Consider the following 60,948-nt stretch of genomic DNA (forward strand, 5'->3'; position numbering starts at 1 on the left):
AATAAGAAAAATTCTTTTTGCTTCTTTCTTTTCTTCTGTTGCTTACTTTTTTTTTCTTTTTGGGCAATTGCTGAAAGAGAAAAAGAAATTTTAAGAGCATGAGAATACCCAGATTGAGTGAACTCTTGCATAACAGTTGCAGTTTCTCTTACAAGTTGTGTTACAGGAATAGTCTCCTGAAATGATGATTTAAAAAACATTAAAAATAAGGCTATCAGCTCCAAAAAATATGAAAGAGAATATAGCACTTCACCTTATCAATTTGTACAAAAGATAAGAACTTCACAAACAAGCACCAATATGAAGCCAAATAAAGGTTGCATGAAACACTGTAGTCTTGCATGCACAGTAGATGATCTAATGTACAGACACATTAATACATGAAGATAGCTTACAAAGCGCATAACTACAAATAAAGTAGCTGGCTGAGATTCACAATATGCAAATACTATCGAAACCTCATCTCTCAGAGAAGTCATATAGTGATGCTCTAAAGCTACTAAAGCAAGTCCAACTAAGACAGATATCTGTAAAATAATAAATTTGGGACGACCTAGGATCAAATCAAAAAAGGAAAGATTTTACAAACTTCAAATAAATTAAAATTTGTGATAATACTGAAAATAACTTGCATTTAGAGTTGTTGCCAGGGGACACAATATGTTCAGATTCTGGAGTGTTGTTCATGAGCCTTTTAACATTTACTCAGAAGTCAAAATGATAAGATATAGAAATCTCCAAAATCATATTCTACAGAGGTGCTTTTATAAAATTAATTTTACTACCCCAAATCGCCAATGTAGTAGCATATCTAGATAACTATGTAAGACACCAATGTAAACTAGTTCTTAATGAAAAAACAGAACTAGAATGGAATCCAGCATATAAATTTTTCCTTTCTTCCCTAATGATTTTCTGTTATTTTATTCTCCTCTATACTGCATCAACCCAAGTGGAGGCTAGTTATTTAGTATGAAACAAGACATAGAATAAGGAATATGTAGAAACATGTAGAATTGTAAAGATCAAAATCCATGCAGTTCTACAATTTTGATTGATGTACTGCTTCAAGTATATAAGAAAAAGACTCCACATAGGATGTGAGCCATTTGCTGCACATGGGATAAAAAATCATAAGATCCTACAATCAGACTAACAATTTAGTAACTGTTACATAAAGTTGTACCTTATACAGACGGTAATACTGTTGTGCTTGTTTTCTGCTTTTCCTTACGAGAACTCGAGAATCTGGACCCATTCCACTACAAAGAAGAACCCAAAGAAAAACCAAAGAAGAACCAAGCTTATTAGTATAAGATGATCATTCTCCGCATGACTGGATAGAGACTGCAATAAGAAGCTAATGCAGCGGGTTTGTGAATATTAGAAGCTAATGTAGAGGGGCTGCGAATAACAAACTGCAGAGAGTGCATGTTCAAACGTTTCTGCAATGTTTATTGAAAGTGAAGGTACTACAAGAGAGTTTATAAGTGACATGTGTTTAAAGTGGGCTTTGCTAAGAGTATGTTCACATTGACATGGAAATGTATACCTGATATACAATCAGAAATGTAAACTGACCAACTTTACCAAATTTCAAGAATAATTTGATTAATAAGCTGTAAGCTGAGGTTGATATGTACACCAAACATGGCATATCATCCGTATTTAATACAGTACAAATTCACATTTTTTGCCTTCACACAGTTGATGAGATTTAGCATGTGTGGAAACCATTTCTCATGTTGCACAAGAAATCCCTTTTATCATTGGACCCTGCAGGTTCTCTTAAGGGATCATTTTCGGTTAATATCTTTTCACATGCATTACGTCCAAGTATTTCTGTGATGAAATCACACAAAATGTACTGACCATGTGAAATAATAGTTAAACTCAAAAAACAACAGAGAGCACTCGAATTAGAAAGCACAATGAAAAGTTATAAAATTTATAACTGAAATTTTAACTTTATGAAATTTTCAAGAATTTTTTTGTTTGTGCCAAGATAAAGAAGAAACAACAATAAAACCTTATCTGATTTAAAATCCAAAAATAAGTGATTGTAACAGTTAGAGAAGCTACATGCTTATTACATTATTAATATATTCACGCAGGCATTATTAAAAGTAGACAGCTATGAAATCTCCAAATACCAAATTTAAATGGCTCTTGAGTATTAAAAGCAAACCTGTAAACAACACCAATGTTCGTTGTCATCAGCTGAATCTTTTGCACCTGAAATTAGATAAAATATTAACATGAAGTTTGCCCATTTTCCCAAGGGCAGCATGCATAAAATCAAATTATAATGCAAATAGATGTTTCAGAATGGCAATGTTCAATCTCAAGAATTAACTTGAAATGGCTAGCCATTGTTTGCTCAAATATAATAAGAGAAACAACTCAGTGAGGACAATGAGCCACTGATCAAGTTCACATAGTGAATGCATGTATTGCAGAGTATGAGAAAGTACATGCTCTAAAAAAAATCTGCTTGATATTCATATTAAGTTAAAGCAACAATAGAAAGGGCATCATTAAAACATAGTAAAAATATCAAACATAGGCTTACGGATGTCTCATCCACTAAGATAGAGGGCAATTTCTTCTCAGTTGCAATAACAACTCCATTTGCAGCTGCAGTCAAGATAAATATGTATAATGGTGCATTAGAAAATGGAATAAAAACAGCTATGACAAGGAAAAGGACGATAAATCTGATAAAAGGCATCAACAAGCAGCACATAACTCACACAGTAACATAAAAAAATTAACATGAACTTACTCAAGCAGTTTAATATGGAATTTTCCCACACAGAAGCAGAGCAACTGTAGGTATTTTCACTAAAAATGGCAAGGCGGGGTCAGCAGAAAGTTTTGTGCCATTATCCTTCATCTTACAAACAGATTTTTTTACTTTTCTCATGCAACACATTCATCAAGAGAACAACTAATGTCTTACTAAATGTCAGTATCATAGAAACAAATGGCTCTTCCTGTGAAAGCAAACCATGATGATTCCATACTAAACTTAATGCATTTTTGGTGAACTAATGCTGAATTTTTTTCAACTCTTCAGCAAATTTCTCAAGTAATTACATAATGATCTATCTCCAAGAATCATCAAAACAAACAAAGTAAACAAAAATGAATATCAACAACTTACTTCAAAATCGCAGGATAAAAAACAAAGGCACACCAATCAATTGCAAAAAAATTCAGAGGGTACAACACCAACACCATATGCAGAGTGATTACCTTTGATTCCGAGTGACGTTTGGCCGGATCCAACAGCCATTAGAGCGTGCTCGATCTGTACAAGCTTCCCCGAAGGGCTGCACAATGGATCAAGACATCAACGACAGAAAGATCGAGGCTTCAAAGCTGAGAAGCGAGAAGGGAGAAGGAGGATCGATGAGAAGAGTACCTGAAAGTGGTGAGGGAGAAGGAGTACTGGCTATCACCCATTGATGCAGCTCTGCGTGAGGAGATCGCTCGGCAGGGATCGAGCTCGAGAGTGGTCGAAGAACGAGAGCGAGGGTTTAGAAACGATCTATGAATCGAAGAAGCGACCCCTTTCGCAAGAAAAGTTTTGGGCGGAGGAACGAAATAGATGCCTGTGCTTACCAAACACGGTGCGTAAAGAAAAACGAATGGAGTGATGACGCGTGTCTTTTTCTTAGCGGGTCGGGTCTGTTTGGGTGTACCCGGATCCGAGCTATGGCTTGTCTCATTTTTATGGTTTTTTATTGTTTATTTTAATTTTTTGGGATTTAAGGTAATCTGATATATATATATATATATATAATTATTTAATTTAAATAGGGTGGGATGAGTCTCCTGCGAAGCCTTTAGGGAGATTCCAGCAATAGTGGTTGAGGTGGCGATGAGGCTTCCTCATCTCAACAGTCTGGTGCTTCAGTGACAGGGGGTTCATGGCAGAGAAAGATGGTTTTATCTTATGCTCAGGTGGCATGTTCTTCTTCTTCAACAACTCTTCAAACCAAGTCAAGCTGTCAGGTGCTAAGCGGCCGCACTCTCCGTAGGAAAACTCGTGTGGACGTTGCTTCAGAACTACACACAAGACGGCGGAGTGTCGGCATCAAATAGTGTGTTTAAGATGTGCTTGTGTTGGCCATATGGCAACTCGATGTTCGGTGGAGCTGAGGCGGAGTCCTCACCGGAAGAGGTTGCATGTCCGTTCAAAACATGTGGACCAGCAATCGAGCTCCCCAGTGCAACCTGAAATTAGAGAGAAGGGATCGAAGCAAGATGTCTCGAGGGTTCACAAGATCTACAAATCTTCTCTATTGATCTCGTTGTCTCCAAAGTCCAGGGAATTGAGAGAAGAGCTAGCAAAGGTGGTTGTGTTATATCTTGAAGAAAGGTTTGCCAACGATCCGATTTACTCATTGACATTCCTTCAATCATCAACAGAGATCTTGTTGGGCCCATCACACCTCTGAATGATTGCACCTATCTATTGCCGATGACGAATAGGGAGGAGGTTAAGGAAATTTACAAGATGGTCTCCTTCAAGACGTTGGCCAAGGATTGTCCTTGTGTGCTAAAAAAACTTTCTCCATGGTTGGCGGAATTGGGGGCGATGGGAACTTACCTTTTGCACGCCTGGTGTTAGTCCATCATCTCGGAGGTTCTCTTTTTGGTGGAAGAGCTGGTCACGTTGTCACAGGCGGAGCTACCCTGTAAGCAGTTCATTTCAGCATTAGTTAGACATTGAGTTAGAGTTTCACTGCCATTGGAGTTAGACTTCAGCTTGGGGGTGCTCAAGTACCAGGTGCTATTTACAAGGGATCAAGGGGTTTTCCCGATTTATCATCGTGAGCTGGGCCGATATGCTCTAGCGGAGAAGAAGGGTGATGATGGAGAGGGGTCTGTGGTGAAGGTGCTATTGGAGAAAGAGAACTTGCAGGCTCCGGAGGTAGCATATAGTTCTAAATCTAAGATGGTGGTGGATCCTTGCTCCCACTTCGGTGCAAGGCGAGGTAGAGGTACCCCGGCGAGGCTCGCCGAGAAGGATAGCTTGGAGGTGGTGCTGAAGAGAGGAGCGACTAACTTGGTTTTCAAGGGGTTGTCACCGGTGGTATAGCCTAGCTCCCACAGTGGCGCCGATGTGTGACTCCCTCACCAAGTGGGAATTAGCACATTGGACTGGTGGTCTATTCAGTGCTCAGGGGTGGACTGAGGGTCGTGAGATGGCTCGGTCACCCGAGTGAAGACTGTCTGATCGTGCAAGGTGGTTGATGTCGCAGGGTACAAAGGAGCGACATGTCGAGTATTGGCGTGCTCATCCACCAAAAGCACTGGACCATGTTAAGGATGGGACACATGGCAAGCGGGTGTTGTCCGAGGCTGGAAAGGCACACATTAAGGAGATAAGGGATCAGGTTAAGGTGTCAACTATGGGGATTAGTGAGAGATCAACTGTCCTACTGGAACAAGATTGTGAAATAACTTTGTTTTCTCCTAGGGTCTTGAAAGAGGAGCTGATAGCACATGTTAAGGTGCCTTGTAAGAGGGGAGTGTGCATTGAAGATCCAATTACCTTGGATGTTGGGCTTAATTTAGATCTAGGCCATAACTTGCAACCTAATAACTGGATGGACTTAATTGATCCTTTGTTAATTTATGAAGTGGGCCAACAGGTGGGCCGGTCTCCATCGCTTGGGCTTGTGATGGACTTAGCCTCTGAACATGGGTCGGATGAGGGTCATGGGCCATTTGTGGATTCAATAATGGAGACTTCGGGCTCTAAATTGTCTTTGGGACATCAGGAGGGGGGTTTGAGGTCTCCATCCTCAAGATTTGAGAGGTTAAATTTCAGAGATATGTCTGCTATACCTGCCTTGGCAACCCCATATGGTTTTAAGTGGCAATTCTTGGTGGGGGTTTAGGCCTTAGTTTCGAGAATTGTCCTTTCTGATGCAGGTGGTAACAATGGTGTTGATGTGACGAATGAGGGGGAAGGAACCAATGCCCGATCGACAGATGTTTTGTCGCCTAACATTGACATTGAATTAGATGAGTTGATGTTATAATTGGAGAAGAATCTCAGAGAGCTTATGACAGATCTTCATGGAGGAAATGAGTCTTTGGCATCTGGGCAAGCACTAGGAACCAAAAAAAAGTAAACGGCAAAAAAAAAAACATCATCTCGGTTCAATTAGGAGGCGGGGTACCTGGCAAAGCCACCCAAGTCGACCTAAAAGAAAATGGCTGGGGGTAACGGTGCTAAAGGTACGAGTTCTAAAGCTGACGCTTATTTCGATTGGTCTAATGTGCAAATTGCCAATGCCTTTATGCATGATTTGGGTTTACAGGAGCCACCTTCGGTGGGTAAAAGATTTACATGGACTAATGGGCAAGAAAATCCGATTTGGGTCAAACTAGACCGTTTCCTGGTTAATAATGATTGGTTGGACCACTTTCATAGAGTGATTCAGATGAGTCTTCCTAGACTCGGGTCTGATCATGTGCCGATTCGTCTTGAAGTTGGTAACCATTCTTCTGGACCAAGACCTTTCTGCTATGAACTGGCGTGGTCCACTGTAGAGGGGTTTTAGGAGCTTGTGCACCAGTGGTGGACAAGCTAACACTTATTGGGTGTAGCACCTTTATCTTCTCCAAAAAGATTGCTGGGGTTTGGGTACACCTGCGTCAGTGGGCTAAGTTTAACTTCGGGTCTTTTAAACTTAAAAACTAGCCTTGCTGCAGGATGATGAGGCTCTAGACATTGCTAAGGAGTTTAGATGTCCAACCTTTGTGGAGGCTCGGGAGGAGCAGGATTTACTATAAAAGTTAAAGGAAATTCATAAGCAAGAAGAGGTCTACTGGAAGCAAAGGTCTAGGATACATTGGTTAAAAGATGGGGATGAAAACACAAAATTCTTTCATGCTGCTGCCAATGGTTGTAAGAATTGCAATTTCATTCAATCTCTTAATCAGGAGAATGCCACGATTGTGGATTCTCGTGAAATTGGCAGAGTTTTCACCGCCCATTTTAATCGACAGTTTGGTTATAAGCTCCCCACCAGACTCCGGGTTGACTTTTAGAAGCTCTATCAAAACAAGACTCCAATTGATCTGACTATTCTGGAATGTCCTTTCTTGTTAGAGAAAGTTAAAAGAGAAGTTTTTGACTTGGGGTGAAAAAGCCCCGAGACCAGATGGATTTCCAATACAATTCTTTACACAGTTCTGGGATACGATTAATTCTGACCTACTTTGGCTTTGTGAGAATTTTTTCTGGCAAAGAGCCAACTTAGAGAAGAATAACTTGGATAGCATTGCCCTTATTCCTAAAATGGAAACGCCTGAGTCCCCGGGGGATTATAGACCCATCAGTTTGATAAATTCCTCCTTAAAAATTATTTCTAAACTGTTGGCATGGTGTCTGAGCAAGGTGATGAACTCTCTTATGGACAATAAATAATCTGCTTTCCTAAAAAGATGCTGCGTACTGGATATTATAACAACTGCTGAGGAACTGATTCTCATTATCCACAAGTGCCGGTTACCACGGCACATTTTGAAAGTTGATTTCTCCAAGGCTTTTGATCGTGTAGATTGGGACTTTCTCTTTGACATGCTGAAAGCCAGGGGCTTTGGGGATCGTTTGATTGGGTGGATCAAGTGTATATTGTTTTCTTCTACGGCTTCCATTCCGATAAATGGCTCGCCAAATGGTTATGTGCGATATCAAAGTGGGCTATGTTAAGGGGATCTGTTATCATTATATTGTTTGTGTTGGTAACGGATGTTTTATGAATAATATTCTCCCATGCGCTGCGGTCTAAGGTCTTAGTTGGTGTGTCTTTAGAGGGGGCTTGGAAGTAAATGTAATCTTTACTATGCTGATAATCTACTGGTTATAACCACGGGAAGACTCGAAGATTTGAGGATCGTAAAGCTTATTTTGTATATGTGTTGAAGGGATAACTAGCTTAGCAACTAACTTCTCAAAAATGTGCTTATACTCTTCTACATTGGGTGTGCTCCTCAATCTGGATGCTACAAAAACGTTAAGTTGTGAGAGGGGCATGCTCCCAGTCACATATCTAGGTATTCTGATCTCTGGGAGAAGGCCAAGTAAACAAGACTGGGAGGGGCTCACATTAAAAATTAGAAGGAGGTTGTCCTCATGGAAAGTGGGAGGGGCCAAGTAAACAACACTTATCATTAGGTGGTCTGCTCACGCTGGTGAACTCTGTCCTCTTTGCGCTTCCAACACATTGGATGTCCTTGTTTAGGTTACCTTATTGGGTCATCAAGGAGACCAACTGGATTAGAAGAGACTTCTCGTGGTCAGGGCCGGACATTAACCATCCGAGTAATAGATTGGTCGGTTGGACAAACCTCTGTCATTCTCGGGACCAAGGGGCTTGTGAATTTTAGAATTGTATAACTTCAACCAAGCATTATTGGGAAAGTGGTGGTGGAAATTTATGACGGAACCCTCTTGGTGTGGCACGGATGCTATACAATTTAATTATGGGGTGTCTCGTTGGAACATATTTCCTAGGCACGCGGGTAGGATTTCTTTCTTCTGGAGAGGGGTACTAAGTTGTCTTCTGGCTCTAAGAGGTTGTGTCTTAATAAGGGATTAACTCGGGGATGGAGACACTCTTTTGAGAAAACCGCTGGCTAAACGGACGAGCACCTATGCTCCTTTGCCCTGAGGAATTCAAAAGGACTCAGTCACCCAATGGCACAGCTCGCGATCTGAGTTTTCTGTTAGCTCAGGCCCCATTCTCAGAAGATGTGGATGTCTCGACTTACAGAGTGTGACTACGGGCGCTTGTTGGGGAATTAGAGGATAAGAAATGGTGGAGGATTACAGGGAACAATACTTTCTCTATTAAATCATTTTATAATTTCCTAAATGATGGTGGGTTGCGTTGCCCAATTGCGAGGTTCTTCTAGCGGAACTTGTGCCCAAAGAAAATAAATATTTTCAACTGGCTCGCTTGGAAAAAATAAGATCCTTACTCTTGAAAACCTAGAAAGTAGAAGATGTAATCGGCTTCCAACTGCTACCTATGTCTTGTGTTATTCTGCGATTGAATCAGTAGATCATCTTTTCTTACAATGTTCTTTTATGAGACAGGTGTGTGATTACTTTGTGAGACTTCTCCACTTACCAAATCTGCTTATGTTTTTGCATTCGGTTTGGGGTGACTGGAGATCGTCAGTGAGACCGACTTGTAGGGATATAGGGGACTTAGTGGTGAAATCGATTATATGGAATATTTGGCTTGCTAGGAATGATTGCATCTTTAACACTAATATCTTATCTACACATGCTCTTATGTTGAAAATTGATCTCATGCTATTATCCTAGTTCTCTACAGTTGCCGAGGAGTCTAGAATGAAGCTGGAGAACTCAATTTCCGCCATCTGGCGTAGTCTGGAGTTTTTAGACCCTCGTATGGAGGACTCTAGTGGCGCTCCATCTTCGGAGGTGGTTCAGGAGCTGAACACAATCTAGTTGGCAATGGTGGGTCTGGAGGGTTGAGGATAGGGATGGCAATGGGTAGGGTATACCAAAACTCATACCCGTATCCGTAAACCCTACCCCATACCCGTACTCTTACCCATTGTTCAAATTATCAAATTAAATTTAAATATAAATATAAATAATAATAATAATAAATTAATTATACATTACAATACAATCTTTAAACACATGTCCATAAATTCAAAATTACAAGTTGATATATATTTGTTTATCTTAAATTATATAATCACATAAAAATGACGTCTATTTAAGACTCAATGGTAACTCTACATTTTTTTGTTTATGTTTAACTATTTTAGCTTTTGTTTTAAATTTTTTCATATATCTACTATTTATGTTTTATATAGCTTCTAATTTTATAAATGTTTAGTGAGATTTTAAATATAAAAAATATTATAAGTAATTCTCATAAATTATCAAATATAAATATAAAAATTAAATAAATTTAAAATAATATATTAAGAGAAAATTTGAAGTATTATTTTCAAATTAATCACCATAAAATGAAAATATATCTTAGGTAAATTGTGGGTAAATGTTTAGTTTAATAAAAAATTATATATATATATATATATATATATATATATGAGGGTATGTGTATGAACCCGTACCCTCTTCAATCGGTAAGGGTAAGGGTATGAGTATGAGTATGGGTATGGATAGGGCAGGGGCATACCCTTACCCGATCCGTACCCGCTCAAAAAATAACATGTAATTTTACCCTCGTACTATACCCGGTCAAAGAGGGTATTATCCTCTTTGACCGGGTACGGGTACGGGTATACTCGTCGGGTAAGGTACAAATTACCATCCCTAGTTGAGGAGGCCTATGTTTTTCTCACCTTTTTGTTTCTCTGTGTTGTCCCTTGTGTTGTTGCTGGTTAAGTGTTGTTGTTCCACTGCTTGTGGTTTCTTTTTGTAGTTTTCTATTGTTTCTTTTGTTTTTCTCTCTGATGGGGAGTGGGAGTTTTTAGTAAGCTCTTGTTATTTAATTGAAGTGGTTTATCCACATTTTCAAATATATATATATATATATATATACACGAATAAATAAATATTTGCTTTAATAATCTCAAACTTCATGATAAATAACTGATTAAGGGCCCGTTTGGGTGCAAAATAAAAAAAAATGGCATAATTTTATTATGGAGGAATGACAAGTGATTATTACAAAAATTTTAGCATATTTTATTCCTACAGGATGGGTGTTTGGGTAACAAAATAAAAAAATATTACATAAATTATTACATATTTTTTTCTTACTGAAAGTGTTTGTTTTGCATAATAAATAATTATTACATAAAAAAATAGTCGTTAGATTATAATCGTTGGTAATTAAAATTTGAAAAATAGCTGTTAGAATATAGTCCTTGTAAATATAGCCGTTATCATTCTCTCTATTTATACACAACATGATTCATTTGCATTATAAACATACTCTTTTTTTTTTAAGTTAAAAAACTTCATAGTTCTAACCATTGTTTCACCATGGATTCCTTAAATCTTTGGAGAAAAAAAAAATGAAAAAGATGATATATTAATGTTCAGCTATTGGTCGAGAGAATGCCCAGCAACTTCTAGAAGTGTAGAACATCACACATCCATTCTTGCAGGTGCTGCATATGTACAAGAAATTCTTGAAGGTCATGAGGAACGTTGCAAAAGAGAATTTTGTATGGAGCCTTATATATTTCAAGCACTGGTTGATTATTTAAGAAAAAAATCTCTTCTATGCAACTCAAAACGGACAACAGTCGAGGAACAACTAGTAATGTTTATGTACACTCTTGCTCATAATGCTAGTAACCGTGATGTGAAAGAGTGTTTTCAACATTCTGCAGAAACGGTTAGTCGTTATTTTAGTAAAGTACTTAAAGCTGTTAATCGACTTGCTCGTAAATACATAGAACCTCCATCGACAATGACATCACTGGTTATTCAAAATAACAGAAAATTTTTCCCATATTTCAAGGTAGGCAAAGCTATATATTATGAATTTTATTGTGAATTTTTTTTTGTCGTTGTAAATGTTTATATGTTTGTTTATTTTTTAGAATTGTGTTAGTTCTATTGATGGAACACATATTCCTATCACGATTTCTTTGGATAAACAAGATCCTTACAAAAACAGGAAGCAAATGCTATAGCATAATGTTATGGTCGCATGTGATTTTGATCTTCGTTTTGTATATGTATAAGCTGGTTGGGAAGGTTTTGCTTCCGATGCTAGGATTCTCCAACGTTTGATTGAACAAGGTTTTGAAGTCCGAAGGGGTAAATATTATCTTGTAGATGCAGGATATGATAATACCCCAAATTTTATTGCTTCATATAGAGGTGTCCGTTACCATTTGCAGGAGCAAGGTCGAGCTCAATTTAGACCGAGCAATTATAAAGAACTGTTTAATTTACGACATGCTTCATTAAGGAATTATGTTGAACTCATTATTGACATTTTAAAGATGAGATTTCCGATACTTAAAGTAGCAACTTTCATCCAATCGACTCTCAAACTGATATAGTAGTTGCTGCTTGTATGTTGCATAACTTCATCCGTATACATAACGGTACAGATGTTGTTGAGGATTTTGATAGTGAAGCCGAAGAAACTATTGTTCCTAATGGAGATGAGTCATACGGAGAGGATGTTGACACCATGAACTTTGAGCAAAATGCAGGTGCTTGTAAAAGAGATGAAATATCAATGCAAATGTGGAATGATTATTGTAGCTATAGCCGAGTTAGACCATAAGTTTTGTGGCAATCATGAAATTGTTTGTTTAGGTCTTTTGGATGAAAAAATATTGGGTCTTGTTAAAAAACCATTGCCTATGTTGATTTAATGTTAGAAAAGAATATGAAAGTTTGGAAAATTTGCAAGTTCCTCAATAGCATTATAGAGTATATTACAAGCCAAAAGGATACTTATTAACAAATTCATGCAAAAAAAAAGACCTAAAATCAAAACATTCTCATAACAACTAGAAGGAAAAAAAAAAGATATTTAACAAGTTCATGATAAAAAATTACACCTATAAATTAAAAAAAAAAAAGAGGATATTTAAAAAGTCCATGATAAAAAAACCTACAAATCAAAACAAGTTCATGAAAAAAAAATTACACATAATGAAAACATTCAAGTTTAAGATAACAAGTTCATAATCATCTTTTACTCAATTTTGGTGAACATCATTTTGAGCCATGGCACTCTATGATCTTCTTGAAGACATAAGAAGAGGTCACAATAACTCTTATCTTTAATGAAAACTTGGGTAACTTTGAACATCTCTTCTTCTATGAAAATGCCACTCATTTGGTTGAACACCTTCATGCAATCTTCTATTGTATGCTTTTCCACTACTTGAGTGCCCTTGAGAACATCGAGATATTCTTTATTCTCGCACTCTCGAAATACAATGTATTTATCCATATTGAATGATGAATCTTGTGGCTTTTTTCCCTTTCGCTCCCTTTTTCTTCTCTATCCATCTTGATCTCTTATTTCCCGAAGAATTTCATTGCTTGAACTTTGAGTTTGAGGATTTAGTGGTTGAGAACAAGGAGGTTCCACTTGCATGATATCATCATCCTCCGTCTCGTGTACAGGTGATGGTTGTCTTGAATCATTTGGAGTGAAAACACTTGGACTTAGGGTGTGCACTGGTGATTCAGAAATATCTTTATAATCTTCTATACCACGAGATCGTTTACCTTCAGCATATCTCCCTACATAACAAATATATAATATGTTAGTAAAATAAAACTTTATAAAAGTCATATATTAGAAACTATATGCTTACTCTCATAAACCTTCTGCAATGCCATAAAATATGGAAACGGTCTACTATGCCACTTCCTTGCATCTCTACTCCTCTGTTTAATTTGATCCACATTAGATGGTTGTTATTAATGAAAATATCATTCATTATTTATGTACATACCTCTAGTAGTGGTGCCCAAACATCATTAGGAGCCGATACAATGTGTCTTTCATAGTCCTATCCAAAGCTACTTAATTCTGAAAAACCTTTAAGAAGCTTGTAGATTTTTTTCAACTCTTGTTCTAATGCTTTAATTTGGTTAACAGTGATGCTTGGATTGGAAAACTTTCTTATCATATCGCGTACCATTTTGTTCCATGCTTCTTTGGTCCATCCATTTTGTGAACGGTACGTAAGAGTATTATAGTCACCTAATAACCTTACTAGGTGAGCCTTATGAATTTCATTCCACTTTGCCCTACTTTCTTGTTTACCTTCACTTGCCATACCAAATGTTGATATTTTGATATACCAAAACTCTATATTGACATACCAAACATCAACAAAAGCAACAAACATTCAAGCCATAAGTATTAGCAGCAAAAACAATATACAGTTTAATTGACTCCTTGTGAGAACTATTATTTATCTCAAAGTATTATAATATATTTACTAATCATAATGAAAAATGAATTGATTGTAATAAGAGCTTTCATGCAACATAGTCCCATCCAAACATCATCCCAGTATTTTTTTTGGTAATAATCTGATGAATTTCAGAATACGAATTGCGTAAGATGCCATAACCCTTGCAGCAAAATTTAATGTACGAACATATAGATCAACGAGAACTTCACATTGTTCACAATATGAAAACTAGCATATAACCACAGTTTTGTAGAAACAGAAACCAGTCATCCTACCTTGTTTAATTATAGTAAAAGCATGTAAGGGAACCAAATTCTGATTCAAACAGAAATTTATATCCATTTCATACAACCTGTCGATGAGTAAAGAGCAAATTAGGATAAATAGTTTGATCGGAAAGGAAATATATAGATCTTACTCGCATGATATTATTATGTTCACTAATTTGATATACATGATATATATATATATATATATATATATATATATATATATATATATTGAGATCCATCAGAGAGTTGAAAAAGAAGACACACTTTGAGAAGGACTACAAACTTCTCAATCAAATTTATAATGCATCAAAACTGGCAGAGGTTCTCACCAGTTCCTTGTAAAAATATCAAAAAGCATGAAGTTATAACATATACTGATATCAGTACAATTCAGGTGAGGAACAACAGTGGCTAAATTGCATGGTGATCTATGATATTAAAAATGCAGCATGTAAGGAAAATAAATCCCATAGTCATTCTTGGTTTATTTAAGACACTGACAAAATTAATCAAGTCATCAGCTTCTTTAAATTACTACTCCATCACAGTAATGCATGATCCTAAATCTCTACTCCATTTTAACAGAATAATAGCGCAGAATTAATATTTTGCTGGAAATTAAATGAGGGGTGACAAAAAAAAAAGGAACTCAAGAGTTACATAGAAGACATCATTCTATTAAACCTTGAGTAAAAAAAAAACAAGCAAACATCCAATATTTCCCCGGTATACCTCAAATGTTTAGACAGACAAAAGATTCTTACCACCAAGTGATTCAGCATAAAAAAAAAACAAACAAACTTTGAGCTACATGAAAGATCTATACCAAATTACTAAAATTTCTCACATAATTAAACTAGACAAAAAAAGGTGGCATACAAATCCCATCCTAAAAAATAAAAAATTAACAAAAATACTCAAGTTGGATCAGCTGATTGGTGAAAACCATCATCTAAACTAAAACAATTACAGGAAACACTAATCCAAAACAGAGACGCAGAACAAAACCATGAATCGAAGATCCAGAAGACAAAACAACAAGGAAAGGGAATCACAATCGAATTACAAACATCAACAAGGCAAACATCATGATCGAGCATCTGGAAACTAGGGTCCAGATCTATGAGAAATAAGAGTGAGACTAGATCAAGAAGGAGAGGAGGAGGAGGAGAAGGAGGAAGTGAGCAGTACCTGACTGCCGTTGGGCTTCATCTCCGGCGGAGGAGGAAGCGGGATCAGGGCCGAGACTGCCGAAGATGGCCAGGGAGAGGACGACGCAGGTGGAAAGACAGACGATGGAGAGAGTGACGGTGCCGAGAGAGGCGACTCATACGAGATCATTGAAGAAGAAAAGACCGAGAGAGAGAGAGAGAAAGAATGAGAGAAACACAAGACAGTGGCTTCCACAACTTTTGGCATAGAAAAATATTCCAGTCTATTGGAATATTTTTTATGCCAGATTTTCCACTTTATGGTATAATTTTGTAGTGTAAAACAAATACCCAAACAACCATTATGCCATAATTTTGTGAAAATATTATATTATGCCATAATGTACGGATTATGGCATATTTTAGGTTTATCCAAACAGGGCCTAAAATTTAAAAGTTATGGTATAATTTATATACACTTTATGAGCATGTCACTTATTGATCTTTCTAGTATTTTGCCAACAATCACAAGAGTAAAATACTTAACTCTAGTTAGTGCACTAATGAGCACGGTCTTTTTAGTATTCTGCCAATAATCACTAGAGTAAAATACTTAAATTTAGTTGGTAAAAATACAAGGGGTATGCTATATTGGACTTAAGGTGCATACAATGTCGGAATTAAAAGGGCCGTGCATTGTTACTGTTTGTGTCCGAAAGTATCTTCAAAATAATATGAAAAAGTTTATTATATAATTATATATAATTTTCTGAATTATAAATTTTTTAAAAAATGTGTGGTGATGGATAAGAGTGCGGGTACGAAGTTCTAAGGTATTAAAGCATTTAGACAATCAAATTGTACACATACAACAATATAGTTAAGATGTAATTCATATTATAAGTGAAAACTTAACCCGACACAAAACTAACCTAATAAAAAATTATAACTAACATGTACTATAGCAAGGACAAAAGCTAAGCCTAGTTAATTCTTTTTGCGCAATCAGTGCCACAACAGTTCTCACAGGTTGACTTGCCTAGATGAGAACAATCCAAGTTTGTGTTGAAGTTTAGGAGGATTAGATTTTGAGACTGAGCTTGTGCCTCTCTCCAGCTCAAACTAAATCTAAGTCAACTAAATTTATTTAAACTAAACATTGTCTTCGGTTTCGCATCCGAGTTTTTAAAATTTTGTGAGTAGTTTTGAGACAATATCATATATACAATAATATAATTAAAAAACTCCTACCATAGAAACTATTTTATACCTTGGATTTGAAAGGTCTTATGGATATTTATTGCATAAATAATTATGTGAAATTAATGTTTTTCAATTATTAATAGTGTAAATTGCAAAAAAAAACCCCTAACTTTACAATATTGCCAAAAACACCCCCTTAATTTGGCAATCCCTAAAAACACCCTCCTTTTAAAGTCAATGATTTTTAAACCCCCAAAAGTTGTAACCGGCTATAACAGAGTTACTTTTGAACTTTATGGATGAAATTGCTCCTCTCATAGGAAGTTATGGCAGTGCAATCATGTGTCCAGTTTGAGAGGGAGTGGGGGGTTATTGTTTTGGGTAATCCCTAGAGACAACCATTACTGGCGCCGGTTATACTTTTTTTCTCTCTCTCTTCGCCTCTTCAGCTTTTCCATTTCCAAAATTGTCTCTGCCTGGGTATCCTTGTCTCGAAGAAGAACTTCGCGTTCCGCCATTGTTCGGAGAAAAATTCCAACTCAAGTATTCGGCATTTCATCAGCTCGTAGTCTAAGGTATTGAGCCGAGGTGGACGTCATTGAAGAAATTGTGTTTATGGATTTTTTTAAAACAATTCTATTAGAAAAAAAGATTTTTCGGTGTTGTTTTGTGATTATGATTTTATTGGATGATATTGAAGTCTGCCGAGAGATTCATCGGCTAGGGTTTTGTTTCGGTTTTCATTTTCATTTGTGTACACGATCGAAAGAGATTTTTCGATTGTTATGTTCTGTAATGTTTACATTGTAGGTTTTCCCTTTACGTTGATATGGTTACAATTTTAAAATGAGGTTTTCGTTTAAGTAATGAGATTGTATTTAAACATTTGATGTATCTGTTTAACAATTGTTGTTTCTGTTTAAAATGTGAGTTTTCTGTTTAAATATTTGTCTCCATTTAAGAATTTAGTTTACCGTTTAAAAAAGTTTGCTTTCCGCTTAAATTTGTCCGAATACTGTTTAATTTATGGTTATTGTCGCAGGCTTGTGATTATGGCAGTCAACCTAGTTAATGGGCGATGCTACAGAGACACCGGAGAGATGGTAAGTTCTTTAATAACTAGAGTTTTATAAATAGTGTTCATTTAGTCAGAATTCTAACATCAAATTTTAAATCTCGACAGCAGAGACTATTCAACTATTGTGTCGATATGGACCTCTGCGAATCGGCGACTCTAGCCTACCCTTGTTCATGACACTACACCCCAAGACAGAAACGAGGAAGTGTCGACTGCGCCGTCTACGTCATGCGGTTTATCAAATAGCTGCTCGATGGTGAAAAGCTACGGCTACAGCAAGTGGATGTCCCTTACTTGCGCTTAAAGTATGTTACCCGCATACTTAAGGAAGGGAGCGCAGCCGGCATCACTGAAAAAGGGGATTCGTCGACGGGGGCGAAAGAAGATTGATATATAATATTGTACAATAGAGTTACCTTGTAAATAACATTGTATATCATTTACATATCATAGTTTTTGTTTAAATATCTGTCTCTGTTTAAATTCTTAGTTTTATGTTTATTTTTTGAAGTTAACGTTTAAATAAAAGTGTCTCCATGTTTAAAAACTCATTGTCTTTGTTTAAATATCTTTGTTATTGTTTAAATATCATTGTCACTGTGTAAATTATTACAGTTTCTGTATAACTTTTTATTTATTTACAATACCGTTTTTTATTTTCAAAATGTTTAAGTAAAACGTTTAAACGGCAATATCTCTGTTTAAATATCAAAAGTTGACACTCAAATAAGTTAATTTCTTTTTAAATAATTGTTTATTTACAATGCTTAGTCGGCGATAGTTTCATTACAAGATCTACGGTTGAAAACGCCTTGAAAACGTTGTCCGATATTGAACGACAACACTTCAGATTGATCTCACGAGTAAGAAAAGGTATGCCACACCGTCAGGGTCGCTATGAGGTAGAACGGGAGTGCTCGCAGAATCCGAATTCCTGCCAACACTTCAGTTTAAACTAAAAAAGTCAATGTTTTAAAAAGAAACATAAAATGTTTAAACGGTAACTAACATGTTTTAAACGGTAAGTAAATAATTTAAATGGTAAAGCAAATATTTAAACAGAAACAAAATAATTTAAGCGGAGAAAGCAACATGTAAATGGTAACATAATATATTTAAAAGGTAAATGGAATAATTAAACAATAATTAACTTCTACGACTACATAAACATAAAACAGAATAACTTTACAACGAGAAGAAATCGTTTTCAGTAGGATACTACAATGGCACATTAGCACTCGTCCCTCCCCGTTGTATCTAGCAATAGAAAAAAAACTCTCCATAACAGCCCTGTATTTTTATAAGTTGTTACTCCTTTCCTGCGGAATGATCAAACTGAGAGCAACGAAAAAATTCTCACCTTATCAGAAAGCCGGCAGAACTCAAATCAAACAAACCAAATGAGGTGAAAAAGAAGAAGATGTAATGAGTCTTCTAAACTTTGTTTGACAAAAGCAAGCAGGAAGGCAAAAAAAAAAAAAAATGCATAATTGTATGCATAAAGATCGGACATAATGTGATTGGGTAGTATTTTTCCCACCATTTGCAAGGGCAAAAATAAAATTTCATAACATGGACCCACTTCAAGTGACAGATAGGGGATAAAAAAAAAATTTAAACTATATCAGAAGGGTTATCCGGGTCGTGCAAAAGTTGGAGGGGGTTTTTAGGGATTTTTGAATATCATGATGGGCAAACAGTAATTTTTCCTTATTAATATTATAAGTAATATAAATAAAAACTTAAATATTATATAAATAAAATAAAATAAAATAGTTCTTTGAAACGCTATTGGAATAGATTATGCATCTATTTTAATAATATGTATAGATGTATTGTAGAATTTTATTATAATAAAAAATGGCTTTAACTTTTAAATGGTAACTGTAACATAGTAAAATCACATAAAACTGGGTTGAAACTTGATTTCTTTTATACAATATAAACTAGTATCCATTAAGATTTAGAAATATAATAACTTGTATTTATTAAATATTATATACTTAATGATGACACAATTCAAACAAAAATCTCAAAATAATCTGATCTTACAACCAAAACAATTAACTTTTTTGTATTGTTATACTGATTAATTTAATCATTCTTGTGAGCATATGAGGCGCATGAATGTTCATAAATTAACCAGATATGACATGCTTGTGACATGGTTAGAATTAGAATCACAAGAATAGCATTCAAATATGAGCCAGAAAAATACAGCGTATTATCACCAAAATATGTAATTTTTAATTTCAAATTATACAAAATTAACAACAATTTATTTTGAAAATTTTTTGCATAATTGATAATAATTAATTTGGATTTTTATTTTTTTTAGCAACACACCACTCATTCAATCGTTATATACATGAAAATAGAGATCTAGTCAAATAAAATCCAAAAGTTTTTTTTTCAGTATAAATGATCATAATAAAGTACTAAAACTGTAAAACACATGAAATTTTGTTTTAAAAAATATGTAAAATATATTTGTAAAATTTCACATATATTGTACATGTCCCATAATTGTGTACTTTCTGTCTTTTTAGTTCTTATAATATTTTTAGGTATAATTAAGTTTTTATATTTAGTTGTGTCATTCTAGTCCGTGGTGTAGACGGACAAGTGTAAATTGCAGGGACTTAATTGTACCTAAAAATATTGTTGTAGACTAGAATAACCCAACTTGATTAAATATGAGGACTTAATTGTACCTAAAAGTATTAAAAAGACTAAAAAGATATAAAGTACACAATTACAGGGACATGTACAACAATTAAACCCTTTTTATATAAATTAATTTAAAAACATAATAAAATAATAAAAAAAAAGTTAGCATTTTTTTTTTTAATTTCAACTCAAAACACGCCAAAGAATCTCATTAAAAGAACCTATTTTTTTCCTCATACATTTGATATCTTTTTTATTCTTAGAAATATTTTGAATAATTTCTTTTATCAACGATATAATAACCTTCCTAATATTTCCTACGTGATATATTTAACACAAATCTTAGATAACAGCAATAAATGCGCAGAGTAATATAATTTTTTTTTTTTTGAAAATCCAACACAAATATATATTTTAGACCCTAAACAAGATAAACATTATGTTAAATTTTAAATTATATAAAAAAAAGTATATACTTTAAGGGAAAATTGGTTATAAACCCCTCAAAAATACTATAATTGCATATTTACCCTCAGAAAAAATATAATTGCATATATACCCCTAAAAAATATGGATAATTGCGGATATGCCCCTGCTGTTAGATTCCGTTAACGGAAGTTAATTAATTTTATTAATCATAATTAACTTTTGCATTAAGATGCACAAAATGTCTAAAATAACCTTATACAACTTTACCAATAATATCCCATTTCTCATCTCTCTCTCTCTCTCTCTCTCTCCCCCATTCAGACCGTCTCTTTCTCTTGGAAATCGCAGGACGTCTCTCTCCCATTCAGCCCTCCTCTTTGTCTTGGAAATTCACAGGAAGTTGAGGGCTCTTTTGATATGTTTTGTGTGCAAGGTATGGAAAGTATAAGCCTTTAGATCACTAGATCTAGTATTTCTAAATTTTTGGTGATTTGATGTGTTTTTTCTTTTCCTTTTTTCTTTTGTGTGTCTGTGTGTTGTGTGTGTTTTAAATTTTTGGTGATTTGATTTCTAATGTGCAGGATGCTCTAAGACTCTTACTTTGAATTTAAGTGCCTAACAAATCATTTGACTTTCGTAACTGATGAAGGTGTGTGATCTCATGAAGCAAAGAGCTAGTGAGGTAGGTAAATTTTATTTTTTAAAATTGCATGGTCTCTTAGAGTTGTATGTAGTCCAATCATCATGACATTCAATTCTATCTACTATGGCATTTCATCCGTATCTTTCTTTATGGATTTCCATGATGTCAGTATTCTTGCAAGACTATACTATCTAAAATGATAATATTCATTTTTTAATATTTTAAATGTGTTAAATTCAAGCCCATACTTCTGCTAAACTCATTGTGTTAATATTTTAAATGTTGTAGAAGTGTCCATTTCATCTTTGTTTGACAGTTCATGTGGCCATCTTTTGTGAGAAATTGATTTGAAGCTAATCTATGACATGCAAGCTGGTATCTAATATGATGTCTGTAAATTTTACTCCAAGTTTGAACTCTTGTTTTGTTGTTTTCTTGGGTCATTTCTCATTGAAAACAACAGAATTGTCTACCTGAGCTCTCATGCTCATCCATGTCTTAAAACTATATATGTAGTTTATAAATCCATTTTCTTACATATTGAATTCAGATTATGCATAAAATTTGATTCTTTATACCAATCAATTCACAGCTAAATTCATAAAATTACTGCACATATTCATAGAATTTTTCTGGTAATTTCCATGTTTTCTTTGTTCTTGGTATTTTCTGGTAAATTACTACACATCTTTGTTTCTTGAATTATTGGTCCATATTGGATGCAGTACCTTGGATGAGGTTTCTTTTACATGCTAAGATGATACCTTTGAAGAATTAAAGGGCTAGTTCCTAGTTCCTCCTCAGTTTACAACAATGTGGTATCAAAATAAAATTTTTGCTTTTTTTTTGGTGAATGTTTTCCCACTTTGTTTTAGGTTTTATGTTCTTTAACCAATTCCAACAATTTCCATTTCATGCAGTGATAATGTCAACAGTGTGTACAAGTTGACATTCAAGTATGGTGGATACTTCAAGGAAATTAAAGGCACTACAAGATTGAAGTATCATTTGGGAAAACAAAAATCAATTACTATAGATGCCAATTTATACAACAAAATGAATATGGAAGAAGATCTATCTCAATTCTATAGTTGGGGGTTGAATCAAATACCAATATTTTGGAGTGTGACAAGACAAAACAGTCATAAGTCATTTGTTGAAATCAAAAGAGAAGAAGATCTTACCAACATGTTTAATGAGTATAAGGACTTAAAGAAGTGTGAGATTTATGTAACATTGGTTGATGCAACACCATGTTCTGTACAGGAGGGTGGGCAAAGGGCCACTAATTTAGAAGTAATGGATAGGAGAGAAACTCAAAGTTATGCTTCTAATGACAGACCTATTCCAGCTCAAGCAAGCAGTGATGCAAATCATGAAAACATCAATATAGTGCATGAAGAAGATTGTGGTCAAGATGATGACTTGGTTGAGCAGATTGACAGTGAAACTAGCTACCATTCATTGTATAGCAGTGAATCAGGTGATGAATCAGGTGATGAATCAGGTGCTAAGGAAGACCAAAATCAGGTGATGGTGAAAACCTAAGTATAAAGATCGGCTCCTTGTTTGTTGATTGTTATCAATTCAAGAGCACTTGAGCAATGACTCCATCCTTAGAGTTTTTCCATTAAGTACATCAAAAAGTGATCGATCAAGAGTGATGACAAGATGTGCGATTATAAATGCTCTTGGAGGGTCCATGCATCGATTGTTCGAGAGCAAGGTGTATTCAAGTAAGAATAATTATTATTTACTTATTGTTACTTAATTTTGCAATACACATTAACTAGCAATTAATATGCATTAATACCTTGTAGGTAAAGACAATGCAAGATGAACACTCTTATTGCTCAATAAACAAATGTGGGAATCAAATGGCTACCCAACATTGGATTGCAAGTAAGGTTTGTGATTGGCTTCGACAGGAAGGTGATTTATCTGCCAAGGAGTTAAGAAGAAGGCTTAATGAAAAGTATAATGTGGATCTACCATATCATCGGGTTTGGAGAGGGAAAGAAGAAGCAGTGTCTACCATATCATCCAGTTTGGCTACAAATATTAGAGCTTTATGATTGTAATAGACTCCATTTTGATATTTGGTTGCAAACATGTTCATGTGAACATGTAAACTTGTAATGGTTAGCAAACATTTTATGAACATATTGATGTGTTTGTATGATTAACTTTTATGATTGTAATAGACTCCATTTTGATAATTTTTTAATTATTTTAAATTTCAGATTTTTAAAGGGGTTATTCATAAATGATCATTTTACAATAATTTTTTTTTTCAAGGGTATATACATGTAGATCAATATATTTAATAGTGTATTTCTCATTTAGGTTTTTATCAAAATTAAAATTTTGGGGTATATTTGGAAGTATAAATAGGATGATATAATTGCACATAAAAAATAAATTTTTTAACTATTTTAAATTTCAGATTTTTAAAGGGGGTATTCATAAATGGTCATTTTACAATAAATTTTTTTTCAAGGGCATATATGCAAAGGGTATAATGGTCATTTTATATATTGGCTGTTTGTTAACTGATGGTTTTTCAACTAATTTGAACCCCAAGGGTATATACGCAATTCAATTGGTTATTCAGGGGTATGTATGCAATTATCTTTTATTCAAGGGCAAATATGCAATTTTAAAATTACCTGCAAAAACCCCATACTTTAACAATTTATTTATCACAACAAATATATTTATGGAGTTTGGAGGGATCAAATTGAATATATTTACATTATTTAAAAACAAACATGATAATATTTGCATAAAAAACCAAAACAAATATTTAATTACTTTATCGAAATGAAGATTTGCTTGTTAAAAAAAATTCAAAAATAAATATTTAAAACAGTCGAAAAAGGAGCCCGTATCCTCACCGTAGGTGACTGTATATGAAAATAAGGAGGGGAAACGCGTTCCCGTTACCGCTTTATTTCCATGAAGGCATCTCGCTAACTTTCCATTTATAGCTCTTTCGGGAAAAAATTTCGTGAGCGAAGAGAACGCACTCTCTCGTCGAGGTCTCGAGGAGGGTTTGAAGGATTGGGACGGAGATCGGAAAACCTAGGCCGGAGCGAGTGGGATGGAGGGTGGGCATGATGGGGATGGCACGCTGGAGCGAGTGGAAACCCCGCCGGATGAGTCTCGGTGTTGTCGGACCGATGGGAAGTCGTGGCGGTGCAAGAGATCGCGGAGCGCGGAGGGTAGGTTCTGTGAGGTCCACCAGCGGAAGCGGGCTATGATGATTGAGAGAGGGAAAGGTTCTTTGAGGAAGGGTGGTAGGCGGAGCGTGGATGATGGGGAGGATACGTCTTTTCGGTCTTCGGCGGTGGTTAGATATGGGAGAGAAATCTTGTTGAGGAAGCGAAGGGCTGGGCGATCACTGGAAGATGATGGGGTTGGGAGTGAGGAGGATGAGGAGGATGATGAGGAGCCTTCGGTTAAGGTTTGTTTGAGAACTGAATTCTTTGTTGATTTTGAGAAATTTGATATTTCATTTGTGTTGTGTGTGTGTGTATTGTTATTGTTTATTTTGGTTTTGGGATTGGCGTTTTAGCGGAATGAGAGGAAGGGTAAAGATCGGAGCTTGAAGGCAACACAGAAGAGAAAGAAAGGAGGGAGGATGGTTAGCGAAGTTGTGAAGGAGTATTCTAGTAGTGATGGGGACGAAGATTGGGAGTCTAGTTCTTCTTCGGAAGGGAGGAAGAGTTCGAAGGAATCCAAGAGGAGTATGAAGGAGCAGGAGGTGGATGGGTCTAGCAGCGAGGAGGACGAGGTTTATTTATCTGCACTGTTGGTTGGTTTTGAGTAATTTTTTTTTTTCTTTTGGAAAAATTTGTTGTTAATTTCTTATGTTTTGGCGGTGGAATTGGGTTTTAGGACAAGGAGAAGGGCAAAGATGGGAACCTGAAGACAGGGCAGAAGAGAAAGAGGGGAGGGAAGGACAAAGCGAAGAAAAGCAAAGGTTCCAAAGGCAATGGAGATGTTGGTTCTTTGAATGTGAAAGGGTTGGAGAAATCAAAGAAGAATAATAAGCAGGAGGTGGGTGATACCGATAACGAGGAGGAGGATGCCCCTTCAGTTAAGGTGTGTGTTTTGAGAACTGAATTCTTGTTTGTTCTGGATAACTTTGCATTTCTGTTTGAAAAGCCGTTACCTTCATGCCTTTTGATGGTTGGATTGAGGTTTTTAGGATGGTGGGAAGAATGGTAAAGATGGGAATTTGAAGGCGAGGCAGAAGAGATCTAGGGGAAATAAAGAGAAATTGAAGAAAAGCAAAGCTTCAGGGGAGGGTTCCAGTAGTGATGGGGATGAGGACTATAAGGAGCATGAGAAGAGTACTAAGAAGCGAGAGGTAATCAAAGTTATGCTGCTTGGTTGGATTGCTAGATTTTCTTTATATTTTGATTTTTATGAATAGTTCATTGTGTGCTGGTGTTTAATTATTTGTCTGGAGTTTAGGGTTCTAAGAAGAAGCTGCTTAGGGGTGAGGATGCCTTAATGTGCCATCAATGCCAGCGAAATGATAAAGGGCCTGTGATATCATGTTCTAAGTGCAGGAAGAAGCGATACTGTTTACCCTGTGTGCACAGATGGTGAGTTCCTGGCTTCATTAGTAACCACTTGTGTCTGATTTATGATTATACTGCTCAAATTTATTGATTTCTCTTTTTCTTTTTTGTTTTATTTCTTGTAAAATTCGTTTGTTTATTGTTTCGTAATGTTATTTATATGCCTAATGTAAGATGTTCTTTATAGTTTATTCTAGTTAGCAATAGATGAGGGTTGTTGTATCTGTGTCTGACCTCATTTATTTAAGTGATACAGCCAATGTGGCTTGGTAATTAATAGTTGATTTTGTCTGATTTATGACCATATTTATCTGATTTATCATGCATTGGTTTCTTTTGTAGCTCTGGTTCTCTACATTTTGTTACTTGCTGGTTGCAAGGTTATGAACATGATAGATGTAAAAATATGCTCTATTGTTCACACTGCTTGTCAGTTGTGGGCTATTTTATATGTCTGCAATCTTACTTATTGATTTCACTAGAATTGCATGGTTCCTAGCTTCTCTGAGGACTAGTTTGTGGATCAAAAAATGATTCTAGAGTCTATAACCTCTGAAAGGGGACGTTTCTGTGTTGATGCGATAATGACTTCAAATAGTGTGAATGGATCTCGGTGGTCTGCAGGTATCCCTTGTTGTTAGAGAAAGATTTTGCTGAAGAATGTCCTGTCTGTCGTAATAATTGTAATTGCAAGGCATGCTTGCGAATGATAAGAGTTGCTCAGGTCTGTTGCAATAAGTTTTTTCCTTTTGTATGTAACAGTGGTAATTTCTGCTTGCTTTTGTTTTAAATGTTTTCAATTTGTGTGTAGCCTGCTGAAAGAAAAATCGATGAAGGAGAAAAGGTTCAGTCCTCTTACTATATACTGCACAAATTACTTCCATGGTTGAAAGAGTTTCTTCAGGAGCAAAGAGGGGAGAAGGAAATTGAGGCAAAAATTAAGGGTATAATTCTGTTTATAAATTTTTTATTTCATTTTTATCGAATTTTATTTTCTTTCCTCATTCCTCATTCTCTGTAGGTCTGTCGTCATGTGAACTAAAGTTGCAACAAGCTTCTTGTGCTAGCGATGAGCGTGTATATTGGTAATTTTTCATCTAATCAAACGTGGACTTGAGCTTTTGCTGCAAAATCTTTATATATCCTCTTAACTTTGCTTTTGTTTTATTTTATTATTATATATATATATATATATATATTTTGTTTCTTGAGCAGCAACAATTGCAGAACTTCTATTGTCGATTTTCACAGAAGCTGTCCAAACTGTTTGTATGATCTATGTCTTAGTTGTTGCCGTGAGCTTCGTGACGGCCACATACCTGGTGGTGAGCCTGCAATTACCATGCAATATGAAGACAGAGGTACGGATTATATGCATGGGGGAGCTGCCTTGAAAAGCAACACACGGGCGCGCTCTTCTGCTACTGAAGTTGCTAAGCCTTCAGAAGATGTTGTGGCCTTGAGAAAATGGAAGGCAGACAGTGATGGCAGCATCCCTTGTCCTCCTAAGGAACTTGATGGTTGTGGGAATTCCCTTTTGGAGCTCAGGTGTATGTTTCCGGAAAATTTGCTTCAAGACTTGGAGGAGGCTGCTGCTTCTTTTACTGAAAGAAGGGAGTGGAAAAAATATGCTGATATCTCCACTCAATGCTCCTGCTTTACTGCATCTGGTGAAACAGGTTCTTGCAGTGAAGTGTCACGAAAAGCAGCTTCTCGAGAGAATTCAGATGACAACTATTTATACTGCCCAAGTGCTATAGATATTCAAACAGGAGAGCTGCAGCATTTCCAAAATCATTGGATTAAGGGTCAGCCTGTAATAGTTCGTGATGTTCTTGCATCCACATATGGATTAAGCTGGGAGCCGATGGTTATGTGGCGTGCATTACGAGAGAAGAAATCCAGTGATGAATCTGATAAACTCACAGTAAATGCAATTGATTGCTTGGACTGGTGTGAGGTTGGTCATCAGAGCTTATTCTAGTGGTTCTGAGTTGGAAGTCAAATTAGTCAATGCTATATTTTGCTCTGGACTGATACTGTACCATTTGTCATTATAAGCTGGATAATTCAGCAATATGTTTTAAATATTACCCAGGACTGCTTCTAAAACTTTTCAATTATGTATCCTCGACACCTACCATGTGTTAGTAGAAATAAATCTTTTTAATGTTCCATATAAGGCCTTAATCTGATTAGGAACTTGGTATTTTTGAATTGATGTTTTCCTGTTAAAGGCCTGTTTAGGAAATGGTAGCAAAACTTGCTTTATAGCCCTTTAGTTGTCGATGGATTTAGATTTTGAGCCCATTTAGTAATATGAAATAATGGACCTGTGTTGATTGATGCATGAGATTCCTTATAAATGTCAGTGCTACGTTTAGTTTTTGATTGTGGATAGTTATGTGACTATGCAACTGGAATGTAAAAAAGAATTTTCCTATTATGCTGCACCCTCATTTTGCGCATTAGTTAAGCATGCTACTTGTTACATTAACGAACATATCACGTGTCTGTTTATTTTTGTCGTATTTTATGAATATCCAGATGGATATGACGTGTCAAAACATCCTCGGTTTTGTAGGTTGAGATAAACATTCATCAATTTTTCATAGGATACACTAAGGGACGAACGCATCGGTGTGATTGGCCTGAGATGCTCAAACTTAAGGACTGGCCCCCTGCTAGTTCCTTTGAGGAGCGATTACCGCGCCATGGTGCTGAGTTTTTCAAAGCTCTACCATTTCCAGAATATACTGATCCTAGGTGTGGCCTTTTCAATCTTGCTGGGAAGCTTCCTAATGAGGTTATGAAACCAGATTTGGGGCCGAAAACATACATTGCATATGGACTTGGTCAAGAGCTAGGGCGGGGAGATTCTGTGACGAAGCTTCACTGTGATATGTCAGATGCGGTATGCCTTTTGTTTTCTTGTTTTTTTGGTGCTAGAGTTGGTAATATTTTTTTCTGTCGTTATTTGTAATTAATTTCTCTGACAATGTAATTCGGCTCTACAAAGACTGGAATATTTTAATCTAATTTTACGGAAAACTTTATGTCAGCATGCCCTGTCAGAACAACAATTTGGACTTGTACTAGTGTTAGCTAAATACAAGCATATCTTCTTTTCTTATGTTTTTGAGAAATGTGGACAAGTTTTTGAGAGGGAGTAGCCTCGATCTCTCGACCTCTAATTATGGAGGCACGTGAAATACCAACTTTCCATTGTGGAGATGCTGATATCTTATCGTCTATAAATGCATATATGACGGTATAAATAGTTTCCTTGTAATTTTCTTTGTTTTATTTGATTTTGTTCGATCGCTTGTTTTGTTCTTGGCAGCATAAGGTATGAGCTTGATCTTCTTAGAACAGAAGAGGAAGCTGGAAAGGTTTTTACCATGTGCTTAACATTGTTATAGCTCTATTAGAAGTTTGTTCTAACTGAAGATAATAGTGCATATACTGATATGTCTATTTCTTTATGATAAACTTTGTCGTGTACCTGAGTCCGTTTTTCCTTCCTATTATGCGTTGACACGTTTCATTTTTCTAATAGATGAACATTTTTGCTCTAGTATTGTATTGTTTCTAGTTCCTAGTCTAAAATTTATTGTCTCACATGTGTTAATTTCAAATGGAGGAATTTTATTTAATGTCTTAACCTCGCTATTCATTCAGGTGAATGTATTGACGCACACTGCTGAGGTGACTTTTTCTTCCGATCAACTTTCTAAAATAAATGAACTGAAAAAGAGACACCGGGATCAGGATATGAGAGAAAAACTCATTGCCTCAGAAAAAGATATGGCTACTGGGGAAATTAAATCAACACAAGCTTCACATGATTGTGCCAGAGAACAACCTGGTATTATTTCTAATATAAGCCGGACAAATGTCAAGAGTGAACATTTTAACCCTGGAGTGCCTGCAGTGGATGATAAGGAATCAGGTAATGTTGGTGACCATAGAGGTGCTATTGAGTTGAATACTTGTGTTAAGCAAGTATTCATGCCTTCAGATGTTAAGCAACCTAACAGTGATGTAGTGACCTGTTGTAAAATTGTTGAAGAAAATGAGAAGAAGATTATTGAGAGGGCTATTGTTCAGCAGGAGAAGCTGGATAAGACTGTAAGTGATAATGCTGTTAAGGAGTTACCAAGCAAAGGAGTATGTGAGACTCAATCTTCTGGGCTTACCCCAAAAGGTGGATCGATGAATGAGGCTGAATTGGAAGACCATCAAAGGCAAGATATCAAATCAAGTGTCTGAATCTGTAACGCTAATTGAGATGAAGAATCTTCTAGTTGGCAAGAAAAGAAAGATGAGAAAGCCTGTAGCTTCTGGTGATGGAATTAAAGAGGAAGATGATCTTCTGGAGGAAGCAAACATATCCGGTGGGAAACTTGATGGCCATGTAAAGAATGAAAAGAGGAAGACAGTGCTGAAGTCTGCAGTCTCTAATGATACAGTTGATGAAAAGCAAACTGAAGGTGGTGCCCTGTGGGATATTTTCCGTAGAGAAGATTCTCCAAAACTGCAGGAATATCTCAGGAAGTATTCTAGAGAGTTTAGACATGTTTATTGTTGTCCAATTAAGCAGGTAATAATGGTAAATTGCTAATGTTATAAGTTATAATAGTTCCAGCAATTTTTGTTCTGAATTATATATTACTTTTACAGGTGTTTCATCCTATACATGACCAGTCTTTCTATTTAACTGTGGAGCATAAGAGGAGGCTTAAGAAGGAATATGGTTTTTTATTTGACTTTCATCTGATCTTTGCTTGCACATTGGTTACCGTCTTTTTCATTGTAAGTTTTGGTTATGAAACGTCATATCTATGTTCATGTAGGTATTGAGCCCTGGACCTTCGTGCAAAACCTAGGTGAGGCTGTTTTCATCCCTGCAGGATGCGCCCATCAAGTAAGAAATCTAAAGGTATGTTGATCAAGGTGAAGTCGGAACCAGCTGAAAATCTATTTTTTATTTTATTTTATTTTCTTCAAGAAAAGATCAGGATGTAAAAGGCTCACTTATCTTAAATTCAATTATGTAAATCTGTTATTTCCTGCAGTCCTGTTTGAAGGTTGCACTTGATTTCGTTTCACCGGAAAATGTCAATGAGTGCATCAAATTGACTGATGAATTCCGATTACTTCCACATGATCACAGAGCGAAGGAAGACAAACTTGAGGTTGATTTTTTGTCTCTCATGCTCGATTCTTTTTTTTTTTTCTCATTCAGTCATAGTTATGATTAGTTGTTGATACACTACAATTGACCTATGATTTTTCTATGAGTTCTGTATTGACGCTTCACTCATCTGCGACGTGTTCCAGGTGAAGAAAATCACTCTATATGCTCTCCAAGAAGTCATGAAGGATCTGAAAGACAAGGAAAAAACATAGAAGGTAAGCCAATCCCATGCATCATCTTTTTCCTTAAAAATGTTTCTCATCATTCCAAATAAGCATAGTTGATCGGATGAGATGTAATGTGTCTTTGTTGTTTTCATACTTTTCGAAAGGAATGACTTGTGATTGTATGAATACTGATAATCTCTGCGCATTCTCCAGTTCCAAGAAAACTGCAGAAGAAAAGCAACTAGAGACAGACCAGCCGTGACCAGCTCAAGACTCGATCCCACCATCCCAATCATCGCAATCATCTCCGACTGCAAACTGCTGTGCATATTTAGAAATGCATAACCGATGCCGTTGTTGTTTCTGCTGTGCATTAACAGTGCAGTGCTGCATATAGCTTATAGCAATCAGCTGAAGATTGACACCTTCAACAGACTTTTGTATAATTTCTGGCAGCCGGAGTTTTGCTGCAGCTGGTTGTTCAGTTGAAAACCAACAACTTAAACAAACATTTGTAAAATAACTCTTAGATGAACACTGACTTTTCTAATCTCAGCAAAAAGGAACATAACCCAATTAGAAATATTCTTCATTTTGTTAGAATCAAATGCAAGTTTGTGAAGAAATGCATTCATATATTAAAGTCATTGATCTTATTGAACTTCAAGCATATCTCTCCAGTTGTTTGTGCTTTTATGATTAAAAGGAATTACAGCAATGGCTTTGAAGGCAAATGTTTGTTCATCAAGAAATGTTTGACTAGTTGTTGAGCTTGTTTTGGAGTATATAGTTGGGACTTCATGACCAGCTCCACGGATTGTTACAAAAGTCAAACCATCATATACTATAGTCCACCCTCCTACCTATAAAAAAAAAGTCAAAATCATGAAAACAATGTTAAAACATTTCAATCATAATGCTAATTAGAATTCAAATTAAAGTTAGGAATTAATTAGAGAGTATTAATTAGTCAATACCTGTTCACTGGTATACCATGGAGTCCATTCTTGGGTTTTATTCAATCCCAGTTTATTCAATGTGTATCTTGTTGAAGTTACTGGCACTCTTCCATCTGTATTTCCACTGCAAGAATTCAACTTGATATTTAATATTTAAAAGGTTGATGAAAAATTTCAAAATGTTTATATGTTTAGATAGATATAATTAACAGAAAACACTTGAATCTTTAGTTATTAATAAAAACTCTAGTCATTATGTAACCTGTAAACCCAAACTCTGAGACCACCATTGATGAGCTTCCTGATTGTTGGCAGTAAACTAATTTGATAGTCATTCCAAGCTCTGATTACTCCACTGTTAAGAGTAACAATCAAAGTTTATATAAATCATCCAAATAGATTATCAGAACTATTTTTTCTCCCAAAAAAAAAAATAATAAAATAAAAATTATCAGGACTAATTGAAAGAATAAATGAATGGAAGTATAGACTCTAGAATCAAAACTTTGTACCAGGTTTAAAGTCAGTATTAATGCCTAAATCATAATTTAACAGAACAACTTCATTCATTTTAGTCCCTTCAATGACAAAAGTTCCACTGGATGTTGAAGTGTCTGTATATTCTGAAATTTAATGTGATAAACATGTAAATAAACATCTGCATCCTCTATAATAATAGCATAAATTGACATTGCAACCTCATTTATTAGACCACATCTAGCATGTTGACAGAGTAAGGGATTAAAATGAACAAAATCATGGTTTAGCTAAGAAGGATCAATGTTATTATGTAATGTTACAAGGAATAAAAAGTGTAGTTTTTTTTTAAATAATGTGAACAAACACACAAGTATCATATTTATATTTTAGCCAATGCCGAACCTTTAAACCTCTCATATGAGAGTCAAATGCCTTCACAGCTCGGGCATTGACTGATCTAAAACTGTAAGTGATTTATATATATATATATATAATTTTTTTTTTTATTTGATGTCAAATTATTTAATTCATTGGCATACACAATGTTATTAAATAATGATCTACTTTAGCTCATTTAAGGAGTTATCTGTTTCGGCCCATCTAGCTCTACAGACATTTGCAGATGACATATCCTATAATTAAACAGTAACCTTTTTTTTCCCCCCCTATTCTATGTCAAACTATTTAGTTCATCCCAGTACACAATAATAAATTTAACCAAAATCAAAGTAAATTAACCTGCAATGAGACCACTCATATGGCAACTTGGTAACATTGGCATGCAGAGCTTCTTGAACATCTGGGCGATTAAAATACACATCACTGTACTTTGAGATACATGGATCATAACCTGCCTTCAAAACCAAAGACTCACTCCTTTTCTGCTGTGATGGCTAACATAAGTAAATTGCACCAACTTCATCAGGTTTCCTTCATTTACTAAAAACCAAAATGCATGCAGTAATTAATTTGTTTATGAATTCAGCAAGATCACCCTTACAAAAAATTTTGATGTGATTCCGGCGATCTTTCTCAATCCCCGGGAAGATACCGGTGTGTTTTGCTCGACACATTTAGGGGTGTACAAGCTGTACATGTCTATGAGTTTGTAAGTTTCGAAGAAATCAGTGTTTGCAGTGTCACAAATATCGTTACTGTTATTTTGGTTACTGAAATCACAATTTATCATGATGGTCTGATACAACTCGTCCGAGATGATTGCATGACTCCATGCGTATTTTACCATTCCGATCGTGTCTGTCTCATCATCCATCCATGCATTTCCAACCTAAACCGAAGTTCAGTAATCATTAAAAAAAGGTTAATAATAACTCTAAAGCATACTAAGAATAAAGGATATGAAATAAATTAGTGTTATATGTATTATTGTTCTTAATCAAGTAATTGCATTTAGAGATTTTTTATTTTTTTACGACAACAACAAATGTTCTATATATATCAGGGGTGTGTACGTATACTATAGTATGGATCAAAAATTCATCGTCCAGCCCGCACACCCTTGACCAGAGATGAAAGATTTAAACAACAAGCTCAAAATCATAACTGGTGACTTATTACTATACTATTGATATATTCCAATAAGTTTTCAATTCAGAACCAAGTATCATTGGTTTATGAGCCTTTAGTGTATTGAGAGATATTCAAAACTTTGAAGACTTACCATGAAGCCCTTGAGATTAATATAATTCTCCTTTGAAGTCTTCTTGTTTTCATCGAAAATTTTTTCGGCAAGTTGGGGAAGATAATGTCCTACAATATGTATCATACAAATAGTAAACTTCATTTTCAATCAACATATATATTAAAATACTATGTTAAATAAAAATATATAACATCACCTCCATAGCTTTCTCCGGCAATGTAAAACTCATGAGATTTGAATTGAGGGAAGCGCTTAAACCAATTCACTAAGAAATTATATGAATCGTTTGCTGAAAATAATAAACCGGATTGGAAGATTAGAGAATGAAAATTTTTACCTTTTATTTTTTATTTTAAAGATGATAAATTAAAATACCAGTAAAATGATCTCCAAGTTGATCCAAATCAGAGCTTGTATTTGTATAAGAGAATCCAACGCCAACTGGTGCCTCAAGAAACAACAGATTAGCCTCTGAAATTGCAAGAAAATTATTTTTTAAAAAAATCAATTAATTTAGAATTAATATAAATTTTGAAATATTAATCAGTGAATGAAAATAAAATAAACTTGCCCTTGTTCCAAGAGTGTTTATTAAACTTCAGCTCAGGCACACCCTTTTGAATTAAGAAAGGTCCAAGCTCCTCAGCCTCTCCATAACCAATAGAAGAACTACCAGGTCCTATTTATATATATTATTTATATTGACATTAAATTCAAAAGAGGCCATGCATGCATGATATTTAAATAGTTCATATGTGTATGAGATTTAAAAGTTCATGTATGGTATTTAAATTTACATAATACTAGACAAATTTCTTCACTCTGCATTTGGCTTTTACAATTTTTAAATTTTGAGACAATATCATATAATAATGAAAACTCTAATGTTATTATTATATAACCCCTAAATGAAAAGTGTTAGCATATTTTCATTTTAAAAGTTCCCATAAATATTTATTAAATGATTAAATTTTCTCAGTTATTAATATTATATTTAATAAAATAAAAAATATATATAATAATAATGTTTAGAATTATTTTTTTGAAACACACTAGTAGCGCCTTATACATTACTTCAATAGTACGTATGGATATTGCATCTAGTTGATAGCTATTAATAGTACTTTTTAACATCATGTAGCTGTTCATCTTTGATGTAAATATTAAACTACCTAACTAATAGTTTCACATTTTTTTAATTTTAAAAGTGTAAATTTGAATATATAAATCTGGGTCTTTTATTCAATCAGCTTAAATTTTGGGTTGAATTAGATTCAAATAATATACCTCCATTGAGCCAAAGAAGAAGAGGTCTCTCATCAACATGATCAATTGCTTCGAAGAACCAATAGAAGAGTGCCCTCCCATGGTTCTCATCAACAGTAACATAGCCAGAATAGTGCCGGAAGTTAACTTCGGGCTGCCCGGGTAGCCTGAGAACTAGGTCCGTCTCCTGACTAGTAATAATTTCTTTGTTGTATTCAATTCTATCATAGATCATAAAAAATTAGTACTCACCTATCTTAAAATACAATTATATAATAAATACATAAAATAACATCCTAATATCCTTAGTAAAACGCTAACCCGGAGGGCCTTGGCTTGACGAAATCAAAGGAGAAGATGATAAAGAGAAAGAAGAAGAAGCAGAAGCTATTGAATATGAGATTCATTTCAAGATTTCTAAGTTATGGTTGTAGACTAATATTTCTTCATGATCTTATAGAGGACTTGGAGGGGCTCTGAAATAAACTAATTAATTAATGTTTGCTAAAATAGTATGAGCCACGACTAATTCTTTATAGCCTTGTGTTTGTTGGGAATCAGATTCTTGTTGAACGATGAATTAGAGGTCATATATGACTTATAATTAATTTATCTCTAATTAATAATTTTTAAAAGCATTAATCTTGGTTAAAAATATAAGTGTGGCCTTGTTACATGCATAAATAGAAGAATATTTACTCATTTAAAAATATACTAAATTACTTATTAATTTATTTGAGAAATGTGACGAGTGTAACTATATATTAATTTTTTTTTTTATAATAATCACGTTCAAATATTTCAACCGTATTGAAAATGAATGATTTGTTGAGAAATTACTTGAATGGAATTGAAGCGTGTGCTAATTATAATCACTCTTTAATTAAACATGCACTAAATTTAGAATAAAGGTTTAAGCTTTGCAAAATTGTAGTACTTGTTGTCATTTGTGATTGGATTTTTTGTTCTTGTCATCATTCCATTTATTTTTTTAAGCTTTGCAAAGCTTTTGATTCATTAATCAAAGATCAACTGCAACTTATGTATAAATTTTTTTGTGAGAATACAAATTTAAATTTTATTGATATTTTTTACACAATAAAAATTATGTTGCAATGAAATTTTTTTTTGGATATGAGGTGTTTGTTATAATGCCTCTGAGGTTGGTTACAAATCATTTGCCTCAAAGGTACAACGAATAATCTATACATAATATATTTATCTATCTATATATCTAGGGTTTTTATTTTTATTTTTGTAAAATATCTCTTTTGCTAGGATTTTTAATTTTTAATTTTTAAAAATATCAATTATTTTTGTAATACCTATGGTTTAAACATAATAATTTTTTTTTAAAAAAATCTAAAAAAATTATTATTTGATTTATTGATATTGTGTAAATTACTTTATGTAGTATATATATTTTCCAAAAATACATGTTTAAGTTTTTTTTTTACAAATTAATTTATATAATATATTTTATAGTTTTTTAAAAATTTATTATTGGCCCTGATTTTTATAAACTAAACTATAAATTAATACATAAATAATTTTTTAAAAAAAATTATAAAAATTTAATTAATTAATTATTATCATTTTTTTTTACAATTTGCCCTTAGTCTATAATTTCTGGCTTCTACCCTCTAACCTCTCCACTGCCTACAAGAGAAGCTCATTACTGAACAAACAAACTGTTACCTTCCTTCCCACACATTGATAGCACCCATTCTCAATCAAATCATCTAATTCATTATATCAATTTTATTACCAGACTCCTTAGAAACTTACCAATATATTTCAGCACCATAACCTCTCTAACTTGCTGGAAAATCTCTTATGAATTAAAACTTTTTTTGTTGAAAGGTTAAACAGTTCTTTGCCTTCGAAATTATATAAAAACAAGCAGCAAAATTTGTTCTCCTCATTCTTGCCAGTAATGTTTTCCCACTAGCTTTCCTAATAAACCAACTTCTCTTGTCCAAACAAAAGATCTCTTATGCACCTGCACTGCCTTCGTTATTCTATTCATCTATTAATTTATTCATGTATGAATTTAAATATTTAATCTTGTTTATAATTTATTATTAAAAATTAATAACAATGATCACTTTTTAATTTTCTTTTCTTTTGTTAAACATAATATAAAAAATAATTTTTTTTGTTTTTCGTGTATTTTAATTTTTTTTATTTTTATGTTTGTTTTTATTCTCTCTTTTATACGTTAATAAATTTAATAAAACAATAACTAATGATATAATATACAAACAATAAACAATAAAAAAATTAAAATAAACAAAATCATGTGTATATATACAATAAAAACAACAAAAAATAAAAAACAAAATTAAAATAAAACCAATAAGAACAACAAATCTATGTATTTATTTTATTGGTCAAAGACAATAAAAACAAACCACAAAAATAAAATAAAATAAAATAAACTGCACAAAAGCATATCTACATCCACATTTATGAACAACAATAAAAACAAAACAAAACAAACAATAAAAATAAAAACAAACAACAAAATTAAAATTAAAATACACAAAATCTTATCTATATTTATGAATGAATGAAAAAAAAAACAATTATATATGTGTGTAATTGAGAGGGGCCGGGTTGGCTGGTGTTTGGGGGAGGGGTGGGGACCACAAAACCAAATAAAATGCAAATCACCATGAAAAATAAAATTTTGAATAAAATTTTAATACACATATATATACATATATATATATATACACATATATACAATAAAAAATCAAAATTAAAAACAAAAGCAATAAAAAAATTAAAATAAAAATGTTATTATTTGTAAGCATATAGTTTGTAATTGATGTTTCCGGTGGGGGTGTAGTGTGTTAAGTTCACTCAAAAACTCACTCAAAGATTAAACACTCACATACAATCAAAGCAAGATAAAGGAGACAAGCAAATTGGTAATTCAGTTCGACACAACCTTGCCTACATCTGAGGGGCCAGGCCCGGAGAAACAATCCACTAAAAGAGGTATAGGAACAAGGAGTACAACACTCACTCACTCTCTCAATACAAAGAATATCCTCTCAAGATTGCCCGACGGCCACACACTCAACTCTCACCGAAGAGTCTCTCACTTGTTAGCTCGCGTCCTAAATCTTCGAGCAGGTTGTCTTATATAGACGCACCGACGTCTACAAAGTTACCTCTTTTAGAATTCTCCGCGGCTTCCTAACTTGAACACCTTCCAAAGTTAGATGTTGCAACACCCAGTTGCAACATGGCCCACCTTACTGAACATGACTGAGTTCTAGCCAGATGCACCCGAATCTGGGACCTTCAACCTCCCGGTTCTTTTAGTCCGCCTCGTAGCAGTTGACTCGACCCGAGCTCCTCATGCTTGCAGCTGCTTCCTTCCTCACATCACTTCAGAAGGTCTCCCTCTCCCGAGGGACGTGCCCACCAAGGCACACGTGACCATCTCACCAAAGATAGCCACCAAAGATCTCCCGATCTTCCTTTCCAAACTTGGCCCAAGTTTGGTCTTCCAAATGATTTTCGTTTGACTCATGGAAATATTGTTACTAAACTTGATCTTGTCTTCATCCAAGTTTAGCCTTCAATATCTTTAAGCATGATCTTTAATCATCCATGCTTGGATCTTCAAATCTCTAATCATATCTTATGCAATCTTCAATCAATCTTCTCATATGAATAGTTCCGCCCATAGATAGCTCTTGGATCTTTCTTTAATATAGTAATGCTAAATATGGTCTTGATGATCTCCTTGGTATGTCTTTACCTTATTTAGTTTGTGTCTTCAAATAGCTTCACACCAAACTAAATCTTTGTGTCTTCAAATAGCTTCATACCAAGTTTAACTTGTGTCTTCTAATAGCTTCACATAATCTTTATGATCTTGAACTCTTGCCAATAATAGAATATTCCTCTCTCTTCAAATAGATCTTTCTAAAAAGGAGCTCTATCAAAGATATGAATAATCATCCCGGATCTTACCAAGGATAGATAATCACATCAAAAATAAAACTTGCCTTTCTAGAAAAGACCCTATAGTCTTGATGCACTTTCCAAAAATAGTTTATCATCACATGATTGTATTGAGAGAAATATCTTCAATATAGATCTTAATCAAATCTCCACCTTGATCTCCATTAAATGTCATGATAACATCTTTTGCCACATCATCATCCTAGTCATCTTTTCCTTTGATGAGTCACCACATGCCACGTCATCATCCTCTTGCCATGTCACCACTTGGCTTGTCATATAATGCCAATCCTACGTCATCAGACTTAACAATATCCCCCTTTGGCATTATTTGACACAACCTCCTTGATTCTGCTCCTGTCAGACTGATTCTTGTTACAACACCATGTTACAACATGTACTGACGACTGGACATGACTTTAGGACTATTACAGACTGACTGATTGACAAATTACAAACAACTAGTTGATGAATACATTCAGAACATAGCAGCAGAACAATCAACTAGAAATTAACATGACAGAAACATAAAACAGTCCAGTCCAACACACATAACAAAAGACAAATAAATTTTTCATACAAGAAAAATAAATTTTAGCATCAGTCCTATCTCCCCCTTTGTGTCAGAATCATGGCAAAGTGATCTTCAAAACTCCCCCTAGGTTGCTGCAGTGATATTGGAAGCTCCCCCTTGCTTCTGTCTAATAGCTTGAAGTTGGCTTCTTATGCGTTGCCTTTGTTGAGTAATTATGATCAATTATGCAGACAGAGCTTTATGCCTTCTTTCCAAATCTTCAAGCTGTTGTTCCAGCAGCTTCTCACAATCATCAGACATTGGAGTGCTTGCACCTTCACTTTCTCCAGCCACTGAAGAATGTCTCCCAATAGGTAGATCAATTACCTTTCCAACACCAAACAATTTAGGAGAAATTTTTAGTTTCTTGATTCCAGTCACCAACTCAAAGTTCCCCATTGAAACACCACTTTACATCATAAACTGTGTAATCAAGACCAGATATGCCAGACGATTGACTGTAAAGGTGATATTGACCATATCAGTGATTCTGTCAAAGATAAATTGCCCCAGGTTGAACTGTTTCCCCATAACAATGGCATAGAGTAGCATGGCCATTTCCTTCAGTATGCTTGAGGTATGGGCAGTAGGAAACCAGTTGAAAGCCCACCCAACTTGAACAATACATTGTACTTTACTGTCAACTTTGAGGTAGAGAGCCTTGCTTCTGATCCCCAAGTGCTGCATTTACCACTAGTTAGTGCGTCCACTATTTCATCAGAATATTCAAAATCATCATTGTACACATATGCTCCGTTTTCAACTTCTGTAGGACACTCCAAGAAATCATTAATACCCTCTGGTGAAAACTTTACAGTCTTTCCTCTCAAAAAGATTTTATGGTAGCCTGATGCCCTGGGAGACTTGATTTCTGGGGATAGATTACTGTAGAACTCCTGAACAAGAGTAGGGTTGTAGTTCTTCCCATAAGTAACAGACTTCATAAGCCCCTTATCAGTTAAGAAATCTATCAATCCATACTGATCAAATGCAACCTCATCAATGACCCTATCTGCAATTACTCCTCTCTTGCTAATAATCTTCCATTTCTCCTTACAGTCTTCATTCAAGAATCTTTTAGCATATGATACTAATGATGTTTTTCTGCTTGCTGAAATAGTGGGGGCCTTCTTGGGATGAGTTGCCTTCTTTTCTGAGGGCTTGGGTTGAGTTGCCTTCTTTTGTGTTGCCACATTCTTCTTTGGTCTTTTTGCTTCAGCCTTCTTCTGACTTCTAAGAACAGGTCCCTACTTTCTCTTCAACCCACTTCCTTCAGTCTTCTTCTTCTTCCTGAGTTCCTCAATCTTGTTCTTCAGGGGAACATCCTCTGAACTGTGTGAGCTCTCTGATGTACTGTGTGAACTCTCTGATGTTGCAATAGGTGATGGAACATAGTCATCATCTTCAACACTTGGTTTCTTTCCAGAGTTTTTCAAGTCTATTAGTATCTTTTGGACTGTCACCTCTGGGACTTCATCAAACTCTGATCTGTGACTGCTAGAGGATTCACTTGAGTTTTCTTTAGATTCTTCAGCTATTGCTCCCTTTCCTTTGAGTTTACCAGACATGTTATCAGTTTTAGATTCTTGGACTTCTTCTGGTTCTACCTCAGGTTGTGTTGTAACATCACAGGCAGTATCTTCAGCAATAGGTTCCTTCTCCTGAACCTCTTTTGCTACAACCTCTATTGTCACAACACCAGTGGTTTCTTCAGCATTGTACTGCTCTGAACAAATCCCTCTTCCAGTCATAATCTTTCTTGCCCTTTGTATATGAGCCCATTCACCATGTATATGAGCCATATACAACATTTAATATGCTATTATTTACTGATGCTTCTTGGGTGTCTATGAACACAACAGTAGGTCTAGGTTTTGTATTTTTAAAAGCTAATAACACAATGTTTCTAGCATGGTGCTCTCAAGTCCGAGAGGAGTCAAATTTAGAGGCGGAGATGCTTGCTATGAAGATTGCATTAGCAATTTTGACTGATTGGCGTCTGGAGAGCGACCATGTCTTCACCGATTGTGTTGAACTTCAAGAAGCAGTCCATCGGGATCATGAGCCATGCAATTGGAGAATCAAGGATGGTATCAACGAAATACGCTCCCGTTTGAGGGTCTTTTCAAATCTAAGTGTGGAACTAATTCCTAGAGAATGGAATATGGTGGCTAATCATCTTGCAGCCTATGGACAAAGCTTGTAGGAAGTTTCACTTTTTCACCAAGGTTGGGATCTTCCCCGGTGGCTTATGGAGACTTGCCTAGCTGCAGGCTTCTTCTTCTAATATTTTGTGTATTTTAGTTTCTAGTTTGTTGTCCAGCTACTAGTAGCTCTTTTAACCAAAAACCTTCCCCATCAAGCACATCTTTTGGGGTCCGCTCTCCCCTCAATTTATATGTTACATTGGTGTTTTTGTTGAAATCCAGTGTGTGGGCACGGTTGAGGTTGGGGTCAGGTCGGGCGAGTGAAAATTCTAGTGGGTCCCAGAGTCTGGCACCCAAATTAACCCAGGCTGATGAGGGCGTCAGTCTTTAATCTGTGGGGAAATATAATAGAACCCCTTTACCACATTGGCTAACAGATGGACTCTATATGTGCATATAAGTGAGGGCAACCTTCCCTATTAGGCGCGTCTTTCATTAGCCTATGTGGGACTAAAGGTGTTCTATTACATTACCCCACTGATCAAAGACTGAAGGCCCTCATCAGCCCGGGTTTATCTGGGTACTAGACTTTGGGATCCACCAGGGTTTTCACTTGCTCCGCATTCTGTCAACTTGACGTGGACCCCAACCCCAACTATGCCCACACACCAGATCTCAATGAAAGCACTAATATAACATATAAGTAGAGGGGAGGGCGGAGCCGTGACCTAGTTTTGCTCCATCTGGCTGTTCAGTTGACAACTAACAACAACTGATTAAACAAATTAACATTTGTAAATAACACTTCTGACTTTTCTAATCTCAGCCCAAAAAAAAAGGTACATAACCGAATTGGAAATCTTCATCTTTTGCTACTTAGAATCAAATGCAAGTTTGTGAAGAAAAGCATTCATATATTAAAGTCGTTCATCCATCTTATTGAACTTCAAGCATGTCACTTCAGTTGTCTGTGCTTTTATGATGAAAAGGAATTACAGCAATGGCTTTGAAGGCAATTGTTTGTTAATCAAGAAATGTTTGACAAGTTGTTGAGCTTGTTTTGGAGCAAAAGTTGGGACCGCATGACCAGCTCCACGGATTGTTACAAAAGTCAAACCATCATATACTACAGTCCACCCTCCGACCTATTAAAAAAAGTCAAAATCATGAAAACAATGTTAATATTTCAATCATAGTGCTACTTAATTAGAATTCATATTGAAGTTAGGAATTAATAAGGGAGTATTATTTAATCCATACCTGTTCACTAGTATACCATGGAGTCCATTCTTGGGTTTTATTCAATCCAAGCTTATTCAATGTGTATCTTGTTGAAGTTACTGGTACTCTTCCATCTGTATCTCCACTTCAAGAATTCAACTTGATATTTAATATTTGTAAGGTTGATGAAACATTTCAAAATGTTTATATGTTTAGACACTACAAGAAAATTAATGTTTAAAAACAGTATTTTCCGTTTCTAATCCGTTTAGAAACGGAATTTATCTGTTTCGAATACCCTTGTTTCTAATTTAAATAGAAACAGGAAAATATTCTGTTTCTAAATTTAGAAATGGATTGGAAACGGAAAGCATTATATTTCTAATTTTTGAAAAATTAAAACGGAATAAGATGCGTAAGATCATTTGACACGATGATGGTGCTGCCACAAGATCATTTGCCCATAAAGATGATAAACTCACCATTAGTTTGTCTAATCCTTTTAACCTACCGAGCAAATGAAATATGATGCCTCGATCAGTAACATACAAATTAATTGAACAACAAACCATTATCCCAATAGAACAAACCATTATCCTAATTTTTGAACTTCTAGAACCCTAAAATTCCCTTAATGATCGAACTACTCAAAGATACTAGAACAGGACAGCCCTAATCCAAGTTTGCACCAACGAATTTCAATTGAAGCACTACTAGAACAACGAATAACACTAAAAATCAGAAGGAGAAAAGAAAAACGTAAACCCTAACCACATTTCCGATACCTCAAAATCGGATGCTCGAGACGGTTTCAAGGGCCGAAGAAACACTATAAATCTCTGAAAGTTCAAAAATCCTCGAGAGAAGAAGAGAAGCAAGACCGTTCGGGGGTACTTCGAGGGATTGATTGAAATGAAGAAGAGAAGTCGTTCGGGCAAAATGAAGAAGAGAAGCAAGCTTTAATGAGTGTGGTCACCGGACAGAGTTCTCCTGGGGACGGGGTTTGACTGGGTATAATTGAAAAAGGGTTTTTTGAAGGTGTTATTAGACCCCAAATAAAAGCTTTGTAACATTAGCTTTGTATAATGGTGCTAATGTTAGTATTAAGTATGAACTTTAGCTAATAACAATGTTTTCAAATCCCATAAAAATATTTAATGTTTTTTTTAAATTATAAAAAAATGTGTAACTGAATTAAGTTAAATGTATAATTTGAATTTTTAAAGCTAATATATATAAATAGTTTATTTTATTGAAGAGCATAAAGACGAATAATTTTTAAATCCATTTTTAATATTTAATGATATTTAAATAATATATTAATTTTAAAATTCGTTTTTAATCCCTTTCTATTAGAAACGGATATTTGTTAATATTTAATGATATTTAAATAATATATTAATTTTAAAATCCGTTTCTAATAGAAAGGGATTAGAAACGGATATTTTTTAATATTTAATAATATTTTAATAATATTTTAATTTTAAAATTCGTTTCTAGTCCGTTTCTATTAGAAACGGATTAGAAACGAATAGTTTTTAAAATTTTAATAAATCATATTTTTAAATGCCCATTTGTAAGCCGTTGTTATTAAAATCATATTTAAAATGTTATTCCGTTGCTAATCTGTTGCAAGTTCAAACAGAATAAATTCCGTTTTTAATATTTTGTTTTTAAATTGTAACTTTCTTGTAGTGAGATAGATATAGTTAACAGAAAACACTTAAAACTTTAGTAATTAATAAAACTGTAGTCATTATTAACCTGTAAACCCAAACTCTGAGTCCACCATTGATGAGCTTCCTGATTGTTGGCAGTAAACTAGGTTGATGATCATTCCAAGTGCTGATTACTTCACTGTTAAGAGTAACAATCAAAGTTTATATACACCATCCAAATTCATAGACTCATCCCAATCCATAATCAAAACTACTTTTTCTTAATAAAGAAGAAGAAGAAGGAAAGGCTAGAGTAAAATAAAAATAATCAGGACTTACTGACAAAATATATCAAATGAAAGTATAGACTTTAGAATCACTAGTTTGGACTAGGTTTAAACTTTAAAACCACTAATAGTCCTTAAATCAGCTTTTTAACAAACTAATTTTATTCATTTTAGTCCCTTCAATGACTAAAATCCATTTTATATTGAAGTGTCTCTTTATTATGAAATTTAATGTGATAAAACACTTATAATATCATGTTATTATAAATGGATACGGTGTAATATCCTAAATAATTCCTTTATTATAGTCAAATGCCTATTTTGTTCCTTTATTTATTTATTTCTCACATGAGATTTTTCTATTATTTATTTTTGAAAAAATGTTAATCTTTCCCTCTGCCACCCATTAGGTTTTCCATTGGGATAGCTGATGTGGCATTAATTATTTTTAAAATAATATTAAAATATAAAAAACAAATATTAAAATATTATAAAATTCTAAAATATTTAACACAAAATAATAATTTGATAAATGACAACTTAACAAGGAGTAATCTTTATTTTTATATTTATATTTATTTATTTTATTAAATGATGTCGCTAATTATAACAATAGGTTGCATACCATGAAAGAATTTATATTCTAATTTATTTATCATAATTAATCTTTGATATTTATATAATATTTCATTTATCTTCTTTTAGTTTCTTAGATATTCATAATAAAGTAAAATTTTTGGAATAACTATTGATTTTAAATTATTGCATTATCTTTTTAATAAAGGACCGGTATTCTAGGGACGTCCCTAGATTTAAAATCTAGGGACGTTCACAGTAACCGTTGGATGGTAATCCGACGGCTACTATCATCCTAAACAGTGCAAAATGCGTTCTACAGTGTGCTACAGTAATTGTGAGCAATAAAAAGATGTACAATACTTATATAAATAAACAACTGATGGATGATAATCAACAGTTGTAAGAGAGACATCCCTAGAGAACAGTAATCTAGGGACATCCCTAGATTACCATTTCTCTTTTTAATATATATATATATATATATATATAAGAGCTCGTAGTTTACTAAAGTCCTTAGATAACAAATCTAAGGACATTTGGAAATAATATAAAAAATATCAAGTGGAATGTACCGTACTAATAATAGTTGCACACTAAAATCTAGAACAAAATATATAAAAAAAAGCCAAATAATATCCACCATTATAGGAAGAGAGAAAAAAAAAAATTACAACCTTCAAATATGGATTCAATAGCTGTGATCCGGACTTCCCTAGAATTTATAACTAAGGATTTATAGATTGGTATGTCATATATATAGAGAGAGGATTATTCTTTTATGGACATCCATAGATAAAAATTCTATAGACGTCCAAATCCAACAGCCAATATTAATAAACAGTAGTTAGTATAGTAACATATACAATTACTGTTTATCAATGTCGGAATCCAACGGCTGATAATTGGACGTCCATAGATAAACAATCTATGGGTGTACATAGAAGATGTATTGTCATATATATATATATATATATATATTTATATATGCCCACATATATATATATTTATATATGCCCACATGATATGTTTTTTCTTATTCCATCTGAAACTATTTAGCTCACTTGCTTTAGACAATTAATATTAAATGGAACCAGAATCAAAGCAAGTTATATATCACAATTTAACGAACCTGCAATGAGTCCAGTTATACGCCAAATTTGTAACATTAGCATGCAGAGCTTCTTGAACATCTGGGCGATTGAAATATACATTAGTGTAATCTGAGATACATGGATCATAACCTGCCTTCAAATTCATATTCCACCCTTTGGAAGCCAAAGACTTGCTCCTTGTCTGCTGTGATGCCTAACACAGACAACAACAACAACAACATCATTATTTCTTTTTACGGAAACTGAATATACTTGCTTAAGTAATTAGGCTTCATGATCAAGATCATTACAAAATTTTTTGATGTGATTCCGGCGATCTTTCTAGATCCCCGGGAAGATACCGTCATGCCTTGTTTGATGCATTTAGGGGTGTACAAGCTGTATATGTCTATGAGACCATAAGTGTCGACGAAATCAATGGATGCCTTGCCGCAAACCTCGTTATCATCACTTTGACTACTGAAATGGCAGTTAGTCATGATGGCATGATACAACTCGTCGGAGATGATTGCATGGCTCCATGCGTACTCGACCATTCCGATCGAGTCTGTCTCATCATCCATTAGTGCATTTCCTACCTATATCGAAGTTTATAATTAATAATAGATCAAAACCTTCGATAACTCTAGAAATATATTAAGAATAGAGAATATATATGAACTAAATTAATGTTATAAAATAATGAGACTATGAACTTAATCAAGTTATTGCATTTGGAGATCTTTGAAGCTTTAAATAAGTACCATGAAGCCCTTGAAATTAATGCAATTCTCGTTTGAAGTCTTCTTGTTTTCATCGAAAATTTTTTCAGCTAGTTGGGGAACATAATGTCCTACAGTATATATCAAACAAATTAAGAGTGAACTTCATGATTTTCAATCAAAAAATTAAAATACTATGTTAAATAAAAATATATAATATCACCTGCATAGCTTTCTCCGGCAATGTAAAACTCATGAGATTTGAATTGAGGGAAGCGCTTAAACCAATTCACTAAGAAATTATATGAATCGTTTGCTGAAAATAATTAACCGGATTGGAAGATTATATACAATCAAGGGAATAAAAAATTTTACCCTTATTTTAAAGATGAAAAATTAAAATACCAGTAAAATGATCTCCAAGTTGATCCAAATCAGAGCTTGTATTTGTATAAGAGAACCCAACACCAACTGGTGCCTCAAGAAACAACAGATTTGCCTCTGAAGTTGAAAGAAAATTATTTTTTTTTTCAAAAAAAATCAATTAATTTAGAATTAATATAAATTTTAGAATATTAATCAGTGAATGAAAATGAAATAAACTTGCCTTTGTTCCAAGAGTGTTTATTAAACTTCAGCTCAGGCGCACCCTTTTGAATCAAGAAAGGTCCAAGCTCCTCAGCCTCTCCATAACCAATAGAAGAACAACCAGGTCCTGTTTATATATAATTTATATTGACATTAAATTCAAAAGAGTCCATGCGTGCATTCAAATATGTATGATCAGATTTAAAAACTATGAAAAATAATCCAGTAGACTCGGTTTTCATGGTAACTATCACAGAACCAAGACATGGATCATTCTTAGCCATGGGTTTATAATTTTTTTTTATTTATTATATAATATTAGGATATGTTGGTAATTAGATTAAAAGATTGTTACTTTTTGTTTTAAAAGTTATTAAATTAGGTAATCCAACGGGTGAGGATAATGCATATCTTGGTTTTATCGTAACTACCATAGAACAGTGTTCGTGAGATCATTTCTCAAAAAGTATGATATTTATAGTATTTTTGATTAGCATGTCTAACAGTTCAACTTTGATGTTAAGTTTAAAGTAACTAATAGCCGCACATTGTTTAATTTGAGAAAATATATAGTTGAGTAAAGAAATCTAGATTTATCATTCGATTAACTTAAACTTTTTGGTTGAATTAAGTTCAAATAATATACCTCCATTGAGCCAAAGAAGAAGAGGTCTCTCATCAACATGATCAATGGCTTCGAAGAACCAATAAAAGAGTGCCCTCCCATGGTTCTCATCAACTGTAACATAGCCAGAATAGTGTCGGAAGTTGACTTCCGGCTGCCCGGGTAGCTCAACAACGAGGTCAGCTTCCTGACTAGTATTGATTTCTTTATTGTATTTAATTCTATCATAAATCATAAAAAAATAATACTCACTTATGTTAAAAAATACAATTATATAATATGTACATAAAATAACACAGTAATATATCTAATAACATACTAACCCGGTGAGTCTTGGCTCAACAAAATCAGAGGAGAGGATGATGATGTTGATAAATAAGGAGAAGAAGCTGTAGAATATGAGATTCATTTTAAGAGTTTGAAGTTACAGTTGTAGGAGAAGGGGCTCCAATTCTGCATGATCTTATAGAGGACTTCGAGAGGCCATGAGAAAAAGTAAATAATTTTTGCTAAACTATGAACCATGACTTCTTGTTTATAGTCTTCTGTTTGTTTGTAATCAGATTCTTGCCGGCGATGAATTCGATGTCATGTATGACTTTTAATTTTTTTTTTCTTAAGTTTAATTAGTTTTGCAAATTGTAGTACTTGTTGTCGATCATTTGTGATTTGATGTGTTGTTCTTGTGCTCATTCCATTCCATAATATTCCCTTTTTTAAGCTTTGCGGAGTTTTTGATTTATTAGTCAACGATGCCATTTAATATGTAACTAGCATGAAGTCCACATTTATTGGATTTTATGAAATGTGATCACAAAATCATGTTTGAACTGCCAAAAGTTATTAGAGAATCACTATCAATTAGTTGACTAGTTAATCTTATAGTAACTTTTGTATTAATGATAAAATATACAAATAATAAAAATGAAAAAAAATTATATATGTATATTTATGTATGGCAAAAAACTAAAACAAACACTAACAACAAAATTAAAATAGACAAAATTATGTTTATATCTATATATATGTAAAAACAATAAAAACAAATAAAATGTTATTATTAGTGTGTGTATATATATAATATTATATATATAAAAATAAAAAAATAAATTTATTTATTTTTTATTGTTAAAACAATAAAACAAACAACAAAAAAATTAAGAAAAATAAAATAAAAATGATAAAAACAAAATAAAAATAAAAATGTTAATAAATGAAAAGTACCATTTTAAAAATAAAATAAATCAAATAATAAAGGAGAAATCCCAACCATAATGGAGGGATGGAGGGACAAATGTCACTAAATGACCCTTTAGGTGGTAACTTAAAACAAGAAAAACAAACCAGAAAAAATAAATAAATAAAAGCAATAAAAGCAAAATAAAAATAAAAATAAAAATGTTAAACCAAATGAAAAAAATTACCACTTTAAAAATATAAAAAATCAAATGAAAAGAAAAATGAAAAATCCCAACTAATAAGGTAGGGACAAATTTCACCAAATAAAGTTTTAGGGATAACAGTATACTAGCATGGATGCTTGCTATGGAGCTTCATCTAAAAATGTGAATTGTTAAAAAAAAAATAAATTAAAATCACTTAAAAAATAAAAACGAAAAAACTAACCAAACATTAATATTATCAAATAAATTTAATAAAACAATATAATATACAAACAATAAAAAAACAGTCATATATATAAAGTACATATATATATATATATATATATATATGTATATAGATATATATATATATATATAACATAAATAAATAAATAAATAAATAAATAATAATAAATTAAAAATGTTATTTTTAGTAATGAAAATATCTCCCAATCTTTTTGTTTATTAGTATTGGGTCCCAAGCTCAATCATGTCGAGGAGGTATGTTCAAACCCCTCTTCAAGCAAAAGCACATATATATTTTAGTTAGTAATAAAATCTTATTACAATTTGAAATATGATTGCTCAGAAATACAAGTCATATTAATAGAAATGTGTGCAATTTTGACAAGTTGGAACATAACATTATTATATTTGGTTTATTAAGGATCTTATATTATTAATTATTATTTTTTATTAAAATAGCCCTTATCTAATAAGTGTTTATAATTTTTAATATAAGTATCAAAATGTGCTATTATTAAAAAAAGGTAAATTATTAATATTAAAATATATAATTTTTATTAATATTCATTAAGTTAAACTTAATTGTCTTAAATAAATATATTTTTCCAACTTAATATTTGAAAAAAAAAATTTAATCTCAAACGTTTTTTTATCTCCAAAAAATATTTTGATAAATATATTTTAATATAAAAGAAATACATGGAAAAGAAAAAAAATGGAAATTTTCTATTTTTGAGTTTTTTTAAAAAGATATTATTAGTTTTAATTATTTTAATTGGTTATTTAAATAAATAATTTTTTATATAATTAATCTCGATCAAGGAAAGTGTCATTATACTTTAATTATTATAATTATGTATATATAACAAATAATTCATGTTAATTATTTATTTATTTTAATTATTATAATTAACTATTTTAAATTACATATTCATGTTAATTATTATTAAATGTAATTACTATAATTAATTATTTAAATTAATGGATTTTTATTTAATTAAAATCATCACGAGGGTTAAAAGTACCATTTTGACCGCATTTATTCCCCGCCATTTTCTCTAATTTTTGGGCAAATTAAAATTCCACTGCAATAATTTTATTCATTTTTTATACCATCCATTGTCATTCTCAGAGTTATCCATCAAATATGGAGTAAAATTTTTAGTAAGTTACCCACCTTATGCCTTTTTTTCAAAAAGGTATCCCACCTTTAATTTGTATCAAAAAGGTACTCAAAGTTGTGTTTTTATTTCAACAGCAAGTGACCCTGGCCAAATCCGGTCATTTAAGTTGATGTGGCCGCTGAGTTATGGGGGTATTCCAACCTGGTTTCCATCTAGCCGCTGAGTCATTTGGTTTGTACCCCATCAAAACAAAAGATAGGCTGAGTGAGATGAAGCTATTGTGCCACGCGTCAGAGAAGCCCTTTCGCGAGAATCTCGAATTTGGACAGTGGCTTCATTGTCTTGACCGAGCAGAGATTGTGATAGACAAAGCTTAGGGTTTTGTGCGAACTGTGAATCGGGTGAAGGAGCGCTGTCGGCTGAAGCTCAGTTGGCTCTCCGACGTAGATGGCGGTTAACTGGGAGATTCGGCGTGAGGGTGAGGAAGTACCGGACTACTGTAAGTCTTTTTCTTTTTCAGTAGATGTGATGCTTGTGTTTGTTGTGATGAACAGTGGCTTCAAGAAGCTTCGATGTGTTTGTATACGCCTAGATCTACATCGCATTGTTTTAGTGTGTTAATGTCAGTGGGGGTCTTAGTTGAGTGAAATAATTAGGTTGTTATGGTTTTGTTATGGTTTTATTGTTTTTGAATCCCATTCTGTTGATGCCATTTACCTGAGTGATTGTGTTGTAGTTTAATTCCCAACCGAGTGAAAAAAAAAGGAAACTTTCTTACCCCAAATCATTTGTCTTGGCAATCAGTTCCCCATTTTGTCTATTCTAGTTGCATATTCAATTGAGTTATTAGTTTGTCCTTCTCCTTTTCTTTTAGTGTGGTGTGTGAAATAATTAGGTTGTTATAGTTTTATTTTTTTGAATCTCATTCTCTTGATGCCATTTACCCAAGTGATTGTGTTGTAGTTTAATTACCAACCGATTGAAAAAAAAGGAAACTTTCTTACCCCCAATCATTTGTCTTGTGAATCAATTCCCCATTTTGTCTATTCTAGTTGCATATTTAATTGAGTTATTAGTTTGTCCTTCTCCTTTTCTTTTAGTGTGTTAATGTCAGTGGGGGTCTTAGTTGTGTGAAATAATTAGGTTGTTATGATTTTATTGTTTTTGAATCCCATTCTGGTGACTAACTGTCCTGCTTATTATTGTCTATATATATATATATATATTTATGTAGTCATTGCTAATCTCAATTGTAGCCTCAATTATAAATGTCCTGTTTTTTATGTGCATGTTATTACCCTACCATAATTGAGCAGAAAAATGCTTGTTGTTACACTTCAAATCAGATTTTTGTTTGTTCTTCAATTGATTGTGGCCCAATGATATATGCCATATGATTTAATTACTTCCTAGTTTTTCAGTTTTAGATTGTGTCCATATAGTTGGTTTTTAATTAATTTACTGAAATGCATGCTTTATTACAATACCAGATGCTGAATTGTTCACAATAAGGCTTCATTATAGATTGGATGAGATAGAAGGGTTTGCTGGTTACATAGATTACTGCTGTGCTGACCAAATATCTAGACTAGAACTAGTTAGCATGGCCAAGGAGTTTGGTTTGGATGTAGAGGGCTTCTCAATTGGATGGTTGGATGGAAGGACTGGTGTGGGGGTTTATAAGGAGATAAAAACTGATTTAGAAGCCTTAGACATGGCCACGTCTGTTGGGAGTACTAAGGAGACATGGGTGTATATCAATCTTCCTAGTGGTGACCACCCTTCAGATCATGACATTGGGACAACAGAAGATGATCATGCAAATGTGGGGCTATTGAAAGATGTAGAAGATGATGGAGATGATATTATGGATGATGCAAAATTGGAGGAAATTATAGTTGGTGGTCAAGGGAAGGAAAAGAATGTTGATGAGGAGTGGGTTTTCCATGACTCTGATTATCGTTTCAGTGATAAATCTGATGATGAACCCCTGGGGAATGAAGATAGGTCACAAGAAGAACCCATAGGCAATTATGGAGCACATGCTAGTGTTGACCTTGATGATGAGGGTGATTATGGTGATTCAGACAACTTACAGTCTGCATCTTCCACAGATGAGGAAGATTTAGCTCCACCCAAGTGTAGATATCCTGAATTTAATGGGGATGTTGACATGGAGAACCCCCATTTTAAAATTGGCATGAAATTCCGAGATTTCAAACAGTTCAAGGAGGCAGTCAGAAATTATGGGATTAAGAATCGATATGCGATGAATTTTAGGCCAAACACCAAGAAGAAATGCAAGGCCACTTGTGGGCATCACCCATGGTGAGGGACAAAGCCACATTACAAATTAAAACAAGTGTGCTTGAGCACGAGTGCTCTAGGGATCATAATAATAGGCATTATTTAGAGCAGTTCAGGGTAGATCCAACTTGGAAAATAGCTGGGATCATATAAGCTGTGAAAACAAATCAAGAAGTAGAAATCAGCAGGCTTAAGGCATACATGGCTAAGTGTTTAGCACAGAGGTGATTTTTTTTCTTTATAAATCTTTTGTTGTATTAAACTTAGCATGTCTTCTAACTTCTATGTTTTTTGTGTATGCTTGTTGTTTTCAAGGATCATTGATGGTGATGAGGAGACACAGATCCACATGTTGCATGACTATAGGTTGGAGTTGATGAGGACACATCCCGGATCAACTATCATCATTGACTACATTGAAGAAGGAGTGTTTTCAAGGTATGTATGTCTGTCTTGCCCCTCTAAGGGCTGGTTTCCTGGTAGGCTGCAGGAAAATTGTGTCACTTGATGGATGCTGGCTCAAAGGATTGTATGGAGGCCATTTATTATCTGCTGTTGGGATAGATGACAATGACTGCATCTATCCCATAGAATGGTCTATGGTCAACAGAGAAACCAAAGAGAGTTGGACCAAGTTTCTACAAGTGTTGAAACAGGATCTGAGGATCACTGATAGCCAAGATTGGGCATTCATGTCAGACAGACAGAAGGTGAGGAACATTCTTTTATTAAACCTGTGTATAAGTATTTGCTTTCGTACCTGTATCATTGGTTCCTGTTATTTATTTGATTGGATTTGCAACCAATAAGTACATTAGTTCTTTGTTAAACTGTTCTGATTTAGGTTTCTAACATAATTTTATTAAATCTGTGTATAACTATTTGATTGCATGTTAATTAAATTGTTGTTAGATGAATTGTTTATTTATTTGATTGGATTTGCAACCAATAAGTACATTACTTCCCTATTCTGATTTAGATTTCTAACAGAATTTTATTAAATATGTGTATAACTATTTTCTTTGATGTTAATTAAATTGTTGTTAGATGAATTGCTTATTTATTTGATTGGATTTGCAACCAATAAGTACATTAGTTCCCTGTTAAATCAAATCTCTAAATTAATTTGCTCTTAACAATGGTTTCTAACAGAATTTTTTTCTTTCTTTTTATTTTTCCTTGGCATGTATTGTGATTGTGGGTTGATGGGTATGGTTCACTTGACTATTTCTACACTAGGGTTTGATGCCTTTGAGAGAGCAATGGAGGGGTTGAAAGGGATGTCTTTAGGGGCATTTGAGTTCATGAAAAGGATAGAACCAAAACATTGGAGTAGATCACACTTCCACACCCAATTTAAGTGTGACATCTTACTAAATAACCTTTGTGAGGTTTTCAACAGCAATATATTAGAAGCTAGGGTTAAGGGGATCATTATAATGAATGAAATGATAAGAACACAATTGATGAAGAGGATCCAAAAGAGGAGAGATGCCATGCATAGGGTAACAACCACACATTGCCCTAAGATATTAAAAAAGCTTGAGAAATCCAAACAACATAGCTGGTACTATAATACTACATGGTCCGGAGGGGACAAGTACCAAGTTGTTGGTCCTGATGGTCAATTTGTGGTCAACAAAGCAGAGTCCAAGTGTTCATGTAGAAGGTGGCAGCTTAGTGGGATCCCTTGTAGTCACTCAATTTCAGTCCTGTATTACAATAGGGAGAAGCCTGAGGACTACCTTCACCCTTGTTACAAAGTCAATACCTTCATGTCAACATATAGACACATCCTTCACCCTACTCATGATAGGGATTCTTGGCTAAGGAGTGATCATCATCCCATCATCCCACCACATCCAATAAACAAGAGAAAGGGCAGGAAAACCATGCTTAGGAGAATGGAGTTTGGTGAAACAAGTGGCTACAACAAGAGAAAGGTGAGTAAGAAAGGTATGAGGATGACTTGCAGTGTTTGTGGTGCACAAAGCCACAATAAAAGGTTCCATGGTGTGGACTTCCCTTCTAGGCAGAAGGGAAATTCATCTAACATAGATACACCAAACCAGTCACAGGTGAGAATTTGCATTGTTTGTGTTAATTACTATTGGAGCTGTCCATGAGTCTGATGACACATTTATGTGCTTCACTGCAGTTTTTTACAGTTCCAATTCGAGCATCATATGGAAAATCACCTGCTACACAATTGCCAAATCCACAAGTGGAAGATCATGTATGTGAACCTCTCAATCTATTTTGTAACTTGTGTTGTAGTAATTAATTTCTGATTAGTTCCCTAATGGCTCAATTGCAGGCATTCAATGCACATACACAGAGATCTGCAGACTGCAGTCAAGTGACAAGAGCAGATCAAGTTAGGGTTAGCAAAAAAGCACAGGTGAGTTAATTATTTTTTGAATATTTTGAATAATGTTGCAATTTTTTTATTATTAATAGATTGGATTAATTCTACTTTCCAGGCAGCTCAATATAGACAAAGACAAACAATCAAACCATTACCACTAGCTCAAGTTAAAAACAAAGAAGGGGGGAATCCAACAGACCCTAGATGTGCTGACAAGAAGAGGAAGATCTGGTTGCCACCAGGGGTTGGAGGCCATTGACCAATTACCATTTTTTTTTAGAGAGTTGCTATGCAACTACAACTGCAGTCTTATTGGTTCTATGTATTTTGTATAGAATTATGGTGCTTCACTGGTTCTAGGTATGTTGTAAAAACTGCAATATTTTGGAAAACTGTTTCTAGAATATCAGTTCAATTTTGTAAACCTGCAGACTTAGAATTCTGCAGGCTTGGTATTATGTAAACCTGCAGATAAGAGGGTTAGAATTCTGCACACTTATTATGCAACTGCAATCTGCAATCTGCAGTCTTACTAGTTCTATGTATTTTGTATAGAATTCTGGTACTTCACTGGCTCTAGGTATGTTGTAAAGACTGCAATATTCTGAAAACAGTTCAATTTTGTAAACCTGCAGACTTAGAATTTGCAGGCTTAGTATTATGTAAACCTGCAGGTGAGAGGGTTAGAATTCTGCAGACTTAGCACACAATTTTTGTAAAAAAATTATTACCATTGAATCAATAGCAGATGCAACTTTTTTAATTCAACTTTTTTTCCAGTTTTTTGTAGTGTTCATACAAAAAAGATTAAAATGCATACCCACTTTCATTATAGAATAGCAGACTTAACACCCAGTTTTTTCTTCTCCAGCTTTTATGGTGTCCATACCCAAATTAATCTCACTACAATTTTCTCCAGTTTTTTTTCCTGCTGTTTTTGTAGTGTCCAGGTGAAATCTTTAATTATTTTTTTGTGCAGTTAATTTAATCCAAATGAAGATGAGTCTTATGCATTCAGGTTGCAGTGAGTTAATATTTTGTTTTTTGTCAGTATAACATCAGACCAAAATAAATTTCATACTCAAATTCAAAACACAAACACATCCATTCATTGAAATTCTACCCTCATTGTTGTGGTACATCAAAGTTAGTTTAAACTTAATCAATTTGAAAGACAACACATTACACAATGAACCCTAAATCTATACCCGCAACCAGCATCAACCATGCTAAGCCCGCAGATTGAATCAACCAATATGATTTTACAGACAAAATTGTGGGACTAAACAATATGATCTTGCTCCCTAAAAATAAAGAATTAAAACAAACAAGAAAAAAAACAAAAACGACTTCCTTCTTCCCTTGCAAGCTTGTTGAACTTCTTAGTGTCTAGGTTTTGTGCTCTCTCTTCCTTCAATTCACTCGACACTCCTCCTTCTCCAGATCCATATTGCCCGGCCTTCTCTTCTAGAATGAGAGGAATTGCATCTGTTTTTTCGGTGGAGAAATGATGGAAAATCCATATTGCCCGGCCTCCTCTTCTCGGATGAAAGGGTAGCCCAGGGTGAAGTCCACGTGGCCAGGGTGAAGTCCACATGGTTATTGGGTGATGTGGCTTTGCTGTGCGTGGCAACAAAACAATGCCCTTAGCGGCCACATCAGCTTAAATGACCGGATTTGGTCAGGGTCACCTGTCGTTGAAATAAAAACACAACTTTGGGTACCTTTTTGATACAAATTAAAGGTGGGATACCTTTTTGAAAAAAAGTCATAAGATAGGTAACCTACCAAAAAATCTACTCTCAAATGCGAGTATAAGTTACAGTTGGAAATGAGGACCCCTTTGGATGGGGGTAATGGAGCCCTAGGTATGGGAAACATTACCCCCATCCATCTATACCCATGTTTGGGTACCTTTAGACATGTTCAGAATTCCAAGGAGGGAGGCATGGGATGGCTTTTCAACTGGATCTTGTCATTACCCCTCAAATTGGGGGTAATGCTTGGATTGAGATGACAAATGACATTTTTGGCCTTCTTGGTTTAACCCACAACCTCTTGTCTGGCTTCATCTCTTCTGAAGCCGCCGCCCTTTGTGCTTAGATCGACGTCGTCAAGCTCCAGTCTGAACTCCTCACCGGCCTCTTCCCCGAACAACTGGTCTCCTCGTCCGCCGCTCCGCCTTCGACGTCGTCAACCTCACCGGCCCAACTCCTCACCGACCCCAGCCTCGACCAAGTCTATCTCCTTGTCCGCCTCTCCGCCGCCGGCTTTGTCGAGACCAGTCCAACCTCCTCATCGGCCCCATCCCCGACCAAGTCGGTATCCTGGTCCGCCTCTCCACCTTCAACGTGGTTGACCTCCAGGAAAAAATCAGATCATCGGAGAAAAAACGACAGCGGGAAAAAATCATATCTTGTTGAAAAACTTCAGGTATGTGCTCTTCATTCATTTCATCTCATGGTCTCATCTATTCTCCGTTTTCCCCTTGTCTGTTTATATGTTGTTAGGATTTCGCTTTGACTTTATTATTAATAAGAAATGCAAAATATTGGTTCAAGTTCACAAACTAATCATTGGAGATTGTTTTAAAACCATTTTTCTGAAAACATTTTTCTCATTTTTTTTTTGCTGTTTTTAGAGAATGCTAGTATCACATTAGATAAAATGTACCCCATTTCTTAAAAAACTTATTAAACCTGTATTTTAAAGCTTCATGGTAATATGCTTATATATATATATATATATATAATTGGATTTTATTTTTATAAATCTTATCAATGGGATGTATATTTAAATTATATGTTTGTTGGGATTAAAAATCTTATCTTGGGGTTTAAGTATTTGGACCAGAGACCTTTTTTTTTTTTTTTAAGATTCTCTATTAAATAGATTCTATGTTATTTATAAATTATATAATATCATGATATAAAAACAATATTTACATATGTTTCTAACTGACATATATATATATATATATATTAAGTTTTAAAATTTATTTAAATGTCACTATTAAGATGTATGAATATATAACAATGTTATGAAAAGAATATGTTGAAGCATTATGTTCTAATAAACATATGTTTTATTTTTAACCCTTGTTTTGTGAAACAATTGTTACAAACATGTTTTCTAAAAATTTAGGGAAAAGTTAAAAATAAAAATAAGTTTTGTGTGTGTGTAGTTCTCCAAACAAGAATGTCTTTGTTCTTTCATAAAGGACTATACTAGGCATTGATTCTGAGCTTAAGTACTAATAAGAAACATAGTATGGTTTGTTAGGATATATTTGGCTAACAAAATTTTAATTAGCAGCATTGGTAAAATTTGTTGGAATATTAACTATTGTATAGGATGAAATTTTTTTCCTCAATTATAATTGTATCTATTTTTACTTGTAAAGCTGTTGGAAGCATGCAAAACTTCATAATTTCCTAACATAAGCAATATGCAGCTTAGCCTGGTTTAGTTTGATTGGTTTCTGTATTTTTATGCATTCTTGAATTGGATCTAATTTTGAATTTTTTAACTTTTCCATACAATCTTAAATTTCTTCTTGCTCTCGAGATAGATTATATGCTCATGTTTTTGTTAGTGAGTCATGTTTGAATGATCACACCTATTTATTTTAAGTATACATTGATTCACTTTGAGATGTAAGATGAGCTTTATAAACTCTTAATATATATTCTATTTGTTTTCTCTATACATATCATCTAATAACCTGTATTTTGAGGGGGTTTGGGGGATTGGGACATGATCTTATGTTCTTAAAATGTGGGAATTAGACGATCAGCTCGAAAATTTTAATGATATTTTTAAAAAGTATATAATCATATATTTTATTTGAAAATGGCATTATAAATTTATAATTAATAATTAATGATATATTTTAATTTTAATAAATTTATTTAGTTATCTGGCTCATTCTGTGAACTTGTTATCTCACATTATATATTAATTTTTTATGTTCAACAAATTGTATAATTTATTACTTACATGATAATAATTCTCTATCTTGGGTTGGAATTACTTATAAGTTTATATTTAGTTAATATTTTTTTTTAATGTGAAGAGGTTTAGACTCCAACCATGGAAAAGATAGTGTGTTGGTATTCTGTGTTATTTGGTGAACCTTTGAATTAAATATAAGTTGTGTATCAATTTATTAAATATCAGTCTCCATGGTTGTTGAATTTGATGTGTGGCTAATAATAATAATAATAAGATAATTAAGATTTTTTTTTTTGGAAGTACATGATAAAATTGATAGTAAAAATGTAATTCTTAATTACTTTACAATGTAACTTAAAAAATTATCGTTT

General features: G+C 34.1%; 5 protein-coding genes across 7 annotated transcripts in view; 1 reads left to right on the forward strand and 4 right to left on the reverse strand.

Annotated features, from left to right (window-relative positions):
- The window catches only part of LOC120272626 (proteasome subunit alpha type-2), a 5,721-nt gene extending 2,164 nt beyond the window's left edge, over positions 1–3,557 (reverse strand). The window contains exons 1-6 of the mRNA XM_039279496.1: positions 3,428–3,557; positions 3,259–3,335; positions 2,573–2,637; positions 2,189–2,235; positions 1,187–1,262; positions 109–176 (exon numbers count right to left, since the gene is read on the reverse strand). Coding sequence (XP_039135430.1) covers positions 109–176; positions 1,187–1,262; positions 2,189–2,235; positions 2,573–2,637; positions 3,259–3,335; positions 3,428–3,468 — 374 coding nt within the window. The 5' untranslated portion in view covers positions 3,469–3,557. The remainder of the gene's footprint in view (positions 1–108; positions 177–1,186; positions 1,263–2,188; positions 2,236–2,572; positions 2,638–3,258; positions 3,336–3,427) is intronic.
- A 20,842-nt stretch (positions 3,558–24,399) lies between these two features.
- Positions 24,400–31,914, forward strand: LOC120271896 (lysine-specific demethylase JMJ25-like). Of its 3 annotated transcripts, XM_039278582.1 has the most exons (17): positions 24,400–24,859; positions 24,971–25,210; positions 25,294–25,500; positions 25,607–25,768; positions 25,876–26,009; positions 26,610–26,709; positions 26,797–26,929; positions 27,007–27,070; positions 27,201–27,945; positions 28,570–28,899; positions 29,667–29,777; positions 30,409–30,588; positions 30,669–30,741; positions 30,842–30,927; positions 31,064–31,183; positions 31,329–31,400; positions 31,566–31,914. In XM_039278582.1, exons 1-16 carry the CDS (start codon positions 24,497–24,499, stop codon positions 31,395–31,397), a joined length of 3,117 nt encoding a protein of 1,038 aa, XP_039134516.1. In that variant the 5' UTR covers positions 24,400–24,496; the 3' UTR covers positions 31,398–31,400; positions 31,566–31,914. The 3 variants fall into 3 exon arrangements, with proteins under 3 accessions (XP_039134516.1, XP_039134515.1, XP_039134514.1); XM_039278581.1 differs by lacking the exons at positions 30,409–30,588; positions 30,669–30,741; positions 30,842–30,927; ... (1 more) ...; positions 31,329–31,400; positions 31,566–31,914 and having other exon boundaries at positions 27,273–27,945; positions 29,667–30,394; XM_039278580.1 differs by lacking the exons at positions 30,409–30,588; positions 30,669–30,741; positions 30,842–30,927; ... (1 more) ...; positions 31,329–31,400; positions 31,566–31,914 and having other exon boundaries at positions 24,971–25,189; positions 29,667–30,394.
- A 68-nt stretch (positions 31,915–31,982) lies between these two features.
- Positions 31,983–36,127, reverse strand: LOC120271716 (serine carboxypeptidase-like 34). Its single transcript, XM_039278394.1, has 11 exons — positions 36,042–36,127; positions 35,742–35,941; positions 35,026–35,133; positions 34,830–34,925; positions 34,651–34,743; positions 34,473–34,561; positions 33,792–34,079; positions 33,530–33,684; positions 32,574–32,666; positions 32,330–32,435; positions 31,983–32,215 (listed from the first exon to the last, which is right to left on the reverse strand). The coding sequence occupies exons 1-11, from the start codon at positions 36,125–36,127 to the stop codon at positions 32,006–32,008; spliced, it is 1,524 nt and encodes a 507-aa protein (XP_039134328.1). The 3' UTR covers positions 31,983–32,005.
- Positions 36,128–40,841: 4,714 nt separating this feature from the next.
- LOC120271717 lies at positions 40,842–42,080 on the reverse strand. Its single transcript, XM_039278395.1, has 2 exons — positions 41,546–42,080; positions 40,842–41,338 (listed from the first exon to the last, which is right to left on the reverse strand). The coding sequence occupies exons 1-2, from the start codon at positions 42,078–42,080 to the stop codon at positions 40,842–40,844; spliced, it is 1,032 nt and encodes a 343-aa protein (XP_039134329.1).
- Positions 42,081–43,338: 1,258 nt separating this feature from the next.
- On the reverse strand, positions 43,339–49,663 carry LOC120271897 (serine carboxypeptidase-like 34). Its single transcript, XM_039278583.1, has 11 exons — positions 49,520–49,663; positions 49,218–49,417; positions 48,591–48,698; positions 48,389–48,484; positions 48,207–48,299; positions 48,026–48,114; positions 47,573–47,860; positions 47,300–47,475; positions 45,411–45,503; positions 43,686–43,791; positions 43,339–43,570 (listed from the first exon to the last, which is right to left on the reverse strand). The coding sequence occupies exons 1-11, from the start codon at positions 49,603–49,605 to the stop codon at positions 43,418–43,420; spliced, it is 1,488 nt and encodes a 495-aa protein (XP_039134517.1). The 5' UTR covers positions 49,606–49,663; the 3' UTR covers positions 43,339–43,417.
- Between the last annotated feature and the right edge of the window lie 11,285 nt (positions 49,664–60,948).

The sequence above is a fragment of the Dioscorea cayenensis genome, chromosome 11, assembly GCF_009730915.1.
Source record: "Dioscorea cayenensis subsp. rotundata cultivar TDr96_F1 chromosome 11, TDr96_F1_v2_PseudoChromosome.rev07_lg8_w22 25.fasta, whole genome shotgun sequence".
NCBI lineage: Eukaryota > Viridiplantae > Streptophyta > Magnoliopsida > Dioscoreales > Dioscoreaceae > Dioscorea > Dioscorea cayenensis.

What these genes read in the sequence shown, in the direction of transcription:
- LOC120271716 (XM_039278394.1), bottom strand. Translation starts at nt 36,127, where the DNA reads ATGAATCTCATATTCAATAGCTTCTGCTTCTTCTTCTTTCTCTTTATC. An exon ending in TCTTCTTTGGCTCAATGGAG is followed by an intron (nt 35,134 to 35,741) that starts GTATATTATTTG and finishes ATATATAAATAG; the next exon opens with GACCTGGTAGTTCTTCTATT. An exon ending in GAATCACATCAAAATTTTTT is followed by an intron (nt 33,685 to 33,791) that starts GTAAGGGTGATC and finishes TACTTATGTTAG; the next exon opens with CCATCACAGCAGAAAAGGAG.
- LOC120271897 (XM_039278583.1), bottom strand. Translation starts at nt 49,605, where the DNA reads ATGAATCTCATATTCTACAGCTTCTTCTCCTTATTTATCAACATCATC. An exon ending in TAAACACTCTTGGAACAAAG is followed by an intron (nt 48,485 to 48,590) that starts GCAAGTTTATTT and finishes TTTCAACTTCAG; the next exon opens with AGGCAAATCTGTTGTTTCTT. An exon ending in TTAATTTCAAGGGCTTCATG is followed by an intron (nt 47,861 to 48,025) that starts GTACTTATTTAA and finishes ACTTCGATATAG; the next exon opens with GTAGGAAATGCACTAATGGA.
- LOC120271896 (XM_039278582.1), top strand. Translation starts at nt 24,497, where the DNA reads ATGGAGGGTGGGCATGATGGGGATGGCACGCTGGAGCGAGTGGAAACC. An exon ending in AGCGATGAGCGTGTATATTG is followed by an intron (nt 27,071 to 27,200) that starts GTAATTTTTCAT and finishes TTTCTTGAGCAG; the next exon opens with CAACAATTGCAGAACTTCTA. An exon ending in ACTGTGATATGTCAGATGCG is followed by an intron (nt 28,900 to 29,666) that starts GTATGCCTTTTG and finishes CTATTCATTCAG; the next exon opens with GTGAATGTATTGACGCACAC.
- LOC120271717 (XM_039278395.1), bottom strand. Translation starts at nt 42,080, where the DNA reads ATGGCTCATATACATGGTGAATGGGCTCATATACAAAGGGCAAGAAAG. An exon ending in GAAGAAGAAGACTGAAGGAA is followed by an intron (nt 41,339 to 41,545) that starts GTGGGTTGAAGA and finishes TCTTGAATGAAG; the next exon opens with ACTGTAAGGAGAAATGGAAG.